Source organism: Paramormyrops kingsleyae, chromosome 6 (assembly GCF_048594095.1).
Source record: "Paramormyrops kingsleyae isolate MSU_618 chromosome 6, PKINGS_0.4, whole genome shotgun sequence".
Classification (NCBI taxonomy): Eukaryota; Metazoa; Chordata; class Actinopteri; order Osteoglossiformes; family Mormyridae; genus Paramormyrops; species Paramormyrops kingsleyae.
In genome coordinates this window covers 27,686,178-27,758,266 of record NC_132802.1, presented here as the reverse complement: position 1 = coordinate 27,758,266, position 72,089 = coordinate 27,686,178, and the positions used below count along the sequence as shown (strand labels likewise).

Here is a 72,089-nt window from a genome sequence, read left to right as displayed (position 1 = left end):
GCTTCCCTTTGCACATCTGTGGGCCTGATGTGGATCACTGGCACATAGCGGCTCAGCCCTCGTCCAGGGGCTTTTCATACAAGCTGAGTGGTCACAGTATGTGAACCATGTGGGCCTCCTCACCTCTCCATTGGTTTGCAGCTTGACGCACTGCCTGGATGTGGGGTCCTATGCTATTGCCCTCTTTTATACACCTTTTTGGACAAACTTGCCTGGTCTATCTTTCTTGCTTTCCCATTGTTCAGAACATGCCAATTCCTATACCATGGTTCCAAATACCAGTAAGGTATTATCAGTAATCTTGCCCAGAAAGCACAACCAGAGTAATAGATAATTGTTAAATTGATTAATTGTAATAGTGGGCAATATCATTAGTGGTCGGTGTGACTAGGCAAAATGCCAAGCCAATGTTTTCATTAATGGGTGCCAACACAACTTTTAATGTAAACTGAGGAAATAACAGAATGAATAATGCAGCATTATATCTGAAATAAATTTCAGGCATTACAGAAGGTTTTATTTTGCATTACTTAGCTGTACAATTACCAAGCAGTTTGGGTTAACTATCAATCTCTGGGATATAACAGTTTTGCAATGCAGTTACTTAACCACTCTGTCAGCTGGTGCCCTGACACAACAGCCTGGTGTTTCGGAGCTCATTTTGAGACAAAAGCGAATAGTGCTTGTCAAGAAGATATAAGAAAGTTATTACATTTTTGAAACATCAAGTGGTTCAAACAGTCTAGAGGCATGATGAGGTGATAAAATTGCGCAAGCTTTTAGATGTTTTATTGGCAGAATTCTAGCACACTTGGTGAAGAGTTTGCCATTTGGTCCTCTGTGCATTTACTGCAGGGAGATGAATGAGGTGAAATACTTCTAACAAATCAAATGAAATCTTTTGCAGAAGGAAGATGACTGAGTATAAAACTATACAACTGGAGAAAATTGTTTTAGGCAATTAATTCTTCTTTGAAAAGCCCTAAATAAAAAAAAAAGATTGAACAGGGATAGGCAAAAATATAAAGCAGTCATGATATGACCAACGACCTGCTCTTTGATGTGATGAGCACAAAATTGTAGCCACAGAATTTCTGTCTCCAGAACACCAAGCCATGTCTGCAGTAATATCAAGATTAAAGTGTAACACCAATATAATAAAATAAAGTAAAAACAATACTAAAATACAAGGAACAAAGGTATTTGATTTCTGCCACTAATGGGAACTGTTATGTATTATCTGCACAAAATATTACACCTAAATAAATCAAGTCTGACCAGGTGGAATCGCTTCAGGATTTTGACATTTGTTTCTTTTCAGTCGCCAGCTCAACATCGCTGGGCTTTTGGCTTCATGCTGGCTGTGGGTAGTGGAGGTGTTGGAGAGGGAGTGGCCAGAGTGCTTGTCAGAGGTGGATCAGTACAGATAGATACGCAGGTCCATAAGAAGAAGCACTCATTATGCTAGAGCATAAGCTTTTTGTTAATGTATCATCCGTATTCGATCATAAGGTTCCACTGATAGCCTGTAGTCATTTTAATACCAGGAACAGGGAATTCTGCCCACACAATCATTTTTACAGAACCCATATATGACATACATGATCTGGGCTCAAAAGAGTTAGCACTAATATATATTAACCTGGCTTGGACTGAACTTAAACCCATAAATTTCCTCTCTTGAATGTCAAGAATTATAGAGACTGTCTTATAAACATATACCCCGACCAAGCTCGGAAGCTGGAAGTTATTGGTAAACACAGCAAAATTACAAAAAACTAAACACTTTAATGAAAACAATGTGCATTTCATGGTAGGTTTTAGGGTCTTGGCAAGGACACAGTTTGCAGGGCAGATCCAGTGCTTTGGCCATTTTACACAATTCAGGGGAACGAGAAATGCTGCGCAACTATGACTGGGATATCCTTTCATCAGACACTATAATAAAGCACCATAGTATTACACCATACTAAAGTGATGAGTATTAATAAACATGCACACAACTTCCTGTCCGAAGTTGTGGAAATCTTACAATTACCTGTTTGGGAATCTTATATCTGGCAGGTATTGAGATACTGAAGAATTAAAATAATGGTAAACCACAGACATCAGCAAAATAAGTTTTCATTTAGTTAAGAAAATTTTTAATAATTTAAATATCCATCCATATTCTCTTATTATGCAGTTTCAAAATAAAAACAAAGATAAAATGCAGCATATGAATTCTAGTTATGATATTTATGAGGCAGTAACAATGATGCCTCAAAATTACCTTGTTAATTTTGTTTTAATTTGTCATTTGCAACCATAAAAGCCCCCCCACTCCATGTGCGTGGATTTTACATGTTCTTCCCATGTTACATGAATTTCCTCTGGGTTCTCCAGTTTGTTCCGGACCTGTAATTACACTAACTGGTGCCACTTAGTTGCCCCTGTACACAGAGGCGGATTAAGGTGCACAGAGGCCCCTAGGCTACAGTAGTCTGTGGGCCCCTCAACCCCGCCCCCCTCCGCACCAATGGGGGCCCCCTTGCAGGCTGGCACACGTGGGGCCCCTAGGCTTAAGCCATATCTAGCCTGTGCGTTAATCCACCCCTGCCTGTACAGTATGTATGTGTGTGTGCATGTATGTGGACTTCCATTTCACGTGGTTGGTAAAAAAAAATGAACACTGTATTGAGTCTATAAGTGACTTGAACTGACCATTTTAAGTCTTCTTCAACTATGTACATGTACTAACTACAGTGCTTATCAATAATGTGACACATTTCTTAATACAGCAAAATAAACAAGCATCAAAAGACTTAAATAGAATGAGTAAGTTTTGGAAGGCACCCATATTTGTTTCAGCAAAACACCTTGTGTCCTAATGAAAAGGCCACACTACTAGTATGTAATCTTAACCAGCTCAAATTCCAGCCTTGTTTTCCAGTTAAAAATCCTACAATTTTAATTCTTTAAATACTCAGCACCTGCTTCTCAACTTTCACCACTCTGACGGTCTAATGTTGATCAAAAAGAGGTTACCGGCTAAGCTGCACAACATAGTTTCTATGAAAAAGCAAACAGATGCAGGCTGGCATGTGGCAGCTTTTGTCCCCAGCAGCTCTCCCATTGGTGCACTGCTTGCTTTTGGTTTAATCACAGTACATGTGGTTCATTTATGAAGCCCCCCAGGCCTGGTCTACCCAGAAAGACTTATTCAGTTAGCGCCATTAAAAGCGTCCACTTTCATCTACCGGCCTGCTTGATGTGCCACTCCAGATAGCCATCTCTGCCTGGGGCTGCTCTGTGGGCACGCGAGCAAAGGCCCCGCATCGCAATGAGCCTCGGAGAATGTTGCTAGTTAGCTTAGCTATGCACAGAAGGTCGAATTTTCGTCTTAGACTTATGATCTCTGTAGTTGCATCAGAGCTGGGCCCAGTGCTCTCACACACGCACATGCGTGCACACAAACAGAGAAACTCGCTCGCACGCACATGCGTGCACACAAACAGAGAAGCTCGCTCACATGCACATGGCCACAGGCACAAGCTTTCATATGCACACAAACACATGTAAACAGCTGCAGAGAGCGATACACATCCATACACCAATACACACACACACACAAGCATTCATAAAGATAGCTAAACACGTACACATGCACACACATACTAGAAAGTCCTACCCTACATTCAAATTACCCCAGGGATAAAACTTACCTCAACTGAGAATGAAAGCATAACTGGGCTAGTCCTTGTTTGTACTGAACACTTGCGAAACCTAAGCAAAGCACCTGGTTCTGCTCTACCAAGTTAAATATTAAATGCCCACAGCAGCTGGTTCCAGAGACCATCCTTCTACTGAAAATCTCCTCCTTTGATTTTAAAAAAGCACCATGCTGTTAAAAGTTAATGCAAACTAGGGTCCAGCATTTACCACGGCTCTGTGAAAGTTGATAATTGCAAAGGCATTTACATCACATTCAAAGATATTCGATTTGATGAAATAGCCTGGGAAATGTACCAGATATGAACACTCACATGTCACTGCATTACCAGGCCTGATACCAATCAAATGTACACAACTGATTTACCGGTAAATGGGATTTCACAGAGAAATTTACCCCACATGCAGGCATGTGTCCAGAAACTGTGATGGGAGTTGTTCACTAGGGAAAGAAATGCTTCCTCTTCAGAGGGAGATTAATGACCTCTGTGATGCAGCTGTGACATCTAAGCAAAACAGTTTATGCAGTGGGACACATTAGCTGGGACGTTGGGAGTTGCTGGTTCAGATGGGGTGGGGATTTTATCCATATATAGAGATATATAGAGCGAGAACATTAATTCAGATTAAGGCCAGGTCCGTAACCTGTGGTCCCCTCTGCCCAAACAGTGTCTGATAAGAACACAGGGACATGCGAGGCCTGGTGCAGTCTTTCTGTCGGGTGGCCAAACGGGCTGGACTTAAATGACCTGCAACAGCTGGTAATCATATAAAACTGACATCAGGCCGCCTGATCGGTGATTTACCTCCAAGAGGCTGCTGGGAAAGAGGACTGAGAGTCGAAACAAGTTATGAAAAATAGGGAGTGAGCATTTTCTCCTACACTCCACATATAACTATCTCAAGCAAAAAAATAAAAAATAAAATCTCTGATGTGCTGTTAAATGAAGTCCCAATAGGTACATAAATGTCATTGCTGCATTATAATGCAGATAAATTTGTCTGGATTGACTCACGCTAGTGTTCCTTTGCATGATGCTTGTGATATTTCACAGGTTTTGCAATATGTTGCTGACAAGACACTTGTGTTCTCTTTTCATTGGATGAGACTTTTTGGGCTAATTCACTGTTGTGGGTGTAAGTGCTTTTATTGTATCTTACAAGGTTTACAGCATCAAGGAGACACTGACATGGGCACAATCTGAACACGAGCCACACAGCCGGAACACCGTCATCGAGAGGCTCTGTCATTTGTGCATTTCTTCAAATAATTTGTGTTTTTGTCATTTCTGGGGTTTTACAGAAAAAAAGATGCTTCACTAAACTGACACTTTCATAGTTAGCAATGGAATCAGCTAAAGGCTTCAAGCATATGGTTTTGAACATTTTCAGAATTCACATGTTCCTCCATTTTCCTTAGGATTTCTGTCCAGGTTGTAACTTCTGAAGCTTTTTATCTGAAGTCGTTACCCACTGTTCAACCAGAAGTCCTAGAAAATAGAGAAAAAACACACTGCAGGCATCACAAATGGTCCCAATAAAATACTTTTAAAAATACTACATCTTAAATGACCTTAAATACTTAAATGGTTGCACATGCAATCAACACAAACAAATTACAAGTGAGAACAGCCAGTGTGCAGCAGTTAATACCCCACTCATCACTGCCTTATAAACAAATTTCATCTAATGACCTTCAACAACATTGAAATAGACGTACATGATTTATTTTATGCTTATGTATACACCAAACCATTAATATGTGTTAAAGACACGTTGCTGCAAACATCCTGTGATGGAATCTCTCTCCTTTAACAATCCAAATCCTTTATCACTCTGTCCAAGACACTGGTTCCATTTTTTTTGTCGTAGAACGAGTCAGTATCATCAGCAGAATATTGAAAAAGAATACCATGAAACCATCACCTTTCCATATTTTGTTTATAAATGTTTCTTTTTAGAATTTAATTTTTACCAGTATGTTTAAGCCTGCAGTTTTTATCTCTGCGACATTTTGAGCTTCTGTTTATTTTAGATGTTTTAATATGCCATTCATTTGATTTATACCGTTTGGTTAGAATGTTCACCACTCCAAATTCCATAAGTCCAAAGAACATGCCAGACAAGCTAATATCTGTGTCCCCTGTATGTTTGAAACTGCATTCTATATAAAAGGGAACCACCAGGCAAAACTTATGTTAATGGATTTTATGAATGATAAACTTAGAATTGAAAATCTCAGGAAAGTAAACCTATTTTATATATGACCATGCTTGTTAACTTCATCCCTAATTACTCCAGATTTGATTGTTGTTATGAAACAGGTGGGTACCTGTGCAAAGGGAGATACAAAATGCAACAAACTGAAACAAGCACCAAGAAGGGATAGTGACCAGGAATATCCTGTCACTCTCATGGGTTCAGTAAAAGCAAATCAACTTATATTTTTTTTTCTTCCCAACCATTGACTTAAAAGAGTCCATTTACAAGTGAACTGATTGCATTCCCGGCCTAATGGACCTATTAGAATGTCCTTCTGTCATTTTGATAAGATCAAAGCATTCCCAGGGTCCAATCATTACTTTATTCCTTGGGCCATTATGTACACTATTACGTCAATTAATACCGTGACTGCAGCTGTGTGCATTTAACTCCCTTCATCGCTGTCTAATCAGCTAAATCGGAGCTTGTGAGTCACACAAAAAATAAATCATATCACATACTTATCACACAGAATCACGCTAAGCGAATTTGAATAAAAATTCATTAACTGTTAACACAATAAAGAGACCACCAGTACAGTACGAATAAACGAGACAAAATCGACTCAATATTGGAAAGAACTTCTTGCTAAACCTCTATTCAACTTGATCTCTAAATTCTTCAGTAAGGAAACGAAAATGTATGAGGTTAAATCATAGAGTACATTCCGGTGCACGAGGAAACTGGAATAAGCCCAAGACCGCACACTGGTAGGGGCAAGGTCGTTCCTGGTGCAGTGGGAGATCGACTCATCGCTCTTGTGCTGGAATGTTCCATTTTTCAGGTCTTCTGCAGCCCCCACGTCGTCTTCACGGGCCACAGTGCACACCATATGCAAGTGCTCCAGCTCTCAGCTCATAAAGCGGCTGCCCTGTCCAAACCTGTCACAGATCCCTCCCCGTCCACCCGGCGAGGCCTGAGTGACAGATGACGTTTCCATACTGACTCGGTACACAGCGGCGGCAGGAAAAACAAACTATCCTCCCTACTCCGGGTGGCTCCATTCCATGCTGTCAAATAGTCTTGACCCCCACCTGCCCCGCAGACCATCCCACACCAACCCGGGATGAATCCTTTGTCTTTCTATAGCCCCCTTCATCCTTGGGTTACCCAGGCTCGTGATGCCATCCAGCTCTACCTGCCAGGTCATCTGAGGACCTTCCTTGGGTCGGGTATGTGTGTGGAGGGGAATGCTAATGCAGTGCCGATCTGCAACCACCAGTGGCTCTGCATAAGGGTCATGCAGCCATAGCAGAGCAGTGTTGATGGGGTGAGAGGAGCTGTGCTGTATAACACTCTTGTCCTGTGGTTCTGCCAAAGTAGATATTTCACTGTCACTATCGGGGGGAAATATGATCATGAAATACACTAAGCCAAACTACTTTTAATTACTTTTGGTGGGATGTTCATAGCAATGACACAATTTTAATGATTAAATTTTAGTAATTTTGTTGCAATTCACAGAGAAGTACTAAAACGTTGGATTTCCACTGTAAAATAAAATGTCTTCTAAAGAAGGGCTTAAGTTGAAATAAAGGACTTTCCTCACATTTTGTGTTTCAGAATCAGGATTGTTTTTGAATTTTAATTTTCTTTCTAATTCTGTTTCATGAGTTGTATGCAGTTAAGCGACATTTATTGTTACTATAGATTGTTACATTTTTGAGTTTAGAAATGCATCTAGGCCAACTAGTAGCGCAAGGGCCTCTGTTCTGTGTGGCGTTTTCATGTCCCCGCGTGGCGTGAGTTTCCTCTGGGAACTATCACATCTTGCTTCCTACCTTGCAAACTGCCCTTTGTGACTGGCAACCCAACCACGGTGACTCTGTACTGTGTGCTTTCCCCAACATGTGAACCTGTACTAGACGAGTAGATGGAAAATGGATATATATGAAATATATAGCACAGGAAGCTGTAAGTGTAAGGCATATTTAACAGCTAATGCAGGACTATACAGCACTTCCTTGCCACTGCAAAGTGTAATTTGACATCAACATAATTGTTCATAATTAATCAAGTATGTTGAAGTGGAAAACACTGAAGGGACTTACACACTCTTAGAGCAGAAGCACAAAAGACTGTATTACATTGTTAAAGCCTACTCAATGTCCAGGACATTTACTGTAAATCACAAAGTCTTTGTTGCTCACAATAAAAAAAATCCTAGTTATACAGTGAACACATTAATTTTTGATACCTTATAACAGTGGAGATGCAAATTCAGAAAAGTGTTATCAAAATTCCTGCCTGAAGACTTCCTAATCATTCTGAATCAACAGGAAAATGTCATGTAGTTTCCATGATAGCTGCTGAATGGACTACTTGAATTTTAAGGCTGCATTTTAATTAGAGCTTTTGTTGGTAAGCTAATGCATGACTTTTAAGCTACATTCTACTGAACTGAATAAAGTATATTAGAATCATATTGTAGCTGCATTTATTGCATTTTCTTTTTATGACTTGTTTAATTTAAAATTTGATTCTCTGATGCAGCTAAACAAAATTTAACAAGAAACAAACAATGACTGTTAGTTTTAGTAAACGGTTCCCAATTAAAAAAAAAAAAGTCAAATATCGCCCTCTAGTGTCCATACAGTTTCAAAGTGGTCATTAGTTTTCTAATGTTGAAAAATGCCTTCCATCCATTTTCCAAACACTAATCCTGGAAAGGACTATGAGGAAGTTTAAAGGAAAACTTTCTGAAATTTGCAAATGAGAAAAAAATTCTAGCCAGTGGGTCTGCAGAAACCTTTTTTGGCCTGTGACCCCATTTTGACATCACAAATTTCTGGCGACCCCATAGACATTTTTTTTCCTAGAATTAGTTTTTGATCATGCTTGTTATACCGTGTTGCAAATACTGAGGAGCCAAATTAGTGCACAAAGTCACATTTTATTTTCCCTGATCACATGTACAGTTAGGCGAGCTTGTCTTTACAAGGCAGAAGGTGATCGCAATCATTTTATTTGAACTCATTTATATTTATTGACATTTATGAACGCGAAAGAATACAGTTGTTTAAGATTGTATGTATAGCTGGGCGATATGGCCTAAAAATAAAATCTCCGATTTTTTCACAATAAATCCGATTTTCGATTTTAATCGATTTCTCCCTCCCCTACTCAAAATCAAACTACAGATGACAAATAAATGGTTCAAAACAAGTTTTAACTTTATTTTGTTTTTACTTTAGAGTTAAAGTGCAATCTGACAAGACAAAAAAGATGTGAAGTGAGACGGCAGACCACGCCATTGTAAGCACTTGTAGAAACTTGTAAAAACTTTTAGCATGTTAATGAATCCCGGCTTTTCCACAGTATGTACGGGCACCATGTCTTTTGCAATATACATCGCGACAGCGTTTGTTATCGCCTTCCACCGTGCCCCATTCTTATCATATGGCACACAGGGACGGTTGCTTGCTTAACTTTGGATGTTGTGCTGGTGCTGCGGCTATTTTCATTTCGCTGGGAGCTGCACTTCTCCCACTTCGCAGTGTGCCTCTGCTTTAGGTGCTAGAATAAATTTGTCGTGCAGCTTCCTTTGGTCGCAACAGTTTTTAAACAGACTTTACAACGAGGACTCGTTTGGTCTGTGTCCGAAGGCACAAAACCGAACCAATTCCATATTACAGATATAGGAACACCTTTCTTGGGCACAAGCTCCAACTTTCCCCCCGTCGTTGCCATGTTGTTTATGAATCCGCTACAGTGTTTGGGTGCGCCGCGCTAATGTACCCGTGAAGAACGGTGCGTCGCATTAGTTCCGCTGTTGGCGTTCGCGTGTAAAATAAGTAATAAAATCGATTTTCATAAAAACACATCGTCCTGAACTGTAAATTCGAATTAATCGATTAAATCGATGTATCGCCCACCTCTAATTCTAAAATACTTTTTATCAGTATTTTTTTTTATCAATTACTAGACATTTCAGGGGACCCCATTTGAATTCCAGGCGACCCCAAGGTTGAAAAACACTGCCCTGATGTGAAATTTAGATCATTTTAATGCCACGCCATGTCGAATCAGTATCAATCGAGACCCATACATTTACACTACGATGACTGTACCCAGTTTTCGTTCAGGTTTATAGTTAAAAAAAAGGTACCACAACTGATGTACGAATAATCAGGCAAAGTTTACTAAACAGTCAAGGCATGGGTGACTCAAGGATGAGAAATCCTTCTACCGTGAAACTTCAATTAAAAAAAAAAAAGAGGAAAGAGAGACTTAGATTAAGATGTTTAATGTCCCATTCTCCAACATTACAGGAATTTAAAGTGGTAGATTTAACAGCCTCTTGAGTATTTGAATTGACAATTTTCCATGTGTTGCTACTTGGAAGACAATGCTGTTGTCTATGTTTCGCAAACAAATACTCGGGAACCCAGAATGCAATACATAGGGCTTTAGTTCAGGGAACAGACAAACATAACTGGAATCAACAAACAGGTTCAGAGTTGAGGTTGAGAAGCAGGAGAAGCTGGAAGTTGGAGAAGTCAATCCTACACATAACACATGAGACAGGAAGCAAGCACACGAGAGGATCCAAGGGGAAAGGGATTGGGACAGTACCGGCGCAAGGAAGGCACGTAGGACAAGTCAGGGCTAAACAGAGGACAAAAAGGAGACTGCTTGGTAAGTCTCATAAGAATCAACATCTTTCACTGAATGCGATGTGGGACAGGGGTAAATATAGAGCAGAGCAGGTGTATCCACTCTGACGTGGCTGATGCCATTGCATTCTCATGAGAGGGGCGTGATAGACCCCCCATGGCTGAGGAAAGCACCTGGAATGACGCTGGAGGTGAGGAGCAGGCCGGGTTAGGTGGTTGCGATGGAACTGGGCCACCAGAGCAGGGTCAAAGCACATCTGCTGCCAGCACCCAAGTCCTCTCTTCCAGGCTGTAGCTCTCCCTATCCACCAGGCTTTGCAGCTGACTCTGCTCAGGCCACAAGTTTTGAAGGGCCTGGACAGCGAATGCCTTGTTGTTGTCCAAGGGAATGGGTGGTGGAGATCCCGTGGTGTCAGCGGGGGGATGAACCATGCTGTAGTAGATGGGTGTGAGCCAGAGATGTTCACAAGGCATTTTTTCCAAGTCCAAGTCAAGTCGCAAGTATTTGTACTCAAGTCCAAGTGAAGTCTTTTGTCCCAAGTTCTATGAAGAAATGGTGGAAGGTGGTTCCGGTTAGAGAACACTGGGAGAGCAGCAGACTTATGCACACTTTAACCTAGCAAAGCAGATTGATAGCTGGTAAACAACGTTACCATTCTGATCTGTTACATGGGCAGCTGTGATTAGTCTGCTGAATATAACTGGCTGTGGTCTACAACAGAAACAAATATAATCAGTAAATTATCACAATCTTACAGCTGGCATCTGCAATTCGATGCCCTCCATTACTCCAGCAGATACGTATGCATCAATGACACGTATTACGTACGCTGCCGTGACCGTCCGATCGGCTACCGATTGCATCTTTAGGGCTTTCGTACAACACTGGAAAAACTAAGATTAATGAAATAATGAAATAAATAATTCCATGAAATGAACATTGTTCACAAGTCACAACACCCAAGTCAAGTCACAAGTCTTTGTTTGTGTGAATTAAGTGCGACTGAAGTGCGACTCGAGTCCCCATCTCTGATGTGAGCAAGGATATGTGGAACGACAGCAAAATGTGATAGATGTGGGGCAGCTGCAGGTGGTACTGTAGGTCATGGGCTAGTCTGTTTGAGAACAGCCTGGACAACAGCGCTGGTCAGCCTAGACCAGGGGTGCCCAATCTTATCCGCAAAGGGCTGGTGTGTATACGGGTTTTCGCTGCAACTCCCTAATTAGATTACTAATTAGAGGACTGATTGGCTGAAGAGTCCTCACACCTGGGTTTGAACAGCTGACCTACAGGTTATCCCAAAAACCTGCATACACACCGGCCCTTTGCGGATAAGATTAGGCCAGACCATCTGTCGATTGGACCTGGCCTGGAGTTGGCAGTGGGCATGCTTTCACACGTGTCAGCTGTGGCGGAACCACACCTCAACTGAAGGAACTGAACTGGGTTGGGAGTACCAGCAGATTAGAAGCGCTTGGTACCTGAGAATGCACTGAAACAGAGTGAGGTTAGTGGATTGCTACCTCCTACCTCATCAACCTTGGTGACAAAAGGAATTGAGGGGTCAGTCTGCTAGAGGATCGGCACGGAGCAGAAGAGGTCCTTCAGGTCGTTGAAGGGCAGCTTTGGCCTCGGGGGTCCAGAGAAGGATCATCCACTGAGCACACAGCAGGTCAGTGAGCTAGGCAGCGACTGAGCTGATCCCTCAAAAAGTACAGATAAATGTTTGTGAAAAACAGGAAGCACTTCAGGTCCTCGATATTCCAAAGCTGGAGCCAGTCCCTGACGGCTTTCACCTTATCCTCATTCATCCCCACTCCCCTTGGTTGGATCAGGTATCTAAAAAAAACTTGATTACAGATCAGTGGAACTCACATTTCTCACCTGTGACGAAGAGGCGATAGTCATGGAGCTGTTGAGGGACTTGTTGAACGTGCTTCACGTGTTGTTCAGGGGAAGCGGAATAGATGAGGATATACACAAGGATGAACTGGTGCAGCATGTCAGCCAGTATCTTGCTTCTGAAGGCCTGGAAGATGGACGGACTGTTGGACAAGCCATATGGCATGACAAGGTACTCATACTGACTAGTCATCATGATGAAGGCCATCTTCCATTCGTCCCCAGCGTATATATACAAATCAAGTTGCAGGCATATATGTTGAGTTTCGTGTAAACCCATCCTTCTTCTCAAAGAAAAGGCTGGAAGCAACCAGAGAAGTCAATGGATAGACAATCCCCTGGGCCAAAGCCTTCAGGATGTAGGTCTTTAATGCCTATTATTCTGGTCCAGACAGGGAGAACAACTGCCCGCTGGGTAGAGTGACCCCCTCCACCAGCTCGATGGTACATATTAGGGCTCGCATCTCTAGCTGTTCCCCCTCCTAAAACAGAGTAACCAGAATCACAACTCGCTGTGAAGGCAGAGCTGAAGCTGTCTTCTCTGTTGGTGCTTGATGGACTTGTTGGACTCCACCTATATGCAAGGGCTTGGTGTCTGTTGAATGGGTCTGGGCGAGGCACAGGGATTTAGTCCAAGCCACGGAGAAGCGGCAGTGAATATGTCCAGCAAGATGGACAGCTAGACATATTCTTCAAATGACTGGGCATTGCCGCCACATGCAATCTCTGACCTGGAGCTCCGGGTTGAGCCACCAGTAGAAGACTTGCAGACAATCCAAGGGTCATCCCAGCCCCGTGGCAAGGGTCCAGAACTCCAGGGTGAAATCTGTGACTGGTCAGATCCTCTGCCTAAGAGTGCAAAGACAGTCCCCTCTACTATGCCAGACCACCGGATAATTGAAGACCTCGCTGAAGGTGGCTTGAAATGCCCCTGAGGAGTTCAACAGAATGCTGTTTTTTGGTGCCGAGTGCAGTTGCACAATTGCAGGCTCTGTCAGTCAGCAGGGAGATCATGAAATGGACCCGATCTGTGTCTCCCTGCAACTTCCAAGCATGGTGAACCACATAGCACTCACATTGTATCTGAAAGGCACAGCAGGTGTAGGGATTACCATCATAATTACTGGCATCTTATTAGGGACCCCTGACGAAGGACACGAAGGGGACAACAGCAGGGGAATGGCAGCAACAATCCTATGCTGGAGCTGCCCAAGCAGGTAGGTAAGCTGCACGATCTGGGAGAGAGCATCCTGCAGCTGGCGCTGGGTGTCCACAGGACCCATGGTGTTCAGCAAGGTTTTCTGTTATGAGGAGAAACTTGGGAATCTAGAATGTGGTACATGGGGCTTTATTTCAGGAAAAGGGTAAAGGGGACTGGAGCCAACAAGCAAGTTTGGAGTCAGGGTCATGGAGCAGAAGTGGGAATGCAGAGTGTTGGAGGGGAACAGGATTGGGACAGGGCCGGAACAGGCAAGGTAGCTCAGTGCTAAACAAAAAGGAGAACGCTCAATAAGTTTCATAAGAATCAACAATAACTGGCACTGAATGCGAGGTGGAACAGGGGTGAATAGAGAGCGGAGCAGGAGTCTCCACTCTGGCAGGTCTACAGTAATGCTGCTTTCTTCTCATGGGGGGCTACTATGGAATTATATTTGTGCCACTATTTTCAGTGAGCAGGTTTACATTTTGACTGAAAAAACTCAAAGTATATAATTTATGGCTTCTATTTTCTAAATTGTAATTTAACAGCAAATCAAGACTTTGGTTCTCTCTATTTCATGCTTTATTCTCAGCTTTACAGCTTTTCATGCATGTGATGCACCAGAGGACCAGAATGTGTAATAATGTGAAAACATTGCAAACCAACACAGATCAGGGCAGGTAAAATCTTCCTCCCTGGTCATAGCCATGCCCATATGTTTTATTCAGTGCTTAGAAATCCCATATAAGGTGAACCAGGTCATGGTTAACCCTCACAACCCTTACCGGGCAATTTCCCGGCCACAAAAACACAAACAAATAAACATTCCATTGATTTTCTTTATTTTACTCTGGTATATTTTTTTTGGTTCCAGGAATGTTAAAATGTTAACATCACCTAGAATACTGGAATAGTGGAGTGTCAGTGAGGTAAAGCCTTAATACAGAAAGTATATCACCCACTGTATCCCACATGATACTCATTAAAAGTAAGAAACACAAAAGTAAGAAACACAAACTTTCATGTTATATGCTTTGTAGAAATAAAAAACCCCTACATTTGAACAGTATTTTGGAATGTGCTCTTTTATGATGCCAAGATACAAAAAAGGATCCATATATAATTCAGATTTTCCTGATTATCTCATACACATACAGTCATAAAAAACAGTGTAAGTTCTAAGTATAAAAATGTTAATATCAAATTACCAATAATTACCAAAAAAACAGCAGTTCCAGTGGCTATTTTAATAACCATATTTAATCCATTGTGCTTTTATTAAAAATGATGTGACTAATCACAATCAGTAGATTATCAATGGACATGGATGGTATTAGACAGAAATCCAGATCCTTCATCCTGTTCTTAGGAAGCTGGATCTAGCTACATATTTCAAAATCAAGGACACTATCAAACACTCATAAAGGACTAGCCTACATATATTTTTCACATTGTTTCCTCCATGTAAAGTGAATGTAAGCTTTCCTTTGTGTGCATATGACAGAATACAGCCTGGAGTTTAAACACCATAGTAAGTGCAGCAGTTTGTGAGGTTTGACATCAGCAACATGTAATTGTGACACCCAGTATACATCCTTTACATCAAAACTGTATACTAAATTGAAGAACAAAAGAAACAAAAAAATGCAGTCGGAGTATTACTTTGTCTCTTCTTTTACCTTATATGCAGCATTCACTCGAAGCAGGCACATCCAATACATTTAATTTCAAAACTGACAACAGCTGCATATAAGTGCAAGAGGACATACTCTAGGGGTGGTGATTTTAAAAGGGCCAAAACCTTAAACCAGTTAAGCAATTATGGTCAGAAAGAACAAGGATGAATGCACTCTTCACTCAAACAGAGGTTTACTCTTATATTGTCAAAATTCCATGAGTAAAAAAATTATGTTCAGTAAGTTTTAAAAATCTGATCCGATCGAATCTCTTTAAGCTTCTGGAAGCGGTACTAACAATGGCTTAGAGACAGAGAGACGGGACCTGTTCACACCCATAAGAATTTGTTATATTGAGGGGAATTTAGCTTCAGTAGTACTGTACATACATCAGTTGCTGTTTGTTTGGATGGTGCTTAATCATTATTTACTCTGATGGAGGTCACTGTCTGTGATTATCTGGATTTAGTAATCTGTTCACACAGATGGATGTTTAGTCATGACACCTACGATTTACAGTCATGTTAACATCATTTTAAGTTGACAAGAGGGACAGAAATCCAGCCCCCCTACCCACAAATAGCTTAAGGGGCACATAGGGGACTGAACTCAGATGCCACAGTAGGACGCAACTTCTGTGGAGTCCACAGGACAGACCCTTACAACATAGTCCGTGGTGCAGAGCTTATGGCTTCTGGGTAATTTTCGAGGGCAACAGTACAATATGTTGCACCCTCTGTTTATATAACAAACTTTATAACATGAAGCCCATGTGACCAAAAACATGTCTCTTTGCTAAAGGTGACAAACAGGCAAGCACTTGTTCATTCAGCTGCCTGGATACTTATTGTTTCAACTCATTGATTCATGTTCTTCTGTTCCCACCAAATACAGTGGCATGCAAAAGTTTGGGCACCCTTACATAAAATGTATGTTACTGTGAATAGGTAAGTGAGCACAAGATGAACTGATCTCCAAAAGGTATAAAGTTAAAGATTACATTTTTATTTCAGTCTTTCACAGGTACAAAATACCAAAACAATGAAAAGGGCTTGAAGCAAAAATTTGGACACCCAAAGATATCTGAGCTTTCAAAGAACATTTACAAAGTTCCCAGACCTTCACTAGCTGGTTAGGACTATGGCTTGTTCACAGTCATCATTAGGAAACCCCAGGTGATGCAAATTGTAAATCTGTATAAATTCTCTGACTCCTTAAACCTTGTCCCAACAATCAGAGGCCATGGGCTCCTCTAAGCAGCTGCCTATCACCCCGAAAAATGAAATAAAATAATTGATGCTCAAAAAGCAGGAGACAGCTACAGTACAAGAAGATAGCAGAGCATTTCCAGGTATCTGTTTCCTCAGTTCATAATGTTATTAAGAAATGGCAGTTAGCAGGAATGGTGGAGGTCAAGTTGAGGTATGGAAGACCAAGAAAACTTTCTGAAAGAACTGCTAGTTGGATTCCTAGAAAGGCAAATGAAAAGCCCCATTTGACTGCAAAAGACCTCCATGAAGATTTAGCAGATACTGGAGTAGTGCTGCATTGTTCTACTGTACAGTGACATCTGAACAAACATGACCTTCATTGTAGAGTCAGCAGAAGAAAACCTTTCCTGCATCCTAACCACAAAATTCAGGGTATCTGAAGTTTGCAAAGGAACATATAAACAAACTTTGGAAACAGGTCCTGTGGACTGAGTAAGAATATAACTTTCTGGCCACAATGTGCAAAGTTATGTGTAGAGGAGAAGGGAGTCGAATTACAGGGAAAGAACAACTGTCCAAGTACTAAGCATGGGGATGGATCGATCGTGCTTTGGGCTTGTGTTGCAGCCAGTGGCTCAAGGAACATGTCATTGGTAGAGGGAAGAATGGATTTGAGTAAATACCAGCAAATTCTGGCAGCAAACATCACACCATCTGTAAAAAAGTTAAAGTTAAAAAGAGGACGTGTCCTACAACAAGATAATGATCCGAAACAAACCTCAAAATCTACTATGAAATACCAAAAGAGGCACAAGTTGAAGGTTCTCTCACAGTCCCCCAACCTAAACATCACTGAAAATCTATGGATAGATCTCAAAAGAGCAGTGCATGCAAGGCGGCCCAAGAATCTTGCAGAATTTGAAGCCTTTTGCAAGGAAGAATGGGTGAAAATCCCCCAAGTTAGAACTGAAAGACTCTTTGCTGGCTACAAAAATCATTCACAAGCTGTGATACCTGCCAAAGTGGGTACTGACCATGTCGGTGCCAAAACCTTTGCTTCAGGCCCTCTCATTTTTTTGTTATTTTGTACTTATGAATGATGGAAATGAAAATGTAACCTTGCTTGAAATATTATAGAAATATGTTATCTTTCACTTTATGCCATTGGGTGATCAGTTCATGTTCTGCCCACTTAACTGTTCACAGTAACAGGCATTTTAAGCAATGGTGCCAAAACCTTTGCATGCCACTCTGTAAAGCAGAATAACTTGCTGTGTTTTTAAGATATGCAACAATTAAGTCATCGTTAAAAATAAAAGTTAAATAAACCAGTGTTTCTGCATCCTAAATCTGTGTAACTGTCGATAGAGCCAGTAGGGGGCGCATGAGGCTAGCTGGTAGAGGACACAACGAGGTCCAGCTCTTTGGCGCCCTCCTGAGTGCTGGTCAGGCAACAGCTGCCTGTCAGCTCCGGGAAATGGCTGGCTCTGCCAGGGGGGCCAGGGGAGGCTGGTGACTGGGCCAGGTCAGGTTTCTTTGGGGGAATTGGGGGAGGATGCACCCTCTCCCCCCTAGGAACGGTGGGTGATTTAATCCCAGGAGAAAGGGGGCTGGAGGATTTGGCTGTTGGAGAGAGGCAGGCCAGGCTGCGGTAGTCTGTGCCAAAGGGGGAATTGTTAGGGGTGGGTGGCTTAGTGCTGCCTTGCTGGCTGGTGAATCGCGATAACACCTGGGTGACGGTGTGGCGTGCTAACTGCTTGGCCGTGTGCTCGGCTGTAGTTGGTGAGAGGTCGTGGGGGGATGCCGGCCCACCGGCACTGTGCTCCTGCTCGGCTTGGGCCTGGAACTTGTGACGAGCAGCCTGAAATCGCTGGTTAACGCTCGCCTGGTAGGAGGATTGGTAGCCAGGGCTGAGGGCACCGGCCCCACCTAAACGCTTGGCCAGGACCGGAGAAGAGCAGGGTGAGGAAGTCAGGGAGGAAGAGGCAGTGCTGCTTGGTGACAGGCTGGCATGGGGGTGGATGGGAGAGCGCAGTCCAACCCCGTTCTCCTGGCCATAATCATGGGCTGGCTTCTCTACTGACCCCTCTGCATCCCTCTGAGTGAGATGATGCCCATTTATCTTGGGCAGAGCAGGTGACCTGGGTGCAGGTCTCTCGCCAGGCTCTGTCTGGGTGGTAGTTGCGACGGTGGTGGCCTTGGCGGGCAGCATCGCGGCCATCTTGGCTAGATCTCTCAGCAGTCCTTCTACCTGTGCCTGCAGATCTCTGCAGCGGCCTTCTTCGTGCCGGAAGCGCTCCTGCGCTTGTGTCACCTGCTCCCGCTCTGCCTGCATCTCCGCCTGCAGATCAGCCACCCGCTGACTGTCCTCCTGGGCCTGGGCAGTGGCCTGCTGGCACTCAAGAGCCAGGGCAGAAGACAGCTGCTCGTTCTGGGTCTGACCCTCCTCCAGCTGGCACATCAGCTTCTTCTGCTCCTTCTCCAGGCGCTTCACTTGTCCCTTCTCAAAATCCAGCTGCAGAAATGCACAGACACAAATACACAAAGAAATCATAGTATCATCCATTCACCATTTACAAACTACAATAACTAATGCATGATCTTCTGCTTGAGAATATAAAGGCCTTCATCTTAACTTTAGTTATTTACACATAGATTATAAATAAAAGAATGCTATTTTGAAGGGCAATGCTAGGTACCATTCCAGATCCAAAACCTTTCCCAGGAGCAGTAAAACAAGTCACATGAAGCACAACGCACTTCCCTACTGAAAGAGCCAAAAGACTGCCGTAACTTAGGCTACAAATACAAGGCAGGAGGGGTAGACCCCGGCCACCTGGACACAACCGGTTTCCTGTCAGTACAACAGCCATTTCCTCTGCTGACTCGGGGGTGGGGGGGGCAGTGAGATCCTACTGCGAACACAAGAACATGCTGGAGAACCAAAGGTTCCCTCCATTGTGAAGCTCTGAAAAGAATTATGGCTTGTTGAGTTGGGGGAGGGGGTTAAGAAAGGAAGACACTACACAGGAAGAGAGAACAGGGGCGAGGAAGCATAGCAAATGCAAACACTGAGAGCAGATGCCATTCATCTCCCTTCCAGAGAATTCTATACAAGGCATGACTTTTGCATCCCACTGCAAAACCCAAACAGGGACCTTAGGGTTGGTGGAAAAAATGCTTCTGGCTGGAAAAGATTCTTTCCACACTGTTTCATAGGTTAATTGTCAAGGCTTTCTGTCTCAGTAGATTTAACAAATTAATTTATGTCTTTGATTATTGGTGTTTTCTGAAATGGGGTGGCTCTGATTTCTGGGCTTTATGGATCTGGAACTTCATGCACACTGTGTTTGGTTTCTTTTCATTACTAAATTACGAAAAAGCTGAGCAAATGACCTTTTACAGGGTTGTCAACTTTGGTCAGCTGGCTGGTGTGAGATTTTCAATTCGAGACAAGTCTGCATACTCATTTACATGTAGGTAATAGTTTTATTACCATGTAAATCGTCTGTAGGGTTTGCAAACTACCCCAATGCTTTTGATGTAGCTAATTTCAGGTTTATAATGAAATAATACAGATTTACCATAAGATTTCTTGTGTGAGCGTGAGTGTCAAAAAGTGTGTGTGTCACGCTAGATGCATGAGAGTTGGCAACCCTGCTTTTAGTTCAACTGGTTAAAAGTAAACTGGCCAAATAACCTGCAAAGGGCCTTTTAATGAATAATAAAAGCTCCAAGACCACAGGATTTGAACCAGCAACCTTCTGAGTCCCAAACCACAGAGCCGCCCCATGCCCCCAACAAATTATTATTTTTTTGTTTAATATTTTTTTGGTCAGAGCATAATTCCATATATTATATATTTTATATTATATTTTATTGTTCTGATGTCTTTATAATTAGTGTAAAATGTGGAGAATAGTAGAAATAAACCATTCTATGGGTAGGTGTGTCCACATTTTTGACTGGAATTATATATTAGTAAAGCTGTGTTAATGGCCAGTGGATGCAGTGTGAAAACCCTATCAATATACTATGAATGATCTATGATGATCACCTGAATGTGTAACAGAGGCACTATCAATGCCTAATGATTGCAAAATACAGTGCCTTGCTAAAGTCTTCAGACAAAATCACATTTTTCTAGTTATATGTCACAAAATATATTTAATAATTCTGAATCGTCCATTTGCATTAATATTTAAATCTTTTCATTGTAGCAAACCTTAAATTTAAGGCGCAAAAATTTAACTGAATGGTCAATGCCAGTGTGAAATAACAGTGGCTCACAATAACTGATCACAGGTCTTAAGATAAATGCAGATGTATCAGCGAGGTCCCTCAGTCAGGTAATGAGTCTTAAGGAGTTTTCAAGCAAATCAGAGATCAAGTTATCAGGAAAGAGAGCTTCTGAGCTGGATTAAAAAATAAAAAAACCCACAGTGCCCAAAAATTCTGAGACCAGCTTACTCAATCATCAAGAAATGCAAGAAGCAATAGACAGCACAGATACTGCCTGGATTGGGCCAGTCCTCTAAACTCAGCACCCGGGCAAAAAGGAAACCTGAGAAAAATGCTGCTCTGAGGCCAAACTACAGACTGCAATGAATGCAGTGGGGGAGAATGTGCGTCAGCCATCCATTAGCAGAACACTGCATAAAATCCGCCTGTTTGGCCGGAAGGCCAGTAGGATGCCATCGCTTAAGAAAAAACACTTCAAAGCTTATCTATACTTTGCAACAAAACACCTGAGTGATGCAGCAAGAAAACAGCCAAAGGTGCTGTAGTCAGAGGAAACAAATGCGGAAAGCGTTATGTTTGGCACAGACCCAACGCAGCACATCACCCAGGTAACACCATGCCCAGAGTGAAGCGTGCTGGTGGCAGGATAATGCCATGTGGCTGCTTTTCATCCGCTGGGACTGGAAAGCATGTGAAGACTGAAGGAAGAATTGGCAGTGCAAATTACAGGCACAAAATAAAGGAAAACCTGTTTCTGTTTGCTAAAGATGGCAAATTGGGACAAAATTTCATCTTAAACAGCCACAGCTACCCAAGTCCTGAAAAAGTCTGTCAGCAAGAATGGGAAAAAGTACGCAAAAAAAACCCAAATAATAATAATAATAATAATAATAGCAGATGTACCTAAAAGTCTTAAAGTTGTAATTGATGCCAAAGGTGCTTTGCCAGGAATTCAATTCAAGAATCTACATACTTATGCAAACAGCATATTTTTGTTTTTCTTTATTATATATTTTGTGATGTAAAAGTTATTTGATTTTAATTAATTAATTCGTTTTGTTGTCAAATACAATGAGTCTGATCCCCATGAATGCTTTCTATATGCCAAGTAGCTGCCCCGGTCATGTGACCATACAGGAGAAGTCCAAAAAGCCTACAGTGAAGAAGAGTAGAGGTACTCAGAAACCCCATGAAATACAGAAGGAAAACGCAGTGAAAGCACTTTGTACGAGAACTTCAGCTGGGTAAAACACAAGCAGGCTTACTTCCTGCAGCAGCCGCTCCCGCTCCTTCTCCAGCATGTAAGTGACGTCATCCCCCTGTGCCGTATCCTGTGCGTGACGCTGCTTTTCTTCCTCGAGGTCAGCAATGACCTGCCGTGGACAAAAGGGGGCAGCACCGGCCCATGACCCGCACTGATGCATTAAGCCAGGTGATAACAGGCTCATTTCAGTGTATCCACACAGCATACGCAATCATTCAAGCCACAGCCAGGGCCACGTCCTCGATCTTTAAAATGCATTAGAGAGCAGGGACGCTGCAATCCTAGCCTTGACTTATGTCTGTCTCAAAAGGGCCCCGATTCATTGCTAAAGCACCATTTAGCTCCTAAACAAATTCATTTTATCAGTGATCAAATTTCAATAGCAGATGATGGATCAGTCCTGGCAATGAGAGCACACTCTAGCAACCCCCGACCCAAATTGCCTCTTAGCCCTCCCCTGCTGATGCAGACCCATTATGTGAAGCCAAGCCTCAGAACAATTGCCAGCTGGAGGCGAGGTGGGGAGGTGCTGGGGGGAGAGGGGACAACTGTTTTGGCAGATGCACGGCCCTGTTCATATAAGCTAGATGGTGTAGGGTGGGAACAGGAGGCTTTGAAAGAAAGATAATTGAGCTCACTCCTGTTATTACTGTCATTAAACAACAGCTGGTTTGATTAGAGACACAGATATGTCCCAGAGACTATTATCAGCACAGGCTAATTGCTTTCTTTATTTATAAAAGAGAAACAGAGAAGAGAAATATGCACAAGCAAAGAATTATTATAATGAATAATATATAATGCAAAGACAGTGATTAATGGATACTTTAGCAGAGGCAGTATTCCAGTCAGCACTGTTTTTAACAATGAATTCAATTCAGTTTCAAACCCTTCCTTTAGCGGTTAACAAACTGGGCTTGTAAACATAAGGTTCTAAGTTTATGTTCTATGTTCCGTGAAGAAAAGCCCCTGATGCTGTTGAGCAGCAGTACAACCCCCAGATGGACTGAGAACGTGTGGGATTTGTGGATCTACCTTCCTGTGCCGCTTCTCAGCTGCAACCAACTGGGCCATGGATTTCTGCTGCATCCTCTTGGAGTGGGCCATGACTAGCTGGAGCACGGCCATAGGGCTGGGCTGGAAGGCGGCGGAGTTTGCCGCTGCCCCGGCCCCGGAAACCAATCCCCGGCCTGCCTCAGTGTCACGCTGCAAGGCCAGGAAGGGGTCACTCAGACGGTACCTTCCATAGCGCTCCTGCACGATGGCGTCCCGCTGCTGGGCCTGGAGGATGAGAGGTGGGCAGGATTTTCAGGTCAGAGGTCAGGAAACAGATCTACAGAGCGGTGACAAAGACGTGATTTACATTCCCATCTGATTCACTGCACAGATGTACTCGTTAAAAGCAACTCGCATAACCAACGGAAAAATGTGATGCATTCAGCTCGTTTACATTCACCACTGACACAACAATGTTGGTAGCACTCGCATATATAATAGTAATAGGTACTATTACTGCAATGCAGTACAGCTTCATTTAGAAATAGAGGCAAAATCTTTAGCCACAGAAAATCTGAAAAGCTTGTTCAACAATCAGGGGTAAAAATGATCAAGCTGTGGATGGGAATTCTTGCAGTGAAACTGCTGGAGATGTCCTGGTGATATTCCTCCCCAATTTTTTAAGGAGGACGAGGACTGAGTTTACGACCAGGCCCTGGAATGATGTGTCACCAGGTCATGACCGGCAGTGTGAGACATGACAACCACACCGATGTGTATGAAATTGTTATTAAAGGACAGTTTTGGAAAAGCCCCTTGAAACGGCATGTAACAGCGTAACAGTTAAATGGGAGTTATAAGTCAGATCAGGTACAGAAAGAGAGAGTGGTGTATTATTTTGGAAAATCTAAAGCAGAAGTTACTGATTTCAGAATGATAAGTGAAAACATTCAGCTGTAAACCAGGGTACGCTATGCGCTCGGGCAGAGCTACGGCTTTACATAAATGTACCTGCAAAGTTTCTTCAAAAATGTAATTTAGATTTTTCTTGCCTAATTATTTTTGCAATTCATATGCTGTATCCGCCCTAGTCGTCCATGCACTAAATATTGTGATCTGGACATTATGAGGCAAAGAAGCTGCACCTGCATACTAAAAAATCAGATACTGAAATGGGTGCAGTTACATGCGTGTAATTGTAAACAGCCTGACGGTTGAAGAAATATAGCAGTTGTAAGACAGTTTTAAAAATGTATTAGCTAACTGTATTATTGTTCTATGGAAAATGACTGAGTTTCTGGGGGCAAAAAATTAATAAAATAGGTATATCTACTTGAGGCAGAAAAGAGCCAGAAAGTGGCAAGTTGGGGAAACAGTAACCAGCCTGCTGCACTGAGACTGGTAACTGGAGTAAGGGTGGAAAAACATATCGATTTTATGGTTATTTGGCTTTGACGATTCAATATCAAGTCACAAAGTCCCAAGACAGATCTTGTTAATTTATGCCTTTTCCAAATGAATTTGAAAATATTTTTGCTGAATTTTACCTAACAACCACACTTAATTGTTTATTGTTAATTGTTTTAAATACTGACATTATGTGATGACTCTAGTGCACTATTTTGCTCGTTGGTGAACAAATGATTTTTTTAGCATTGATCTTCATTATTGTTTGAAGTTAATCTACATGATGATTTGTGTCTCAAAGAACTGTTCTAAAAAGAGGTTTTAGCTAAATTACATCGAATCAAAATTGAATGGAAATGAAGCTGAATTGCACTGGGCACTTGTGAATCGAAATCAGATCGAATTGTGAGGTCAGGGCTGATTCCCAGCCCTAAATCAAGAGAGATTATCCAGGCCAGATCAGGACTGCAGCAAAAGGATAGACCTCCTTTCTGAAAGCTGACGCAGGACAGCCACGGAGCCCCAGCTGGCAAAGCACCCTGATATAATGGATAACAACAGGGGCTTTGCCCCACCCCCAAGCAGGGGGCGTGAGCTTGGAAGAGAATGAGCTTAGTTAGCCAAAATAGGTGTAAAAGCCCACTGTACACCTCCTAGTCCCCCCACCCTCACCACGGGGCACGTGCCCTGCATCTCAATGTCCCACATCAAGCTGAGGGCCGTAACAAATACAATCAAGCCAAGAGCCTAAGCAGATGGTCTAGCCTAGTGTGCATATGGGGTGGGAGATATACAAAGTGTGAACATCAAAGTGCAAGAAATGCATCTCAACTTCGCCTTTGGCTCTCATTCAAAACAAAAGTGTAATTAATACCTGCCGCCATCCATTTGCAGCTGGACACAAATGGAGGGGTTATAACGCCAGTCCCATGGTTATTAAAAAGTTTGCCTCCTATATTATCAAAAGTCTGCTGCTGAAGTTCCAAAAAATTCTCGACACACCTGCCCATCTCAAATGGCACGCATGCTACATTCTACAGTATTGACTGTCAGAGGCATCTTGTCGCCGATACACAGGCCGGCCTACAATTCTTTGCATATGAATCCAGTTTGGACTTGAATTTCAATGGCAGCCTCTTCCGTGAAGCAGAGACAAGATAAATTTTCGTGTAAACACAAACGTTACAGGGAAGGTAATTACCAGAAGCATGGACGTGCGGCCTCACACGGGCTATACTCCCCTCTGAGGGTGACTGCAGCCAGTTAGCACTAATACTTCACGAAATCTCCTTCAAAGCTCTGCCCCTTAGAGAACTGCAAATGCACTATTGTTATTCTTCATTTACAATCTATCCATCCATCAGTTTTCTGTACCCGTTGGTCCTATGCAGGGTGGCTGGAGTCTGGATCCTGTTCATTTACAATCATTTCTTATACAACTGCATAGTAAAATATTGTTAATTCAACTAAGAGAGGACATCCCTGTAACAGAATATGCAGTATCCATATTGAATATGCAATGCTTATTAAATACTGAGTGACTATCTACAAACATTATTTCTATAATACTATAGAGTCAATGTATGAACAATTTGCAGTGTTAATTCAAACAAAAACTATGACCACAGTGGTTTTCCATGTTCTGGTACTTCTTTATGCAATTCCAGTTAAGCCTTCTGGACTTACGGGAAACGATTTGTCTCATTCTCACAGTCAGAGAGACCCGTGTCCTGTAAGAGAAAATGAAAGAGAAAGTAACAGCATCCTATGCAGTTTCTGCTGTTATTTCCCTTTCAGGCTGGGCAAAGCACACACAGCAGCAGGTGAACTACTGCCAGCATTGCAGAAGGGGCAAGATGTCCCCAGTACGGCTGAGGGAACGTCTGGTCATGGCAGGAAAAAAAATCCCCCCTATGAAACGCTTTAGTGGCACATATACATCCTTTACATGGAACATCTGTCTATTTTCCATGCAGGGACATACAACAGGTGCAAGGAAGGGGATACCCCAAAATGACAAGGAGAGAACATGCACACATAGGGGCAAGGCAGAGACTCAAACCCTGGTCTCCAGATGTGTGAGGCAAAAGTGCTAACCACTGACCACCACACCATCCACATTATATGGAGCAATAAACTAAAGAAAAACACGGCCTTCCTTAGCAGAAACACAAGATCAACTATAATCTTCCTGAATTACGCAAGTGTAGTCCTTTAAATCACTAGCAAGCAGGTCATCATTATGTGAGTGAAGTTTTACTGTAGTTCCCATGAACCCTGAGCTGGCAGACAATCGGCATGTTTTCACAGCCAAATTCCTCAGACTATGACAGAATGCGTTTTAACATAATTGAAGCTCAGTGAGGCTTGCATAATTTATGTGCGAAGTGAAACGATAAAATGGTAATGCGTAGCTAAGAACAGGGTTCTGCAACTTTGGACCTTTTAGGAAAACAAATTCAAACCAAGATAATTTTTGTTCCATTTTTTTAAATTCGTTTTCTTAATTAATATTTTGATATTATTTTTCAATTTTGTTTCCTTTTCAGTTAAGTTTCATTTTAGTTTTATGAGTTGTAGCCATTTTAATTTGTATTTTTACTGAGCTTCATAATTTACTTTTAATTTTAGTTTTTAAAAAGGAAGAATCCCTCAAATGAAAGCAGCACAAAATGTTGCTATTATTCATAGCAGAAAGCTTTAGTAAGTATTGTAAGTCCTAGACCATAACCATAAAAGTATGTTTTTAATGCTTCTCTCAGTCACATTGTAGCAGGTTCCATCTGTTCAAGGAGCAGACTGTAACTCTAGCAGCATTTTAAAGTCTGGGTCAAGGATCTTACAGAACCATATAAAGGCCGGCACTTCACACAACCCACTTGACATCATTGATTCAATAAACCGTTGACCCAGGGTATTCCCCCTTTTTTATTTCTGAGTGACTGAATTGACCCGAGAGCACCGTAGCTGTAGTTTTAACTATGGCAGTCAAGGTTAACGTTAAGTCATGGTGTGTTACTGAGTCTTTGATTACATTAAGGCATGCGTTATTGTTGATACCCAAATGGGAGAATAATATTAGCAAAGATTTTGAACAGAAACCTATAGCACTCATTCCTGGCTGTAAACAATGTGGCAGCTTTTGTTGTGGTGCCACACAGAATCCCAGAATTCATAGTTAAAATCAAAACATCCAGTTACGTGGAGAAACATTGTTACTTTGTTCATTGTGTGTTTTTTTTTTTTTTAAATAAATTTCTATATAAAATATAAGATCTATAAAATCTTTTTTTTCTGGTATTGCAACAAGACTATATGCAATTAGTCACAATAAAATATATTGTGGACAGCCCCAGTTTCAACGTTACTTCCTACTGTGCTCCTGTTCATTCTTTCATGGTGCCGAGTTAAATTAGTTAGGTGCTTTCCCATAAGCTGTGCCCCACAAACACAAACACTTACAGACATGACACACTTGCTCTAGTAAGGGTTTACATTGTACTTAAAACCGTTCTACACTGTGCTTTCACATATGCAACCAGCTCGCAGCATGACCATATTTAACCTAATCATCTGAATCACAGTTTAATCTTGCAAGGACATCCATAATTTTATCAATTTGAGATGCTAAGCTACGTTCATCATCAGTTATTTCGAGAAGGGACATCTAATAATGCTAATCCGGGCAGGACAGCCTATACGCAGGCTTTTAAATTCAAAAACAGAAGTAAAAAATTGAAACCACAAATTTTTTTTTTTTTTTCCTGTTTTGTAGTTTTTTGGTTTATAACAGTTCAGTTTTTGTGCCCATGCTTTCAGTTTTGCTTTAATTTTGATTAATGAAATGCTTAAGTTACTTATTGCTTTAGTTACAGTATTTGTTAATTCAAATTACGGAAGTGCAATGGCCACCAGGGAAAGAGCTGGTGTCCAAGCCTCTGACAAAATGTGCTGATGTTATAGCCTTGCTTAAGGGTTTAGCAGTGATGATTACCATGGGATTTGACCTTGCAACCTTTTACTCACAGGTTAAAGCCCTCAGTGCTAAACATACTTTTTCCAGCTTGAGTCTGGCAAAGCATTATTAAAACTGGACTGGCTCCAGGCCCTGTGGTTCATGAATTAACTCAAATCTCTACCTTCTCCCCTCTGATGCTGTGAGCCTTCTACTTTTCAGTAAGAAAAACAAAACAGAAGCAATTCTCATGAGTTTGAGAAGATTGAGGAAACAGTCCAGGAATGTAGACCACGTTTGGCCCCATTTACCAAGAGGAATTATGATCATTGTCAACCCAGAGAGTTTAGCGACCAGTACACTTAGAATCACAGTGTCTGTTTAATAAAGGACTTGCATACAAACCTCTCCCTGGATCATTGTGTGCACTATAAATTGTGTCATGGGTATTGTAGTAATACTGTATCAGGTTATATGGAGCACTGTAGTCCAGTTTTAGAGAAATGGCAAATAATTAACATCATGCAATAACTTCTGAGTAGAGTTTCCTGACCACTAATAACTGCAGTCCCGTAAAGAAACCAAATATACTTCAGAAATAAAACTGAACACAAATGTCAAACAGCCAAATTTGCCATTCATATAAACAAAAGTGGAAATTTCAGGTCCGGAAATTTAAAATCCAGAGCAAGATTTGTTTCAACCTACCATTTGAATACTCTGTGATTATGACTCTTTATACTCAACTGGTTGGTCGACAAAAAAATCTTGCTTTGGATTTGTAATTTCTGGATCTGAACAATCCAATTCTGCATATACTGCAAATGCAGATAAATCCCATGTATATCTGCAAATAAAATGACTTTGAACCTGCAGTGCCATTTCACGCTCTTAGTTTTCCATACATGCAACTGAATCCAATCTCATAACCAATCCATCCACAAAACTGTTAAATAATTAATTGATTCTACATATTAAAAATACTCTGCACTCAGCATAAAATCTGTTAGCGTTGTAGCTTTACAGAAACACTGAAAGCCTTCCATTTGTCCCTGCCCCATTTATCCCTGCAAGGAACAAAGAGGTCTGTCCTTTCAGAGCTTTAGTAATGAGGATTACCCATTACTGTGAGATTTTCCCAAGTTCCCCCTCAATTGCCTTATAATTTTATATTAGGCACATTAATTTCTGCTGGAGCTCATTTCCAGCTTCTTATCTGTGTTCAGTTTCAGATTTGGGAATCATACCACCACTCCCTGAAATCACACGGCATTCAAATAAGGCAGACAGCAATTTAATACATCCAAGCCACACAAAAATGACTGAAAGTATTGTTTTAACCACATATTCAATAACCACATTCCACTTAGGGAAAATGCTTAGTAATAAGCTGTGAGGTTAAATGGAAGGATCAGCCATTCTCTGTCTATTGCTGATGGCCTTCTTCGGCATATTGCAGGTGTGACAGCTTGAATGGATTTCCAAAAACAGCACCCCTCCCCCCCAAAATAGACCAGATGAGGCCCCCTGGTTTTAATCTTCTTTCTACTAAGGCATCTGAGATTGTGAACAATGGTCAAATGAGCAAGATCTCTAAAAAGTGCATTCCTTTCCCTGCCTAACCCATTCCCTGCACCTCCATAGCATTGCAAATTTTATTTTGAAGACTTATATCATATCTTTCCATTTCTCTTTTGTAATTATTTCTATATATTTCATTTCTACCAATGCCAGGGATAAAAAAAGACAACTAGAATAAAAAACTGACTGACTCAATATCATAGCTTTATACAACATCCCTCCTGGTTTGAAGGGAGTGGAAGTTGTTTATTGACATGATTAAAACCTCATGTCCTTTTCAGTGAGAATTCTTACAAAATCACGTTATTTTCACGAGGATGCTGTTCTCACTCCTGTATCTATGAAGCAAAGCCGTTACAGAACAAATAAGTTTTAAATCTACTTGAGGCCACCTGCTATAACCTTGAAGAAAATAAAATGCTGCTCAGTCTGCTCGGGTGAACGGCTTTTCTGTCCAACCTGCTCCATCTCCGGCTTCAGGAATATTTTACACCTGGGGGCAGGGTGTGGTTCAGCAGCCAATCCAAAGCAACCTCACGTTCACCACTTCAACGCAGACACACCCTCTGCATGCTGCACCAAAGCAGCCTACCAAATGGTTGGGGGGAAAAGCTTGTGTTGGCTGATCCTATAAGCCCTACAGTTCTAGAAGAAGTTTCAGACCATGGCCAGATGTGGCCAGCATTCAGTTACATCATATCCGTATGCCATGCTTCTTACATCGGGTTTTAGGAATGCTGAGAATGTGGGGCGGGGCTAACTGCTCATGAATGTCGTTTATTGTATAACTGCAAGTAATACAATTAAACCAAGCAAGATATTAACCAAGACAAGTAACAAGGCTGTTTTCAGCTTTCGGTCTAAGACGTGTACAAGTGCACATGACCGTCTGCCAGCAGGACCATCCCACTTGTCATATTTCTCCAGCTGCAGACATGGCACCAAAATCTGCGATCTTGGGTGGGGGGCTCATTTGTTTTCCCTTCCCCCTGCTTCCCGGTCGCCGTGCTTCTCAAGGCCTTCCTTATCTCTGCCAGGGGGTCGCTTCCGCTGAATGGGCCGAGGCCCCGTACCGGAGGTGGACTTCAGACCCTGGTTTCCTGCCACTCCTGCGGCTGAGGAGCCCAGTCTGCTGAACACGTCGCTCTGGCTCCGTCACCATGGCGTGCAATAAAACTGGATACAAAAGGGAGCGCCTGGTTCACCCAGAGATAAGAGACTTCAAGCGACGACAGATTGAGAAACAATGATCTTATTCATTATTGCAAGGGTAAAATAAATATGGCCTAAGGATGGAGAAATCTTTAGCTTCAGTCCCAACCATTTGAACTGGCACTAGATCTATTGCAGAAAATCTAGAATAAATGGATCACCGAAGGCCATTATTCTTCCTGTCCAGAAATGGCATTTATTAAATGGCCGGCAGCAGGAGGACAATCTGATGCAACATTCATCTAAGGCTTGGCTCCCTAACTTGTGTCATAAAAATTGACAGGGAAACTGAAAAACACCCCCTGTCTGGAGAGAGTAAAGGGCTGTCCAGACTGTTCAGGGCAGGTCTTACATTGCTGGTATTTTTAGAGGCGGGAGACGGTTTAATGACGGAACGCCACCCTCCCGTCAGCCATTCAGACACACCGTGCGTGTGCAGGCACGTCTGTCTTGAGTCACAACTCTGCCATCCTCACAAACACACCCCCACACACACCCACACCTGTGTCCTGTCACACCTAGAAGCACAGCTTTGGAGAAGATTTATTCTTCTGTGAGAGTGAGATCTTTTTTGTGTGCTATGCCAAACACCTGAAGTCAATCTGCTACAAGGGCTATAGCTCTTCATTTATAAATACAGGCCCTCATTGGTGGATGTCACAATGATGTAATAACTTTCTGCTGTTCTTCTCATTGTAGAACACGTGTCATACATCACCTGATACCTGATATTTGAGGTAAAATTCCTGAATGAAGAAGTCAGAATAGCCAACGTACAACATGTCACAACTAGGATGCATAACTCTTAAGCTTACTGTGATTAAATTACATCTTTTATTCATTGGACTTTTCTAACTTTTTTAAACCAAGGAACCCTAAATGAAACCAAACAAGAACTAGTGACCGCCAGCCACTAAAGCATGAAACATAAGTACTTGATCCTTGCTGTCCTAGTTGATGATAACTTACAGTTATGTTCTGTTCTCTCCTACCCATCTATACAGCTGCATATTTCACAGATGACACTCAGATATAGTATCCTCCTTAAGGGTACAATAATGGCAGCATTCTGGTCACGAATCAAGTCACCTAACTCAGACAGCAGGTGTCTTCCCCTGTGAATACCTGGAATACAGCTAAAAATGACTGCAACAATGGAGCAAACACACATCAGCACATTGTTTTTTCACCAGAAAAGCCTCTGGTCATTTAAAGGCATAAACACAGTCTCACACACATCCCTCCAGGTTTAGAAATGCCCTTTTTGCCCCTGGGAAAATCTGTCCAGAAACAGAGACCCTTATTTGGAGTTTGTGGCAGTTCTCATCCAATCGCATGTACTCTCCGTGGAGCTGAGCTAGATCTGATATCCGAGGAGAAGCTGAATGCTGGACAAGCAGTATGGCATTAATGGTCATACTTTTAAAAATATACAACAAAACACATATTTCAAATATTCTTTGTCTCTCACAATGACGAAAGGAAAAGAAATACTCTGCATGCTTAAGTGTTGCCCCCGATTTATTTAAAGAGAAAAAACAGGCACATGACCAAACACCGTGAAACCATTTATTAATGACATTTTCCCAAAAAATTCCCTATTTTGCACTAAAAAGTTATTTTCTATTGTGATATCAACAATGTTTAAGACCCCTGTTCAAATATGCTGGAATTGCAAACTGTCTTTGGTGTCATTAAAAATATTTTTAAGAGAATGTGATCCTCTTAAGTAACAATGATAATAATCATTAAAAGTTGCAACTGCTGGATTATGTCTATTAAAATATTTCAAGCAATGAACATTTACCAGACTTGCCAACTAAACCACATGTCCAGTGATAGTCTTGCTTCAGATATTAAAATATACTTTCCATCTTCATAAGCCGTATTGCAAGGGTGCGAAACAAGCCGTAGTCCAGATGGACATGTCAGGAACATTCTCCAAAGCAATAACATTCATGCTCATGTATTTATTTAGCAGAGACTTTTATCTGAAGTGATGTCTCCCTTCATCATAACAGGAGATCTGAGTGTGCTCTGGTAATAGCAGGGATTTAGGAACAAACAGAAAAACACAAAAACTCTGCTCCGTATAAATAAACCCACGCATACATATGTATACATACATTATTCATTCCTGCAATGTTAAATAAAAAACAGCAGAGGTACCTTAATTATCCCCATGGTGAAATGGTGCAGTTTTTGCATATCCCATCTTACAATGCATGAAACATATATATATATATATATATATATATATATATATACACACACACACACACACACACACACACAGACATGAGTCTGGGGGGCACAGTGCAGGGTCAGCCAGTATCCACTCCCTCCCGATCAGCTGAGGTTAAAGGCCAGACAAAGACATGATTACCCTGCTAGCTTCAGGAATCAAACCAATGATCTTCCAGACAGGGACACTGATCCCAAACCGGCTGAGCAACATACTGCCAGACACCCCTGCGAGGTATTTGGCCCTTCCTTTATCTAAAAATCCTCATCCCTATAAGCATAATAGTGAGCCTCAGTAGCTTGCAATGGGGCATTTCAACATACAGAAGAATGTGTTCTTGCATTGTGTCAGAAGGTGGTTTTCATTTTTGATAATGTTAACTTCCGTCGTCTTGTGAGGCATGACAACAGCTGACCTTTAGTTCACAGGCACAACCCCGCAGAGAAACCCAGCATCTAATTATACTGCACATGTCACTCCATCTTATCAGGTAGAGCACACACACAGGTTAATTCATCTATGGCACCGCAGGGCGAATCTTCATAGGTCATCTTACTTTGGAGTAGCTACATCTGGCACACATGTCAGTTTCCACCTGCTGTATATTGTAAATTCCCCACAAGGTAGCAAACTATCCTAATGAGACCCACACCTGCTTTTCATTATATAGCCTAGATACATGAGGATTAAGAGTCTGGATAGTTAGCCTCTGCCAAAACACACTAGAGCACTAAGCACATGCAGGAATAGGAGTGAACACATAATCACAGACGAAAGGCCAGTTATGAGATCCTCTAAGGAGCATGATGCATGATTGCATTGAACAGTATGTACATCGTGCTCTAAGCTTCTTTTGCCATCTCATGATTGTTGAAAATTTGCCTAGCAAAGAAGGCACAGGTATGGATAGATGGGGAAAACCATTGGAATATGCAGAGAAACACGCAGCAAAAAAGACTCTTTCCCAGATTAAATGTTGTCGCTCTTCCTAGGCTACAATGACTATTCTTATTGCTTCTCCTCTAAAGCGATGGGCAATCATGTCTGGTGTCATAATCTGGACTGCATCAGCACCGGCCCCCTGGAATTCTAATGATTCAACAAGAAGTATTTGTACCTCTCTGTATATAAAAAGGGCATTTGTTTAGGTTCAGCTCCCATATTTCCCTGCTTCCATTTCCTACTTTCCTTTAAATAAACAGGTCAGGAAGAATGAGACAGAGTCCAAAAATAAAGCATACAATTTTAGAAAGATAAAGCCAGACCCCTCACTCCTACAAAAAAAGCAAAATGAAAAACCTTTCCTTAATATTAAAGAAGTGCATATGGCCAAAGTATGTATTCAGTTCACATACATACACAATGTGTAACAGTGTTCATCGTAACTTAGTAGCATAATTATGGAAAATTTTCCATATTTTTTTTTTCGCTTTTTATAAAATTCTAGTTATTAAATAAAAACAACATAATAATAAATAATAATAATACATTATTGATTAAATCCATCCATCTTCCAGAACTGCTTACTAGTATAAGATCATGGTATCTGATAATATTAGGGCAGGGGTGGCCAGTATTATCTGCAAAGGGCCGCTGCATATGCTGGTTTTTGCTACAGCTCCCTAATTAGATTACTGAATAGAGGACCGATTGGCTGGAGAGTCATCACACCTGGGTTTGAACAGCTGACCTAAAGGTTATCCCAAAAAACTCTACACACCATCAATCCTTTGCGGATAAGACTGGCCACCCCTGTATTTGGGTGAAGCCTCACTAGGTCCGTACCATGCCCCAAAATTCCAATTAGTTTGCTTGTGTGATTACTTGCTTAACCATGCCTGGGCCTGCTTGAAGAAGTGGGCCGGGGCATGGTTCAGTTGGACTTGGGTACAGTATGCATCTAGTGTGATTACTAACTGTGCCTGAGCATGGAATGCACACATGACGTCAATGATGCAACTGGCCATTTAACAGACATGCTGGCAAAGGGGTCATTTCTGTCTACTGCAGAGGTGCAGTGTTTGCTGGAAATTTGGGCCGACAAGAGTATCCAGGAACAATTGGATGCAACACGCAAACTCTCAGAGATATGTGGTATAATACAGTCTTCTTATACGTGCGGCACAATCAAATGAAAATTGCTGCACTGCATACTTGATAGATCTCTAAGAGGACTACAGTATGTGTCCTAGCACCCAAAACCACTCCAAATAAGCCACAAAATAAGGTAATTAATCATGAACTCCATTGTGATATGCGATAGTGCTTTCCTTCCTATGTGTTAAACACAAAAAGTCGCACGGTGATGACTAAATACAGCTTGGGCCCAGAATGTTAAGTACAATGTAAGTGCAGACCAGTCATTAGTCATCATGTCTTTGTTTCTGTAATAGCATATTTGTGCTAAAATTCTAATACAAAACAAATGACGTTGAATAGTGTGGTACTCAAGCAAGAACTTCCTCTCTAGCCCCGACTCATTGTGCACGTTCCTGTTTCACCCAATTTCACACAGCCTTTGTGCAGACTTGTGCTGCCATATCACTGTACATGACAGAACCATGAGTGAAGTGAACAATGACTTCATCGCTTACTTTGCTCCACTTCCCAGAAGGTGGGGGGGGGGGGCGGGTGTGTGCAGAAGAATGGGTAATCTCTGCTTCAGGACAATGAGGTGAGCTCATGTATGTAAAGCTCCTGCTCCCAAACTTTTTCCCAAGACCGTGGCTGCCTGCATATTACCCAACCGGAGGGCAGTCGTTTTGTATTCATCTCAACCTAAAATTAAATAGTCATGTGGTTTCAGCCAATGGACCAATGGCCAATTATTCTGTAGTGAGTCAGCAAAGATGAGTTCACCCTGACTAGAATCATTAAACTGTGCCTAGCAGCAATGGAACAAGGGGAGTAGGGGAGCAAAGGCTCATTGTTTAATTAGCCAGCAGCAAAGGACAAAGAGCTCAAAGCAGATAAAGGCTTAAAGCTGAGGTATCAGACGCTCTGCTTGTGGGTCTTGGGGCCCTGAAATTCTGCTCCAGCTCCACCTTAATTAGGCCATTCACCAAATATATCACAATGGCCTTAAATGACAAACAGACTGCTCCGAGGATTTACCAACATTTTTGGCCATCTTAAAGTCTATTTTCTGTTATGGGTGCAGTTCTAGGTGACTCATTGTAAATCATTTGGGTTGGATTAGTACTCAACTTCATTAACTATAGTTTACACACAGTAATCGAGTCTGACTGGACATAAGGGTGTTGATTAATTTTCTATAACAGCACAAGTAGTGCCAGCCTGGGGTAAATCAATGCGTGATTAGAATCCTTAATTCTAGCTCATGTTACTTATAATTTCAAACTGAAAACACAATTCAAAAATATCAGAAACTATAAAAACATAGAAATTGCTACAAACCACTTAGATAACAACAGTGCTTGAGGTTGAGGACCATGACCTGTGGTTAGTGATTTAATACCAAAATGATTTACTGACGTAATGCACTTGTAGCCCAGTCATACTTTACAGATTTGTGTAACCTGCATAAACGGAATGGTACGCAAGTCTGGTTTTAATAATTAATAAACAGTACATACTCAGGTTTTACCCATAATGCAGCCGAATAAGTAGTGGTACATAAAGCTACATTAACTAAGTAATGACTGGATCCAAGCAGACACACACACACACACACACACACACATACAAACATTGAACGGAAAAGCACATAGTGTCATACACAATAAAAAAACAGAACAAAGAAAACCTGAATTGTCAACTGATTTGAGAAAACCTTTAAGCAACTAAATAATGTAATGTAAAGGCTTGTGAGGCAATGCATAGTTCCCCAGTGCAATGCATGAACATGTGTCATTATTTATTTATTCTTTAATCCTGACATATTCCACTCTCCTCTCCTGTGAGAGGTCAGAGCAAAGCTGTGAGAGGTCAGGAGACAGGGTCAGCCATTACATGGAGTAAACATTTTAGGGATAAGGACCTTGCTCAAGGACCTAAGGGTGACATGATCACTCCGTCAGTCCACAAACACAGCCACAGACTCCAAACCTGCAGAGTCTCATGCCATCAGCACACAGTCTGAGGCTCAATATTTCAGTAATGCTGACACCAAAATGGTTTTGATGAAAATGCCAGTCCATCTGTAAATATCCATGTAAGCTAAGTGGTGCCTGTAGATGTGTTCATCCACAATCACACACACACACACATGTGCACACACACACACACACATGTGCACACATCAGCCCTCTCCATTTACTGCGCTGACTCAATGACAAAAAAGCTGTGAGGATATCTTTCCAGCAATCACTATTTAAAACCATTTCTACAACAAAAAGAAGCAATATTAAGATATTAAGATTCAGGCATTCCGTTAGCACTCTCATTCAACTGACAGCAAGCGACAAGTACAAATTGAAAAGTGAATTAACTTAAACTAAAAGCAGGACACAAAACATTTCAGATGATGACTAATGGACAGTGACTGTATTTCAGGTTTTGCTGAAGATATGCAGAAATACACATTCCACAGAGACCTTTTTTCTTCTTATTATTTTTATAATTAATTGTTTTGTATATTTGTCATATAGGTCTTGTAATGGACTCGCATCCTGTTTCGGATGCTGCCCTGTCTTGTGCTGTATGCTGCTTGGGTTGTGCAGATAAACATGACAGATCTGAACCCATAATTGTGAACTAGCTTGTTACTCTCCTGCGTGGGTCCCCTGCGTAAAGCTGCTGTCAGCACCTGCTGTCGACAAGCTGCGTAACAGGGACACCCAAAACAGGATGGGCGGGGCTACTAGGAGCTCAGCAGCATGGGCTGGCTGTCGTAATGGTAGTGGCTGGGTGGGGAGGGGGAAGGTTACACAAACAAAGTGCTGTTCTGAAAACAAGCTAAATAACACAGTTCCATGATATAACCTAGTTCCCGAAATCCTTAACTTGGTATGTAATTCATTGGCGAGAACACAAACGAAACTCCTCACACAAGACTTGATTGAATGAATTATTAGTCTATTTAGACAGATTTCTGACTACCTTAGTGGTAACAGCAGCTCTTGCTTCTCCTTTTAATGATTTACCTGCCGTGCAGGACTGTCGACACTCCAAATATCTTGGAGACAGCTACACTTTCCATTGTGTTTTTCATGAACGAAACCTGCATAACCTGTTACTAACCAATACTGGGCTTCCATGAAAGGTCTCAGAATTCCCCCAGCACGAGTGTGGCTCAGCTTTAGCTCTTCATATGAAGATCAACATGCCCATACAGGCCAACTAATGCACCTTTTTTGGTCATCATTGTTATCATTGGCAGGTTCACTCTACGAGCCAGTCCTGTACACACTTCACCTTTTAAAACATTACTGCTTGACACGTGCATGCAATACATGCTTAATAAAGATGCAAGACTTGGATCTGCGTCAGCAGAGCACATGAATCTACAATAAGCCATAAATAAAGAATTTCATAACCCAGTCACAATGGGAATCGATATCTATGAAATTCGCCATGTACTGAAGCTACTAGTCAGCCATCTTGCAAAGCATTTTTTGTGTGTTAAAAAAGGAGAAATCGCTACAATGCCAGTGATGCCTTTTTGATTGCTTTGATGGGTCCCACTAAGGTTCCCCAAAAATGCAGTGGAATGACTTACCCTCAGTGCCTCAATCACCAGATCACGGGCCTCCAGCTCCCCCTCCAGCACACTGAAAAGCATTAGCAGCTCTGGCTTGCTCAGGTTCTCCACATCCATTCTTGATTCCTAGAGGTATTGGCCAGAGTTAGGTGACAGTTGGGGACGAGTTCGGCAGAACGCTGACATCCCATCCCATCATAAGAAGTAAACAACCTAACTGTCAAGTCATCCCTCCTAAATATTTTTGGGTTGTTGTCTGTAGGCAACACCTGCAGTGGTGCCAATTACTAACAATTATATCAAGAATAATGATGACACACTTCTTGAACACCTGAGCAAAAAAAATTACATTGCAGGATTTGTTCTGGTATGTGACCGATGATTCTACCACAGTGCAATCATGGTTTCGAAATATAGTGATAAGAGATGCACAATATATCAGTTACCGTAAAAGTATCGGGTGATATTCATCAAAAATTAATGTATCTGCACTGGCCCAATATGTCAATCTTGCCAGTCGATATTAATATTCAATTGCTATCAATATTCAAAGTTGGCAGCACCATAGCTAAAGACACAACCCCCCCCCCCCCCCCACACACACACACACACACACTTGGCAAGTGGTTCATAGGTTAGTCATGTATCGGTATAAGCAATATTGTACAAAAATATATTCGGTCAAAATTTCTACATCGGTGTTTTAATAAATACTGATGACTTTCAGTTCATAAACTAACTCTTTCCTAAAGTAACAAATAACAACACCCTACCATTCTGAGCCAAATAATTAAAATATCGGTTATGGGGACCAACACTGACTGTCTTCAGGGTCAGCAGGTATTATGGTGGCTAAGACTATAGAATTAATAGCTAAAAGTCTCCATATGTAACTACTAATAAAAGAACACAGATCTAAAGGTCTGTGAAAACCATATAAAAACAGAAATAGATTAACACCTTTAAATATTTATCTTCTAACAATCTCATCATTAATAATTTCAGTGTGAAATGCATAACCATCACACATTAAAAGTGCTGACTTTATATTTCTATTAATATTGGCTCCTGGTATCAACCGTTCTAACTGTAACAAACTAAACCATCTCAACACTTTCAAAACGGTCAAAAAGCACAGAATGACTAAATGTAATTCACTCAAGGCAAATACAGACACGTCCGACTTGCCAAAGCTGGAGAGAAGGGTTTGGCTATTGCTGAGTGATCACCAAAAAAAAAACAGTCAAATGGAAACTCCTTTGCCTTTGAAGCCTCTATAGAAAGTTTAGAAACGGCACAGTATTTCAACACAAGGCTGTTTTGGATTCATCTCCCTTCAAATCCCACTTTTATACACAGAGTAATTATCTTATTTCCCCTTCAGTTGTACCTTAACTGATGCCTCCTAAAGATCAGATCAAAACATAATGACTGATCGTTGACAAAAAAGAAACTTTAGGCTTTTATTTTTCATTAAAACTTCATTAAAATATACTACTTAGGCAGTTTGAGCAAGCCTAGAACTCCTCTTTAAATTCATTGACACAGTAAGGGGCAAGCAAACTGGGACGACCATCTGCAGTAACAGGATTAGAGAACAGTTGTTTTAGTTCCACAAACATGGCAGTTCTTCATATTGCTCCAAAATAACAGTTTTGAATCAATAAAAATGCATTCACTGGCCTGAGTAGGCAATACAAATGACAGCAGTCCTTTCTTGGCACCCTGATGCTGAGTCTTCAGTTACTTAACAGGAAGACAAAAACAGTAACATTGCCACCATTCCAATGTGCACACTACAATAGGAATGACGTAAGCTGCTTACACTGTTAAAGTATCCGATACTTCAAGCTGCATTGGCACAAAACTGTCCTGATTAGCCCATTTATATTTAATATCATTGTCCCAATGTGTATCTACTTTGTGCTTGTATCCGGGATCCCTTTATGCTGCTCACAGGTTCACCAGTGGTTTGTGGTTGCACCACAGAGCGTTAATTACAAAGAAAAGCAAGAATTCTTAACTCCCCAAATTCTGTCAAAAGTCTGCTAATTTGACACAATAAATCTTTATGCACAATCTACTGGGGTAAAGTAGTAATTCTGCTCCTGATATTACTGGGAGCATTTTGTATGTTTCATTTGTAGGAGAAAAGTACAAAACCTATAAGTAGCCACAGAACTTCAGCCCCCTCTATAGAATTCCCTTAACCAGCCAGGTCTATCTTCTGCCACACATTGTGTATTAGGTGACTGTTAGCCTCAGCCTATGCCTGCAGTGGCATTCAATGGCAATGCAATGACTCCTGTAAAACTACAGGAATTTACAGGTGAATTATTCATTTAATCATGCTTTCTACATAAACACTTCTGGGAGAGTTCAGTCATGCAATCCGGATTTGCTTCTGATTAATGCAAGAAAGGGCTAATGAGGGTGGATACTAATAAGGTGTTTACTATGACTAAAATGATATTCATTTGAATGAAACAATATAATAATAATAATAATATTTTTTACCCAAAGGCAACATACATAGATTTCAGCTTTTAATCCCTCATCCCCTCCCCAAATTCTAAATTAATTATTAATATGGGTATCATTGCCCAGGACATTACTGTGTCAATACTGTGACAATACACTACATGAAGGACTTAATATTTACCTCAGGAAATAAGAAAAGCGTGAGAAATCAAGCAGTAAAACAAAATTGTTCTTCCTTTTACCAAGGTACAAGTTAAAACAGGCCTGGAGATTACACTTGCTATTCCATTATCTGCAGGGCCAAGTTCAGGCCTTAAAGCAATATTCCAACAACATTACCTCAGCCTAATAAATAAGTGCACAGTGAATAGTTTGTCATATATTTCCAGGTGGAGTCTGTACACAGATACAAGGCATCTTACGCAGAAGAGTGAACACATGGTTAAATGGGAGTGGTACAAAAATGATAAATGCAGTGACAAGTGTAGAAGGAGAGATCTGGCAGTCATTAGCTGGGAAATTCAACCTGCTTCCTTCTACGTTATTTGGATGCGATGTTTTCCAGTACTTATATCAGGCTCATCCTCCAATTCACAAGTCACGTGTGGATTAAACGGACACAGCACGGAGACAGTGGCTCCCATGGTTACAAAAAATGCCAATTCGCTAGGAAATGCATACAGAACTTCGACAAAAGGACATAAATAGTTCGTGGGGAATCGGCCGGAGAAACTAAATATATTTATCCGAACAGTAAGCCAAATAGGGCACATCGCAACTAGCTTTTTCTTGTAATCCTGTAAGTTTTTTCTTCTTTAATACATTTATGGAATTAAAAATCTAATTTAATCTATGTTTATTTATTTAGCTTTATATTTAAAAGATTTTAACCCTTGATTTTGCGATTTTTCATTAAATCCCCAAACCATGTACTTACAGGTTGTTAATTTATGAAAATTATTCTTACTACAATTAATTGTAATGTATTGCGGATTTTACAAACACATACACAGGCTACAAGCACGTATATAAATGTAGTTTTTTACGTTTGGGGTATATGTCCCTTATGTTTCAAAGCATCTGGCAAAATGTTTCAACTAAGTTTTTTGTCTGAAGCTAGTCTGTCTTTGGTTTACCCTATTGACAGTCTACAAAAAAAAAACGATAAACATTAGCACAAAATATCCATACCTTCATGCACCCGGTACCAGCCTCTTCAATTTTCCCCATTCAAAATATGTTACAAAAATCGACTTACTTGTATACCAACCCCAGCGGAAAACACAGACAGCTATTTTGACAAGGCGCTCAGCCAATTAGCAGTTAGCATTCAGAGGTGCTGGCGAATAAGAAGCCAGAAGTGCTCGACAGGGGCGGGAAGGGGGCTGTCGCGCGAGGCTGGGACAAATCTCTTTGTTTGGACTCCAGTGTCCCATTGCTTCTCTCGACCAACACTGATTTATGAAGTAATTTCCTGTATATTTCCCAGCAAGGCGACATTTATATATTAATTATACTATTGTTTTAGATTTTCATCTTTGGCGTTAAAATCGTTTTAAGCCAGGCGTGTATCGCAAATGACAAGTGACGTAAATCGTTTGGTTTAGCCTACATTTAAACTGCAAAACTATACCATAACAAACAATTATTTATGATTAAATTAGTATAAACATAAGAAGGAAATTTAATTTAAATTGCTTTCATTCTTTTAACTCTCAAATACACTCAAGATCATCATCACATGGTGCGGTGGGAAAACAATTGAAATGGGCTATACACGTTAGAATCAGGAGTCAACACCATGGCACATTCTGACAGTTTTGATCAAAATGCTTTTTTACCACGGACACTTGGTATTTTTAAAAATGTAATCTACATATATATTTTTCTCAATCAAAACATTTTTCAACGGATACGTTTGTCAGTGTAGGGGCAGGTTAACAATCTCTGGTAATAATCGGCAGATTCACAGAACTATTTATTACAAGTAAAAAAAAATACTAATGACACCTTATCATATATTTTACATGGTTAGTATTGTTTTCTACCAAAAATCCCAAACTAGTAATATATGAAGAATTACATTGTGGGAACGCACGTTGATGTAATGTACTGTCGTAGCCTAATTAGTGTTTAAACACCCTCTGGTGGTCCAAAAAATTCCCACCGCTATTAGCGAGGGCATTAACAGGACGGCGCAAGGTAAGCTTGTTGGGCCTTCAGTCGTTTCTTATATGCCTTCCCTGCAGACCAGATTAAAATATTATTCAGCATATTTGAAATAAGGTTTCCTGGGTTATCCAGTTAGCATGGAAGGTTTAGACTTATCAGAGCACCATGATAGGTCTGCTGTATAGACTGTTTGGTGCCATAAAAATGGAAACAGCAGTAAAAATGGCCTTTGACAAGTAAAAAAAAGAAACTGGTGAGTGAAAGTTCCCCACTGGTCTGTTTTATGTCTGCTGTTTTTTTCTAATTAAGAAATTCCAGCAGTATGTGTGGGAGAAAAGATTCAAGCTTGTAACATACCATAAACCCTCACCAATACTATTTATGAAACAAAAGAACCTATTTACTTTTTCTTGGATTTCCCTGCCAGACATGAGAAATGCTTGAACATGCACTTTTAGCTGAACATTTTGAAGGTGTTCTGCTAAATGTTGACCAGGTGGCATCATGCAGAAACAATACACTTTCCAAAGTGTTGTCATTGAAGAGTGGCTTGGGGTGATGAGTTTGAAAGCCTTCCACAGACATAGATATGAACAGTGAAGATATGTTCTTAGGGGCACCAGGTGCTGATATCAGAGAAATGGAGAAAAGCAGGTGGTGAATGACCCGCATACTGGTTATTAAGGGATAGTGAAAATGAAACCCTATTCTTGCAAGTGTGTGTGGTGGCCTAAAGTCAATGGAGAGTAGGTTTTCAAAATATGTGAATTTTGTCAGGTGGAGCAAAAGGCACTTCTCCAGGTACCACTACTTCAAAGGGCATTTCCTTATAGATACACCTGAAAAATCCTGTACCTTTGTGTGATGTGAGAAATTAAGGACTCAGGAACAGGTGTCAGGAGAACAAAAAGGGGCTTTATCATACTAAAACAGGAGTAAGGAAACAAACAGAACCATAAGAGGTCAAAATGGGAAGACTATAACTGGGAAGAACACAGGCAACAGTAGTACTGACATTAATGACCAAACACAGGAACAGAGGACTTGGAAGCACTTATACACAGGACTAACGAGGGGCTGACACGATGCAGGCATGGACAGTTAGCACAATAGGGTTGGGGATAACAAACAAGACCCAACTTGGGACAATGGGGATATGGAGGACCAGCAGTGACCCCTGCTGGTCCTACCAGGGCATGGATCGGACAGGGTGTGACACCTTGCTTGTCCTTTCCCATTCATAGTACTTCTAGGTCAGGGGTGTCAAACTCCAGTCCTGATTGCAATTTGTGCCATTACAAATGACATTACCACAGCCAATGACACATAGTTTATGTCTGAGGAGTTTAAAGACTTTAGCAGAATGGCATCATTCACTCCATAAGCACACATAGACACCCTGAGTCAAACATTGTATGGTGGAATTAAAAACCTTGGTCTTTCTAGTGCTGCATGGCAAAATAGATATGCACCTATCTGTTTGGACCTGGTCTGCCCAATCATTATCCACTTGAAGCAATATACTTAAAAAAGAGTGGCAGATACTGTAGATATTTTCCTATAGATGACACAATGTATATTGAAAACAGCATGGGGGAGGAAACAAATGTATTTCAGGAGTGATAGCTATGCAAACTGAATCAGTGCCCTAAAGCAGTGTTTCTCAACACAGTGCTCGTGGACCCCCAGACAGTACATGTTTTTGCTACCTCCCAGAGCTGGGGGCAAAAACAGGAGCATAAAATATGGACTGTCTAGCACTGAGCTGGGTGCGAGCAAAAATATGTAGCATCTCAGAGTCCCTGAGAACTGGGTTGAGAAACACTGCTCTACACAATCAATGGTAGAGACATTGATATCACATACAGGAGATGAGTTTATGTTGGGGGACTTGATGAGAAGATTCCAGGTGGCCCAAATGGGAAGAGTCCTGTAATGCCAGTAGCCATTAGAGGTATGAAAGGCTGTCTTCTCCTTGGTAGCCAAACTGAGTGATTTTCAGCTTGGATATGAAGTGGACTTTACTTAGATGCTCCATAAGTTCATTCATAAGACAGAGTTGGAAGCCACTGGAATGCCCAGGATTACCCCCACCATGTTGGGCCACTCTCATGCTGGACCAGCAATGCATGCAGTGGCTGTGGGGACACACTACCTTGTGTACACAGGTGATGGGGAGGGTGCCCTCAGTTGGGGTTCCATATAGGCAGGAGGGTCAGGCTAGGGTGACAATACTTCCAGCAGGGCAGAGACACGATGTACCTATCTTGTTGTTATCTTGCCATAATACCGTGTTTCCCCGAAAATAAGCCCTAGCATTATTTTTCCGAATGCTCGTAATATGACCCCTACTCCAAAAATAAGCCCTAGTTACTATCCCATGGATTGTACGGTAACTAGAATGAGATGTGATTATATGGAAACAGGAAATAATATTTATGTATTTAATATTTGAATAAATGTATATACAGTAGATTTTTGTTCATGAATAAATGTACCGTTAGATTGTTTACATGGAAAGATATGGTTAGAAGATGACATGATGTCTGTATTTGAATAAATGTGGATTTTTGTTCATGAATACCGATAAATGTACTGTAGTTTGTTGTATATGGGAAAATAAGACATCCCCTGAAAATAAGCCCTAACACATCTTTTGGAGCAAAAATTACTATAAGACCCTGTGTTATTTTCGGGGAAACACGGTAAGAAAGAGAAACTGGCTGTGCATTGCCTAGTCTTCTGCATGGCCGCAGCTATGAAACCACACTACACTGATGGAGGGAAGGCCTGACTAAGCCACCTTTATCTCCACCTTCGGTATGGCAATGCCAGCCAAGTTAGGGAGCGGTTGGTAAGCAGGCCCAGTCCCAGTAAGCATCCCAGCGTGGCCAGCACTCCCTCTCAGTAGGTTGCTCGAACATAGTCACAAATATCATCCTCAGCTGTCAGGTTGATGAAGAGCAAACGTGCCACAGGCTGGTCCTTCCACATATAGAGATCCTGTGTGTGCAGACAGTGCAGAGGTGCCTGCAACATCTTAAAATCTGTGGCATTCATTCAAGATTAGGAGACCGCCTGAAGAATACAGCCTTCAAAGAAATGTACTAAAAATAAAAGAGTAATAAAATCAGCTGAAGCATTATGGGCTGTTCTGTCTCAGAAAGAGTTCACATGATGCAAACAAAAAGGGACAATGATAATTCTTTGTTCTAAAAATAGTATGCCACTGACATGTTACTGACTGTAGCCAGCACACTGTGTTTGAGTACCTGGGTTTGCTTTAGTTGCTTTGGACTGTGTTCAAGACCAGTGAAGTTGTGATTAGATGATAAGTATGACTGGCTCTAGCCTCATGTTTAATACACTATGCTAAGAATAGATAATCATAGAAAGAGGGAAACAACAATTGGTGATCTAAAATGTTCATAATAGTAAAGAAACTTGGTGTTTCGTGACTAGACATCTGCAGCTCTCTACTTGCAGGTTTACCAAGTTGAGCTGTCAGTCCGCTGCAGAAGATTCAAAATCCAGCAGCACATCTGGTGTTCTATCAGCCTAAATGCTCTCATGTTACACCCCTCGATTCATTATAGGCACTCGCATCAAGTTCAAGTCCTTGGTGCTGGCCTTCAGAGCCATTAATGGATAGACATACATCTCCATCAGCAGGCTTATTAAGACCTACGTCCCATCTTGCCCTATTCAGTCAGCAAATCACCACCCCTTGGAGATCCCTCCACCACACAAGATGTCTCGCTCTAAACGTTTCCCATCTGTGGTCCCCCACCCAAAGAGAATGAGATACCGAACCACATCTGGTCATGAGATTCCTTCTCCACCTTAAAGAAGCACCTCATGCCCCATCTATTCCAGGAATTCCTTTACTAGCTTCATGCCTCTCTATGTTCCCTGAGTGTTCCTTATGTTGCACTTCTGGTCATTGAATAGTTTTATGAGGTTTTTGCTTATTGGAAGACATTGCATAGCTCTTGCTCCAGTACTGCTTACACTTGTAACTGGACATTTGTTGGAAGCTCAGCAAACTGCACTTATGCATCAGTCAACTCTTTGACAGCACATACGTTTGTAATGTATTACTTGCCTCATTTGTAGGTGTGGCCTCTGCTAATTAAATAAAAATATATGTAAATGTAAATAATGAGGATGCAATGGAACCTAATCTTTTATTGATTTGGGGATAGCATTTCACTCACAAAATAAATCTTTATTGATCAGCTGGGTGAACTGTCTTGGACCACCGTACTGTTGACCAACCTTATAAATAATTTAGCTATCCACTGTGCTCAGAAACGTACAGAATCAAATTTCCATTGTATCATGTCCTTTAAGAATTTGTTCCTACTCAGTTGCAGCTCTGGAAAAATGAAGAGACCACAACTAAATTTTCAGTTTCACTCATTTCTCAGTTTATGTGTATGAGCCTGTGTAAAATGTGCATTTTCTTGCCAACCACAGCCTGTTTCTTCCCTGTTTCTCATTAATGAAGGGCTTCTTGCTTGCTTTATGGGTCTTCAGTCTTGCTTCTAGGGGCATGTTATAAATCGTCCTAGCAATGCACTTCGCACCACTTAATGTTTCCCCCTCTCTTTGAAGGTCACTTGAGGTCATCTTCTGATGGTCATCTCTGACATTAGAAAGTTGTGTTCACCACCTACCTGGCAGGTTTTTGGTCATTGCCAGTGTCTCCTGCTTCACACTGCTCTTGTGTACTGTGGCCTCAGAAAGTTTGAGTCAGGAAGCAGCCTGCTACCAAGCGTAGCCTTCTGCCCGCAGAAGCAGGATTAAACCAGGATTTAAAAATGCAGATTTTTTTCAAATATAGAGTGATCTGTTACTTTTTTCCAAAGCTGTATTACTATATGCTAAGGCCATGATGTTTCTCTGTAATCTGCCTATAATATTGTAATCCAAGAAAGGTAATGTTAAATCAGTATAATGTTCTTTCTGAAAATTAAGCTAAAATAAGAGCAGATTTACATATGGGCATGTATAGGAGTTATGACAATAATATCGCCATCTTCCCAGGGCTCACTAACTCATCTTGCTTAATGTTATAATGCTATAATATTTAGGAATGAAGAAATATAGCTAAAACTGAATTTGCAAAGCAGTGCCATGTTGTTTTTCTGTTGTCCAATGAGATAAAGACTCACTGCAAATAACATTTAAAGAACTCTGCTGGCATTCATTTTGTACACAAAGATCAATGCATATACAAGGACATGTCAGTGTTTGACAAAATGAACTATATCAGCTGGGGAACACGACAATCAAAAAATAAATACACTTAAATATAGGATATAAATTGCTTTAATTAAAATGAAGAATGGGCCGCACAGACATCCATCACAGATCTATTCGGCCTTTAGTAGCTTTCCTGTCACTCTGCAGAGACACACTGGCTGAGTGAAAACAAAACCTTGACCCGCCACAGCATATTATTGACAAACAGTATTGACCTGCCAGAGGTGCGTCCTTGTCTGCCTTCTGGGAGCTGTCATCCTATGCCTACTGGATAATTTCTCTGGGCAATGCCACAGGGTGAGTTAGGCCACACACAATGCTTTGCCTGCGGCTGTTTCAGTTTGTCTTTCCGTTTGGTTCTGTGCCTGTCAGTCAGACAGAATAGGATGGCAGTGCTGTCCATTTGTTATGTCACATGCTCAGCCAGTCACTTATTACAATTAGAAACAGTGTTATTTCAGCTTAAAAGGTTCTGGTTGACAAAATCTGTTACAAAATGTCATTACAAAGACCAGGTATAGATCCATCCATCCATCCATCCGTCCATTTTCTGTACCGTCTGGTCCTATTTGGGGTCACAGGGGTCTGGAGTCTATTCTGGAGGCTACAGATGAAAGGTAGGGAACAACCCAGGACAGGCCATCAACCTCCAGTATAGATGACAAACTAATTTCCTACAATTCATAAAAAGTCACATGATACCTTGATGTAGCCTTGCATACTGCTGAATATGAATGGTGATGAATGTCATTAGTTATCAAAGGCCAATTAATGTCCATATAATATATCCATGCATGACAGTACCCCAAATATCTTTATTTTGATTATTGCATATGCTATTCTCAGATAAGAACATACTGTAACAATCACCCATCTAGACTTTTCTCCTCTACATGTCAATCATCTTCAGAAAAAAAAATGAAAACAGCAATGACAAAGGCTTAATGCAATGTTAAAAATAGATCTGTCTCATGAAATGGGTGTTTGGCTGCCACTTCTCAGACATAAATAGCACTGTGAATTTCCAAATCTGCAATGTGAAACAAAGGCAGCTATAATCTGTACACCTCACTGGGCTGACATTAAAAATGACTACAGTTTTTTGCTCTCATTCAAATGCAATCAATGCAACCCATTAAAAGCTTTCTAATAACACATCTAAGCAAAATGTAATAATATAGACACAAATATTATATAGTTACAACAGGTCAGTTTGGGGAGCATGCGCTGATGCAGCAAATTGCCACACCCACCACACAGCAAAACTCCTCAGGATCCTGGCCGGCGACCCCGCCAGGCAGACACATGGTCCAGTCCCACCCTCCGGAAGTGGCCATCCATCTGCCGCAGCCAGGTGTTATGTGGGCGACCCCTCAGCCTGGTCCAGTTGCTTGGGTTCTCAGTTATGGCTGTAGTGCCATAACTGACGCTCCCTCACAATACAAGTAATGTGCCTCATTTAGGACTCCTCAAGCAACCACTCAGTCAACACAAAGTCAAACCAGCGGTACCCAAGGATTCTCCGAAGAGACACAGTACAGAAGGAGCCCAGTCTTCATCTCAGCTCACTGGATAGCATCCATATCTCACAGCCATACAGCAAGACAGGGAGCACCAGGACTCTAAAGACTTGGACCTTCGTCCTCTTGCAAAGACATCAGGAACGCCACACACCCCTTTCCAGTGACCTCATGACCCTCCATGCTCTTCCAATCCATGAATGTCATGAATGTCACTGCTGAGGTAAGTAAATCTCTCGACAAGGTCGACATTCTCCCCGCAGACAGACACACTGCTGATGGCTGTGCCCAAGGTGTCATTAAATGCCTGGATCTTGGTCTTCATCCAGGACACCCACAATCCCAGACACTCAGACTCCTCACTCAGTCTCTCAAGAGCCCCAATCAGAGTCTCCATTGACTCCGCTAAGATCACAGCATCGTCGGCAAAGTCAAGATCAGTAAATCTTTCTTCACCAACAGACGCCCCACAGTTGCTGGACCCCACAACCCTGCCTAACACCCAGTCCATACAAGTATTGAACAGAGTAGGAGCAAGAACACACCCCTGGAGAACCCCAGAATCAACTGGGAAGAACGCAGAGGTTCTCCCACCACTCTGCACAGCACTCAGAGTACCAATGTACAGGCCAGTCATGATGTCCAGCAACTTCAGGGGGATCCCGCGAAGTCTTAGGATGTCTCACAGGGCAACTCGATCAACTGAGTGGAGCACTTTACGAAAATCGACAAAGGCTGCAAAGAACCTCTGCTGATATTCATGCTTGTGCTCAGTGAGAACCCTCAGTGCAAGGATACGGTCGATGGTAGACTTCTTAGGCATAAGACCAGACTGCTGCAGTCACTGGTAGGTGAGCAAGTGATCACGGATCCTGTTAAGGATGATCCTAGCAAGTACCTTACCCGGCACTGAAAGCCCCTGTAGTTGCCACAATCCAGGCGATCACCCTTCCCTTTCCAGATAGGGACTACAAGTCCCATTTTCCAGTCAGTTGGGATGATGCCTGACTCCCAAATGGAAGCAAAGATTGTCTGCAATGCCAAGAGGACAGAAGTTCCTGACACTTCATTTAATGAAATGCAGCCAGCAGCATATGGATTATTTGACTTGAGAAGGCTTTAAATAGGGGACCTGAGTTTTGGAGGAGACATGGGGGACATGGAAAGCTGTAGTGTTTGCATCTGTATGATATTGTATTTTTTTATTGTATCTGTGTTGATTCATAATTCTGATTGCATCGGTCTGTAATGTTGTTTGCCACACAATGACAATAACAATTGTTGCATCTATGTTTCTTTAACATGAGGATCTCTTTTTGCTTAATTTTGAGTTTGACAATTAAATGGATCACGTAACAACTTAACATTTTTTGCCAATATGTTCAAGTGTCTAGGACCTCTATTCCACCATTGTGATAGAGCTCCCACAGCTCCACTTTTATTTCTTGAAACTTTCTCATACATATTCTACTCAAATACAGATAGGTAACTTTAATAATCCCAGAGGGAAATTCTAATTTCCAGCAGCTCAATTCCAGTGTTAGACATAAAAGGTTGGAAAAACACACAGAAGACTCTAGAGTATAGAGTCTATAGACATACATTAAAAGAGAGCTACTGCCTATTCTAAAATTTCTGTATAAAGTTCTGTATAAATAGCATTGAAAGTAAAAATAAGTAAAAACATTAGTAACTAAATGAGATGAGTGACCCACCATGCATGATATTAGGAATAAGTTAGGTTAGAATGAAATTCTATTATGATCAAGCATTGAGATGAGTTACTCATAGGTTAAATAGGTAATAAGTAACTAAATCAGTCCAGCTTTTGCAGCGCTTCTGGGCCAGCAGGTTTTCTAAACTACGCCACACATTTACACTGTATTTTTGTGGGACCATTTCTGGAGCTCCATAGATAGGCCCAATAGCATGAACATTCTGCAGTACAACTACAACTATAGTAATTAACCCAGGAAAACCAATAAGCTTAACACAGATACTGCATATATATCCAAGGAGGCAAACATTGTGTCCCTAAGAGAGCAACTAAAAGAGCCTCCTCTCTAGCATATACTGCACTGTAAACCGAAAAGGTCTCTGGTGCTTTTCATTTGTATTATCTGTCCTTTTGATGACTGTTGTCCTCCATTGCATTATTTGTCCTATGAGTCAATTGAATAAACAGCTTCATACAATAAAGACACAATATGAGATGAAATGTGTGTTGAAAGCACTGAAAACCATGTCCGAGTCTGGTGGTATAATGAAACATTAATGAAACATGAATGTACATGAAAGCCTTGTGTTTTGGGAGGTTCTTTTTTTTAATACCGTTTCCCAATTGGCATTGTAATTGAACTACTTTTTAAATGTATTTTTAAATATATGTATTCATATTAATTTGTCTTTTATTTACTTGACACTTTGCTCTCAATGAGAATGTCATTATACCTCAAACATGAAAAAATGGAGAAAAAAACCTTGAGCCTTAAACTATAATGATCCTTTTGTAGTTCATAGTACTGGCCAGTAGAGGACAATGCTGCTCAGTGTTAAAGATATTGAGCATGTGACGATGTCAAACTGAGAAATAAATGGTTCTGATTGTAAAAATGTTACTGTCTGTAAAAATTAAATATATATATATATATATATATATAGAGAGAGAGAGAGAGAGAGAGAGAGAAACACAAAAGACACAAAGAAATGCGGAAGTCCTATTTTTTCCACACTGACAGAAATTGCATAATTAAGCAGGAAACTCCCAAGACCCAGTTTAGCAAAACACGAAGTAAAAAATGGGAATTACAGTTATTATTATCCTAGTTCCATTTTTACCCGCCAAACTATTTTTCCCACTAAACTAACACCTATTAAACATGTTACATAAACACACTCTTCACATTAGTACAGGCCATTTACAATGTAATCCACTTACTCATTTAATTTAATCAGTTTGCTCAAATACACATTCATTCATTCATTCATTCAAAAAAAAGTGACAAGCATGGTGATGCAGTGACTAGCATTATTGTCACTGTGGGGATTTTGAATCCCACCCCTCCTCTCTTTGTGTGGAGTATACAGTACATGTTCATCCCCTGTTGCACACGTGTCCTCTGTGTTCCCTGGTTTCTTGCTGCTTGTCGAAACACAAGACAAATATTAATCCTTATTAATATTAAGAAATATAACAGACTCATACATGTCAGGACAAAAGCAGGGTCTTAGCTCTGTGTTAAAGAACTCTAAATATAGCAGAAGTTACAGTTAAAAAAAGGCTCAGTAAATCGTGATACTGCAATAAATCAAGCCTCAGCTAATGGTTGGCCAACAACTTTGAATAGCAAGATATTGTTTGATCATGGCAGTGTCTACACCAGTCTGGCTAAATAACAATCTAGTTGTGGTAACCTTCTGTGAAGCCCCCTATTATAATGCATGATACATACCTTCATAATGCATTATAATGCATTCATAAAGTATTATAACATGGCTATAAATATTTATCAAAAGGCATAACACATTACAGCCATGTTTACTTTGCACTATGAATGCTCTGTGAAGCTCTCATGCAGTATAAATACCTGCATAATGCAGTACAAAGCATCCTGAATTCTAATACTCACCATTATAATGCATTATGCAGGTATTTATAGTGCATCACAGCTCGTCTGCTAGTGCTGCCCGGAGAGAAGGGCACCGGGCACGCTACTGCTTTGAAGCAGGGGATGTCGGAGTGAGGAAGGCACCCTCCACTCCACCCGGAACGCACCGGACCTGAAGCCGTTTCTGCCAGCCCGCTGGACTCGCGTCGGAGACGGTGACATCATTGTGTGAGAAAAGCGGGCTCTCCTGTGACCTCTGGTTGCTCACCGGCCACCAAGTGCTCCCTGCTCAACCGAGCACGACCCCAGCCGTGAGCACAAGCAAGCAGAGGCTGCTCTGTGTGAGCGTGAGGAGGTGTGCTGTGGCTGGGAGACCCGGTACCATCAGGACCAGGAGCGTATACAATAGTCTGCAGAGCAGGATCGGCAGGAGCTAGAGTGGCTGTGTGGCGAACTGGCCAGCTAGGAGCCGGAGCACAACTAGCAGGTGTGCCTGGTCAAGGCAGCGGAGGCGGCATTACGGTGCTGCTTGGCCGGGATGAAGCGTGTTGCAGTTCTGAAACCGAGCTGGCCAAGAAGTGCTGCGAGCGGCTGGAGCTGGAGGCCCAGCACATGAAGGAAATCCATGAACGGCATGAGGAGGCCCATTTGGCATGCCTCAGAGGGGCTATCCTCCTGCAGCAGGAGCAGCTGTGCAGGCTATCTGACCCTGCAATCAGGAGGCCCCACACCAAGACCCGCATGCTGCACAACACCAGGGCCCCACGCACCTGGGGCAAGGAGGAAGCCGCACCACAGGGTGACCGCAACAGCCCCTTGCGCTGGCTGTCCCCTGAGAAGGGGACCTGGCTGTGGGAGTGGCTGGGTGTGGGGTTCCCCAGTCAGGGAGACCACTTGGAAGGGGCATTAGGTCCCCTTAAGGTGCGGAAGAGGAAGGGTTGGTGCTAGGGAGGACCTACTGTGCCAGTGCCGGACAGCAGCTGAGCCTCGCCGTTGCCCGTGAGATCACATCCCCCCCCTCTACCTCCTCCAGCGGCTTCCACTGGACCCCCGGGACTGGCTTTGGGGCTCCCAAAAGCTTCCTGTGGGTGGCTGCAGCAGAGCTACTCCGGTGGAGAGCAGAAGAGTATCGTGTCTGTTTGTATTGAGCAGTTCTGAGTTGTTTTACGGTGGCCGGAGTGCTAATCCCGCCACCAACCTCCAAAAAATCTGTTGTTTGTTTCCCTGCAAGTTGGATGCAGTTTAACATCATATCCAGGATGATTACAGAAGTGCCAGAGGTTAAATACCATGTGCCTACAAATTTTTGAAAGCTGAGTAGCAGCAACTTATATGTGGGTTTCAAACCAACAACATAAAGATACCCCCAATCAGTTACTTGTCTTTTTGACCCCTTTGTGTGCTTCACAGATATCATGTTCTCACTTTTTGAGCTGCCAAGGTTTGGCCGGCTCTCCACATAAAAGACCCACCATTCCGCAGCCCGTGCTGCTTTTAGTGCTCTTCCTAGATCACTCATGCAGTTTCACTCTTCACCAAGGGATCAAATGTATGACTTCTTGTTTCCTGTGGATGAGGAAGCATTGCAGTGTGTTTCTGTGTGAACATTTACTGGACAGCTACTGCCTCAGTCAGGTCTATTTCAAGAGTAAATATTGAGAATATTTGAGTAATTTAAGTCTTTTGTGCGGTCTTTTGTTTTCTTTTGCTCTTTCTTGCATGCTTTTCCTATCCGATTATGTTCCTCTCTTTTCTCCTTTTCTAATTAATATAGAGCACTGCAGAAAAAAATAAAGTCTCAGCTGAAGGCATTCGTCCACTAACATCCACTGATCCTTTCCACATTGTCAGTGCATTCTTTCCTTTGTACATCTAAAATTTCAGACACCATTTGCTCTCTCCACCCTCCTGCATCTACTACAACATTTCATGTGACTATCACAAACTTTGCAAACTGCTACTAGTAATTAGTACTTGAAATGACAGAGGCATGCTTGCAAGGGTACATTACAACATATGGCTTGTTGTTCTTTTCACAACAAAACAAAATTAATACTCAAACATCACCAATGTACTTTAAGCCAATTTGTCATTTTAATTTTTTTCCTTCTATAATGAATGTCTAGAGGAAACCTAGTACATGAGGTATAATTATTTATTTAACAATAAACATGAACAAACATAAATCAAAGTAATTGCAGTAAATGTTTTCAAACTTTAGGACACAATAAAGTCTACTGCTGTTGATATGGGAAACGATTTGGTCACTAATTAGTGAGGATTGCATGATTCCTTTAGCAAACCTATAAATCTCTATGGTTCTTTCTGCTCGTCATGATAATTCTTTTTTATCACACAACTAGGAAAGATGAAGTAAACAAAAGAAGACCCAGCCTCAAGACAAGACAAGCTTCAACAGGCCTCCACTACAAAAACAAAAAACGCTTGACAGTGAATTTCACATACAAGGCAGCTTCACAGATAACGGTCTAGCAAGCTTGTATTGTCTCACGCTTCTGTGATGTTGGGGCAAAATATTTGTTAAAAGGTGCTTGCTGTTTATTTCCTGGAGGAAGATGAGGGCTTTCTATGCTCTGTGACATTGCTGTTTCATGTAAAACACATGCTAATCAGCCCTTATGATTCAATTCAATGTAGTGTCTTTTAATTATTCCAAATTGTCTACCACCCTGACTCTTATTTCAATGTCAATGTCAATGTCAATACTTGATCCCAATAAAAAAAGTTATTATGAGAGCTAAAGAAAGACGGATACAGGTGAGTGTGTGTGTGTCTGGATCATGTTTATATTACATTGTGGTGGGTTACCCCACAATGTAATAAAAACCTATTTTGACGCTGTGGGGACCATTTTCCAGGTCCCCACAAAGATCTGTAAATGCAATCAAAAAACTAAAAATGCAAAAAAGTATCGTATTTTGTTTGGTTACTTATGCTTACTTATGGTTAAGGTTAGGGCTGGGTAGCGGTTAAGATTCTCATGTTGGGATTACAGTTTTCCCCATAGAAATGAATGGAGATATACTGTAACTACAAACCTGTGTGTGTGTGTGCGTGTGTGTGTGTGTGTGTGTGTGTGTGTAAAGGCACAAGAAAGCATATGGAGACTAAACTCTTCGTTTGAAAAGAGACAAAATTCATCTAGGAATAGACACAAATGATAAAGGGAAGTAAATAGTGGTCATATCAAACATACTGTATAGGGTGCTGTTTGGTGTCTTAAATCAGGCTAATAAACAGCAGAACCAGGCTGTTACTCATGCAGGGGAGCCATAAGGGGGGGAAAGTTAGGACAATTCCAAGGGCCCCCAAGTGACAGGGGCCCTAAAAAATCTGGACAACAACTAGATTGGTTTGGACTGGGGGGCCCAATATGATATGCTTTCACGGGGCCCAAAATCTCTAGCAACACCCATGTGCTCATATTTAATATTATGATTTAAAGTGAACAAATTGGTGAGTGGAGCCATTCAGCAAGCTCTGCTTATACGTTTCTGTAGGTTATTTATTACCATCTTGTCAAGGACTATTTAACTGGTGCATGAAACATTCTCCACAATATTCAAACATTTATTAGCCTACCTCAACAGAATTATTAATCATTTTAAAAAAGCCAGTTCAAGGACCAGTGGTGCATATGTAAATTCAAGGTTTGTTCTACAATTATAACCCAGCCAAATGAAAAGACATGAACAACATATTACAGCTCCCTAAATGCTGAATAATTCAGGTGCTCGATTTATAGCTGAATATGTGGTTGTGGTACTTCTTTGCACCACTGTGATTTACTATATTATTTGTGTTTGCGGGATTGGCAAAGACCTAACAGATTTAATAAATGATTAGTTCACCTGCATATACAGTGGTACCTCAGTTCTCGAACTCATTAGAACTTGAATTTCTTAAAAGTCGAACCAACCAGTTTGAAAAAAAATTACCTAGAGCTCGATCTGAATCTCAGAAGTCAAACCGTGAACGCCAACCTAAGATAACTTGTACGCGCGGGGAAATGAGTCACATGGCACGTCTCTCAGCAGAAACAAAGGGTAAAGCTTCAGTCTCAGCCTCGCATTCGCTGTGATAGCATCGTGCATGTTTACACTAGCTGAATACATATATTTAGACAGCAAATATACATTTAGACAATGATAGACAGTAACAGTAATTATTTTTTATATAAAAAAATACATTTAAAAATAAAGATTTCTTATTCATTATTTTAATGTTAACAATAAACCATTAATACATTTAATGATAATAATATTGTTGTGCCGAGCGGACGGAACGGAGACAAAGGCGCAGACGTCAGTGTATCGGGGAATACAGGGTTTAATTACAGGTAAGGCAGGCAAAACGCAGACGGATAATACAATCACCGGACTGGGGAACAAACTGAAACGCGGATGAAATACAGAGAGCTAATAAAAACAACCAGAAACAGCTGATCACACGGGGATTCCACACGGGGTTAACGAGGGGGCGTGGCACACGGAATGAGTGGACGATCGAGGCAGGACACATTGTTTTTTTTTACTTTACACATTGTTTGGATACATTTATTTTCTTACTTTACAAATTACTGATAAATGTGCTTAGATGTGTTTAGTACAGTATATGCTCTTCTTGTTTTATCCGGTTCACTTTGTGTTTAAATGCTAAAAAAAAAAACATATTTAGGTGTAATTTTTTGGGGCTGGGAACCAATTAATTGGTTTTCCATTATTTCTTATGGGGAAAATTCGATCACAACTCAAACTTTTTAGGATTCAATCTGGAGTTCTGAACGGATTAAGTTCGAGTTTCGAGGTACCACTGTATTGGGAAATTAATGCATAAAGTGAATGAGCCCCAAGAAACTGGCTTACAAACATAAAAGCAGACTGGCTTCCATGCTAGAATGGTAGATAGGCATAGAAGTACGCCTGGTTACAAAGTTAGTGCTACACAAAAGGTATTATTACGGTTTATTGAGCTTCTGGAAAGCCAAGTTTGCTGAGCTTTAACACTACCACTGAGTCCCACTGTGCAAAAATCCAAATCAGGAAGTATGCTGAGCCAAAAGCTGGAACAGAGGTAAGAGATGGTTTAAGTTCGAGTAAATGGATCCATGTGCAGAAGAAGAGGGAATAGTACTGGATGAGGACAGTGGGTGCCTTTTTGGAAAGACTCTATTGATTAGCAGTTAAATCCAAGAAAACGTTGTCAGGTAAAAAAAAACAATGGATGGTCTAAAAATTCCTCAGAAGAAAACTCAAAGGGAAAAATACTTCTGGTACACTAGCGGCATGCTAGGAAACTAGAAAACTAGGTTAGCAGGCCAGTGTGCAAAGTAAGCTATCGTCACTTTACACTTTATGTGGTACAGTAGCTAACAAGACTGAGCAATATATAGTGGTTTCTATATTGTGGCCCCAAGCCCCTGTAACAACCCAACCCAAGTTAGGACATGGCCCAATGGGCTGACCCCCCAGATCATTCTGGAACACCCAGATACCTGAATGTCATATGGAACTAAAGGAAAATTTTAGTCCCCAAATTGATTACGTAGTTTAGATTTTGCAAAAGTAGGATTTTCCCTGTATGCTAGGATACTGCACTGCTAAGACTTCATTCATACTGACGTATTACTGATGTTGATGATACATAAGAAGCATAAAACTGTCAAGGAGCCGACTGCCGTAGGCTAAATTTTCAGTAAGTGGCCAGAGCTAAGATAGCTGTGGGAAAAAGCTGTATGAATCAGAAATACTATATACACAAATATCACTCAAGAGAGAATCTAGTAAGAAACTAAGTCTGATTAAAAATGGATATAGTAAATATTGCAGCACAATATTGCTCCCAAAAAAAAAAAATCTGTTGGCTTAAGAATCTGTTATCTTTATTAAAGCTGGCTAACTGTCGTTATTAATAGATTCTATAGCTGCTCATTAGCGGACTACGTTTTGGTACCTGGACTACATTTTGGTACCTTTTAAATCAAGAATCATACTTTTCTGACTTTGTTTTTCTGACATTATTATAAACATGCTGTTCAAAAAAGTGTACACAACGTATTAAAGTAGTTAATGTACAGTCATGTATGGTGAATAATAAGATTATAATATAAAGAAAAATCTTTGTTTGTTTTCATCCTGATGTCCTCCCTAAAATCAACCCCCCATTTTTTGCACAGTACAGGAATGATTTACTCTCTGGCCATATAGAATTATTCTGATGTGACCCTGTCTTATTAGTAATGATCTGAACATCAGGCAGCACAAATCAGCAGTTCAAATCACACTTGGCAAGAAGGTCATTGATTTTTTTAGCTGGTGCATTAATGTGCCAATTGACTTGGTTCAGAATTGTCGCTGTTGATTGAATCAAGTTCTTAACCAGTAAGATGGTGCGGAATTTAAATGATTATAAACGTTGTGGCTTTCTGGGTGTAGTGCACTTTATATTTCAGCATGCTATGTTTTTGGTCACTGTTCATAGGACATGCAAAATATAAATATCTCTGAAGAGAAGTGCTTGACAAATAAATATTTTCATACTTTGTAACACATTCTTCATATAATTCTGATATCTACAACCCTGATTCCAAAAATGGACAGCATGGAAAACGCTAATAAAATCCTGAAGGGACAATTTGCAAACTTACTTTGATGTATATTCAAACAAAAAAAGTATACAAACAAGGTATTTCATGTCTTATGTAATCAACTGCATTGTTTTTAGAAGATATGTCTTTATTCTGAAACTGCTTCCTGAAACACATTCCAAAAAAGTTGGGATGGGGTCAGTTTAGGACTAATAATGATGTGACAAGTTGATGTGAAACAGGTGAGGTTAAAAAGTGCTACGTAAATAAAGATTAATTGTTTGATTTGTTATAGGCCTCCAAAAAAGGCCTAATCCCTCAAGAACAAGGATGGGTCATGGTTTACCAATTTGTCAATGGAAACATCAATGAATAATCCAACAGTTGGAGAACAATTTTCCCGATATACAAATTCATAGGATTTTGAGCATTTCACCCTCTATAGTGCACAATATAATTGTAAGATTCAAAGAATCTGGTCAAATCTCAGTGTCTAAAGGGTTAGGGCTGAAGACCACTTTTGAATGTGCATGAACTCCAATTCCTCCGACGCCACCGTCTTAAAAATCGCCATGCTTCTGTTAGGAATATTATCACACGGGCTTGGGAATAGCTGTTATTAGCATCATGTCCAAAAGCCAGCATCTGTCGTAGGATGGGGGTGTGTCTGCGCCCATGGTATGGGTAACCTGCATATCTGTGAGGGCACCATTACTGCAGAAAGATATGCACAAATTTCGGGGCTACCTACGCTGCAATACAGATGCCGCCATTTTCTGGGACGTCTGTGCATTTTCCAGTAGGATATAACCAAACCATATTCTGCCCAGATGAAGTTTATGGCTACATAGACAGAGAGTGTGGGTACTAGATTAGCCTGCCTGCAGTTCTGACTTGTCTTTCATTGAGAATGTGTGGCACATTATGAAGTGCAGAATATGGCAATGAAGGCCCTGTACAATTGCAGTTGAGACCTGCATATTGGATACATGGGGGAAAATATTGCCTGCTAAAGTTAACCAACTGAGGTCTTCAATGCCCAAATCCTTAATAAGTGTTAATAAAAGAAATGGTGATGTTAAACAGCGGTAAACACTCAACTATTAGATTCACAAGGTAAAGTATCAAATAATGTGTTTTTGTAGTGATTTCAATATAGTACAGGGTGAACAGAATTTACAAATCTTATTAGTATACATTTTATTAATAATCAACCAGTGATGTCCCATTAAAGGTGTTGCCCTACACTTTGTACTGTGCTTATTGGATTAGCTCATGGAAAAATTACATGGCATAAGAGGTCTGGAAGATGGATGAATGGATAGACAGTTACTTTTCTATGAAAATTTATTTTATCCTGTCAATGAACTACATATCATATAGTTGAAAATGTTACAGTATATGATTAATGACAGTTCTTTGACAATTTTTCTGATTTGAAGTTTCAGTAGGAGGATTATCCAGATGAAGAGTGTCATAAAATTTTATTTTAATGTAAATGTGTATAACAATGAACATATCTAATGATCTATTGATGTACTTTATTACATCTTCAGTGGTTATATATGTTATTAATTCCTTTTAACATAGATTAACTTAAATGGCTTTTTGAAGAGGTGGTGTGGTGACTCAGTTGGTATCACTTTGGTTTGATTTTTGGTTCCAGTTCTTTGTGTTTTGAGTCTCATGCCCCCCCAGTATTGGTGAGAGGTTCCTACAGGTACTCTGATGTTCCCCCACAGTTCAACATTGGGTTCATTGAATAGGTGACTCTAAACTATAATTTCCAGGATAGGCTCCACACTCTCCGTGACGCTGAATAGGAGAAGTTGTTACAGACGATGGATGTATATTTGACATTAGGCATGTATTTTGCAATCAGCAGTGGAGATCATGTTGCGAATGCATGGCAGTTTTCCGAAGATGGTTTGGAGACATTTCTGATATGGTTCTGATATCATTTCTGATATATTACTTTGACATGGTCTTTGACCTTCAAAGGTAGGGTTTACAAATAAGCCAGAATGTCTAACTCCACCAATCACAACAATTTCTGTCTTGTATTTATTGACTTCAAGAGGCATCCATTGGACAGAGTGGTGGCTCTGAGGCTAGGGATTGGGCCTAGCAACTGGAAGGTTGCTGGTTTAAGTCCCATGAATGTCCCGAGTGATACTACTCTGTTGGGCCCTTGAGCAAGGCCCTTAACCTACACCCAGCCTTATAAGGAGATCCTCCAACTTACAGGGCACTCCAGCCAGCAGAATAAACCACACACTGGTCCATTTCGACTAGTATGGTGCTGAGGTATCACATGGCTGCACTCAGGTTCTCATCCTTGAGGTGGTTTGTTGTGTGATGGGTGTGGCAAAGCACTGTAATCAGTGCATGCTCCTTACCTAGAGGCATCCACACTTTGACATCATCAATGCAATCAAAGACTTCTGGGCATCATGTGCCAGAGGCATATATACTGTAGGTGTGTGTCATAAGCATTCTGGTGGAAACTGATGTTACATTATGATGATGTTATACCCATTCATTATGCTGGCCGGCAGTAGCATCTTAATAGTTAAACAATCCCAGAATCAAGCCTGGTGGGACTTTACATAATGAGGTGTGCTGCTTGTCCTGGCTAGTCAGTGTATGGTCAGAACCAGCCTAACACTGAAGAGGCAAACCTAGTTCTATAGCCTATTAAGCAAGATCTTGTGACCAGTGATGTTGAAGGGTGAAGTGTATGGCTGCAGCCACCCTTCTCTGGCCCTGCCGCTCTCAGGCCTCTTCTGGTTGGGTGAATGCATGTGCAGAGAACAAAGAAACATATTCTTTATCCATTTCACACGTTTTCAAAGTGTAGCTTATCTGCTTAATGTGTTTGGAAAATGCCCTGCGCATATTTTTGTGCGCAATCTATTTTTCTAAATTGTCAATCTATTATAAATCTAAACGTTTAATATTTTCTTTTTTCTGTTTAAAGTTTTACTTTTTATGCATAAAAATTCACACAAAACTTTTATTGCTATGAGCAGTTATCTAGATATTTACTGATCGCTTTAAAAACCTGATGCATTCTGGATACATCTATAATAGTCTATAACGTATAATTTTTTGGATACATCTATCACATTATTTATTGCACTATTCATTCTGGATACATGAAATACATTAACATCAGGACTGAAATAGTACTGAAGCTAAGAGTGGGGCGGCATGGGAATTGCAAATTGTTCTTTGCATGTGTTAGCTTATAGGGGCCTGAGAGGTGAAGTGGAAGCTCTATGCTATTGGTTAAAGACAGGACTGATGAAGAGTTCTATGAAGAGTTCTCAAACTGGCTTAACAATGCCATTATGAACACTGAAGTAACCATTAAGCTAGATAGGCACTACTTCCTCAATGATTTTAACAAGAAAAGGAACGGCATAGTTAGACATCTGTAATTATTAATCACAATGGAAACAATGTTTTCTTCAGCAAAGGTCTGACAATGGCAGTGTTTTAAAATTTTTACTATGCCACTGGATATTTAAGATCTGCGAATTTGCCTGCCTGTACCACTCTGTCAGTTACAGAAAGATGATTACTTTTAATTAACTTTTATTTTGTTTAAAATGCATAGTGTTATGCCCAATCTACACTATATTGCCAAAAGTATTGGGACACCCTTATCATTCAGGTGTTCCAATCACTTATGTAGCGCCCCTCTCCGGCCTCCAGGGCAGCATAAGAGAGGTGCCCTTGGTTCGACCCTGTGGACTGCTGAATTACAAAATAAAAAAGTACCTTCAGAGTTATACAAATACAAAATTTATTGATTGCATATAAATAGGACTTACAGCAGAAGATTAAATGCATTTGCCTTGTAATCACATCACACCATTGTGAAGTGATCAACGGAAATCACTGGTAATAATATCTCTTCTCAAACCACAGTACCTTAAGGCTGGACTGATACATAGCTCCAGTTAATAAACCCCGTATATACTGTGGACTCTAATACACGTCAAACCACCGATTCCACCAATACAGAGTCTCAATCACATCACACTCATTGCCTGACTGACAATACAGGGCTACAAGTTGGGTAAACTTCAGCAGTTGCACCCAAGTGATCTATGTGCTAAACTTTAAATGAAGCTGAGTGATTTTAAACTAAAGAGGGAAATAACAGCAAGAATAAAAAATATATTACCACGGGCTACACTTAAATAGCCATAGATGTATAAAATCAAGCACCTAGGCATGCAGACTGCTTCTGCAAACATTTGCAAAAGAATGGGTTGCTCTCAGGAGCTCAGTGAATTCAAGCATGGTACCATGATAGGATGCCACCTGTGAAATAAGTTCATTTGTGAAATTTCCACAATACTAAATATTCCACAGTCAACTGTTAGTGGTATTATAACAAAGTGGAAGCAATTGGGAACAACAGCAACTCAGCCACGAAGTAAAATCACAGAGCGGGGACAACGCATGCTGAGGCGCACAGTGTGCAGAAGTCGCCAACTGTCTGCAGAGTGAATAGCTACAGACCTGCAAACTTCATGTGGCCTTCAGATTAGCTCAAGAACAGTGAATAGAGAACTTCATGGAATGGGTTACCATGGCCGAGCAGCTACATCCAAGCCTTGCATCACCAAGTGCAGTGGAAAGCGTCAGCGTCAGAGGCAGTGGTGTAAAGCACACCACCACTGGACTCTAGAGCAATGGAGACATGTTCTCTGGAGTGATGAATCATGCTTCTTTGTGTGGCAATCTAATGGATGAGTCTGGGTTTGGCGGTTGCCAGAAGAACGGTATTTGCCTGACTGCATTGTGCCAAGTGTAAAGTTTGGTGGGGGGATTATGGTGTGGGGTTGTTTTCCATGGACTGGGCTTGGCCCCTTAGTTCCAGTGAAAGGAACTCTTAATGCTGCAGCATTCAAAGCCATTTTTAACAATTTCATGCTCCCAACTTTGTGGGAACAGTTTGGGGATGGCCCCTTCCTGTTCCAACATGGCTGCGCAGAAGTGCACAAAGCAAGGGCCATAAGGACATGGATGAGTGAGTCTGGTGTGGAGGCCATCATAGAGCCTTGACCTCAACCCAATAGGACACCTTTGGGATGAATTAGAGTAGAGACTGCGAACCAAGCCTTCTCATCCAACATCAGTGCCTGACCTCACAAATGCTCTCCTAGAAGAATGGTCAACAATCCCCATAAAAACATCCTAAACCTTGTGGACAGCCGTCCCAGAAGAGCTGAAGCTGTTATAGCTGCAAAGGGTGGGCCAACTCCATATTAAAGCCTATGTATTAAGAATAATGTCATTGAAGTTAATGTGTGTGTAAAGGCAGATGCCCCAATACTTTTTGCAATATAGTGTATATAATGTCTTATTTTTAGTATACTTTGTCCCTGCTGGTAGACTTTTGCCTCAATCCAGTCATCCTCAAGATAATCATTACTCATTTATGACTTTGTACAAATAGTCAGGAATATAGTATTGAACACTAAGTAAAAGGGAAAATCTTGTCCTTTTCTAGTCCAAGAGAAATACATGTATATTGCCACAAATATCTGATATGTTGGGAGGATGGTAATTTTGTGCTGATTAAGTGCCACATTTAAATAAACTAATTAAAAAAATCTTGTGGAAGCACATTAAACTGTCACCTTTAAATCCCCATTCAAATGAATATATTTCATTTGTCATGTATTAAAAATAATCCTATTCATGCTGGAACGATGGTATTCATTTTTGGCAGGTTAACACAGACCCGTCTTCCTTCCCTATACATCTCACAATATTTAAAAACTATGGAGTTATTTTTATGATAACATTGTTATGATGTTAAACTACAAATCGGCAATAGTAGAGCAGCCAAAAAAAAAATCCATGTTGGGCTTAGCATTAATGTGCTCATATAAGGAATCACGCATGACACTCTCAGCTGTTCACGATATATTTGGAAGGCAAGGCTTTCTGTAAGTCCTTGCAATGCTCCATTTTTCAGTCTGGCTCACAAATGAATACAGCCCATAAATAAAAATAGATAATGATGCTTTCATTCATCTTATAGCTATTATAAAAGATTAGATTTTCTTAAGATGTGAAGACATTTTAAAATAGAACAGTCAAGGAAAAGGAAAAGACAAAACAAGGACTGACAAAAAAAAAAAAAAACTTGCCAGCGGCGAGGGATGTAAACTCTACATGTAACTCTACAGGGATGTAAACTCTACATGTAACTCTACAGGGATGTAAACTCTACATGTTACCCTACAGGGATGTAAACTCTACATGTAACCATACAGGGATGTAAACTCTACATGAAACTGTACAGGGATGTACAGTAAACTCTACATGTTACCCTACAGGGATGTAAACTCTACATGTAACCCTACAGGGATGTAAACTCTACATGTAACCCTACAGGGATCTGAACTCTACATGTAACTCTACAGGGATGTAAACTCTACATGTTACCCTACAGGGATGTAAACTCTACATGTAAATCTACAGGGATGTAAACTCTACATGTAACCCTACAGGGATGTAAACTCTACATGTAACTCTACAGGGATGTAAACTCTACATGTAACCCTACAGGGATCTGAACTCTACATGTAACTCTACAGGGATGTAAACTCTACAGCCTGGCATAGAGCTGAATGCATCAATAAATGCCAAAATAGTTACTTTTTTAAATGAAATATTGGATGGATACATGCATGGAATGGACCAAACAATGGAAACGATGTAAGAAAAAGGATTTCAAATTTAAGGTACTGTACCTAAACTGTCAAGATTTAATGTAAATGATCAGTATAGTATATATTAGCTATAAAAGAGGCTGGAAAATCATTAAGAAGCTAACAGAGTTCCAAAGAAACTGCATAGTCAGGTATACCGTTACAAAAACTATAAAGGGAACATAATGACTTAAAAATAATGACGGCATTGGAAGGGAGAGGTGGATACATAACTGGATAATTGTTAAACGCCCCCAAAGTGCGGCCTAAAAATGGCTGGAGAAATGAATCAGCACCTCTGTAAACTAGTCTCAACCACAACTGCATGCAAAACTGGAACTTGTGACAGGGCTGCTGTTAAGAAACATATCCAAGACCAATGAGTACAAAATTTGCAACCCTGTACAACTGAAAAAAGAAACATGGTTTGATGAGTTCTGTTCCACCCCTTTCAAAGTGAAGATTAAATCTAAATCTAAATCAGAAATTGATGTTAATCTATCGAGTATGGTTGGACTAGGCAGAGCTCAGAGTCAGAGACAGATTAAGACCAGGTAGAGTAGAGATTAGACAGACAACAGGCAAATATTTAAAAAATAAGCAGTGGAGTCTTCCTTATGGTCTTCTGGTTGTTTGGGTTGTCCTCATGTCGCCAGGTTGTCAGACCATAATGTCAGTCATCCATCCTTCCATCATACAAATGATTATTCAGAAGAGGCTGTGTCAGGACTATAATTAGTTTAACAGGAATATAATTAGCTTTTGTTCTTCCACTTTTTTTGGTTGACATGCCTTAAATAAAATAGTTTTTGGTTAGAATTTTGGACATGAACGACTTGACTTTAACCCTTGAAAGATTCTAAAATTCTAAATTCCTCTTCAGACTTGACATATTTCTTTATTTAGTTTATTCTTACTGGCTTTCTTTTCTATGGCTTTTGTGCATGAAATGATTGTCCCTTCATGTAGACTGTGTGGCTGCTTCCAGTAAAATAGAGAGAGGTGTTTTTTATGGTCTACTTACAAACAAAATTTGTTTACCAGTGGAACTCACAGGACTATTTAATCATGAAGGACTTCGATGCGTCAGACAAAATCTATATACCATTTGTGAACTTTCAGGTCCAGATGAGATAAAAAGAAAAATCTATCCCTGAGAAGAACTGATGGGGTTGTGAAAGGAACATGTGGTCTTTCCCTTTGGGATTATGTACTATCCTAATAGGAGTGCTAATTTTCAAAGATAATGTCAATTTTGCTGGTAATTTTATTTCTATTACAGTTACAATTCCCTCCCATTAACAATAATTGGACTGAAAGTAAAAAGGCATTTGACACTAGACTACAGAGTAGTTGTGAAAACACAGCCCAATAATATATGTTCTGCATAAGGGTAACCAGAGATGATGTCTGACATTTCATGCTCTATAATATTTTAGATTACAGTAAAACCTTGGATTGCGAGCATGACTCGTTCCGGAAACATGCTCGTAATCCAAAGCACTCGTTCATCAAAGCGAATTTTCCCATTAGAAATAAATTCAAATAATGGAAACTCACATGATTCGTTCCACAATCCAAAAATATTCATAGAAAAATGATTAATACAAAATATAAAGTAAAAATACTTAAAACAAATTAACCTGCACTTTACCTTTGAAAAGAATCGTTGATGGATGAGGAAGACGAGAGAGGAGAAGAGGAGGGTTATTTTGTAGGACTTTCACTATAACTTTTTCTTTTTCTGCAGCTTTAACAAGGAACCTATCCAATGACAGCTGCTTTTGCCTCCTTTTCGATTTCGAGGAAATGTGGACATTGCATTGTCGTTAAACAGATTCATCGCTCGCACTGCTACGCCCTTATTCGGGTGGTGCTTTTCTACTAAATTTTGACTACACCAGTGAGGCACGCTGACTGAGACAGAGCATGGGAGACAATTACCCACAATCCCGCATCGAGAGAGAGAGAGAAGAACCATCGGCTCAGTTGTGATCACGTGACGCTCGGCAGACAAAGCGTATACGTAATACTCGTATTGCAAGACCTCGTTTGTTTATCAAGTTAAAATTTATTTTAAAATTTTGCTCGTCTTGCGAAAAACTCGCAAACCAAGTTACTCGTAATCTGAGGTTTGACTGTATTTGCTAATGTCATAGGAGGGTACCTGTATATAAGTACAGGTACACTACAATTCTACACCACAATTACAGTTGTGACACAAAATTTTGGTATACTTACAAGCCTCTGTGCAGTTTACTGTGTTCCAGGAGAGATAAGAATGAGAGGATGCTCTGGCATTTGATAACTCGATTTAGACCCCTAATGTTAAGGGAAGCTACTTTAAGAGCCTCATCTCTATCTTTCCTAAAAGGGTAGCAGAGGAAAGCAGGTGTCCTACAGACAAATAAATGAGTATATAAAACAAATAAATCACTAATAGGTCTAGGACACAGTGCATTTTGAAGAGATACCAGTACAGAGAGAAAAGTGGGAGTCTTGCAATAACACATTGCCACATCACATTCATCCCTAAATGATAGAATTTCAAATAACCCCTCCCACCAGCCCCTTGGCGCTAACCCGAACTGACCACCTCTCAACAATACAAAGGAACGTTTGAAAATGATGCATGTTTTATATAGTATGGTGAGAAACACATTTTTATGTTTTATTCTCCATTGGCTTAAGTTGATGATCTCACATGTATTTTTGTGACCCACAAGGCTGGGGAGTCAAGTTTCAGAACTAATTGTTCTTATATTTTGTACCCATATGTACCCATATGTGAATTTCAGTGTCCTCTGTACCACCAGGCAGTGAGAACAATCACTTTAACCAACATGTGCCTTATCTTTACGGCATTGTCTATCACGATTGACATTCTATTTCCGGCTTAAAAGATTTGTGTCATGTTGTGTTCATGATATGAATTTCTTATCCAGCACTGCACTGTTGTTTTATTCGTTATGATCAAAATACATGTCCCCCTTTGCTAATGTCATTTCCTGAACTTAAAGGAGATTATGCATTTATTTTCGGCTGGGGGTGTTCAGGTAAGGATGTGTCTCCTGTGGTCACCGATATGTTAAGATGTTGCTAGCATCTATTTTGGGATGGACAAAGAGCCCCTTCTTTGCACAAGGACCACACAGGATATCTTGCTCTGGTTAAAGTCATGTAGGAAAAGCAGTGGATAAGGGGAAGTATCAAAAAGTGGAATTTTAGACACAAGAGGATGGCACTTAGAATTTGTGGAATTATGGAAAATCCTTTGTAGAAAGGCTTTCAGAAAGAGAAATTTCAGAGTTCCTATGCACGCACAAAGACGGAAAACACCATCTTTACAATGCTCTGACACATTTCAAATTGCATCCATCCAATATCCTTGTGTGTGTGTTTGTGTGTGTGTGTGTGTGTGTGCGTGTGTGTGTGTGTGTGTGTGTGTGGGGGGGGGGGGTTAGGTTTATATTACATTGTGCGGACCAAATGTAGACAGCCTAACTGTCTGCCTCCTCCAGTGCTTAGTGTTTGAGTGCGTGCCATGTGATGGACAGGGTGTCCTTTGCTCTGGGCATTCTAACCTTTTGAGTTACACACCTTTGAAAAATTAAAAAACAAAATCAATGTATCATTATGACACATGCAATCTAATACATTTGAAACAATAGACAACCAGTGTTTCCATATCAGTCATGCCAGACCTTTACCGGTAGCCCAGTCACTGTTAAGTTACTATTTGCCCCAAATAAAAATAATATAGTGGGAGAAATTCTGCAGAAAGTTTTTCACTTAAATTGGGCTTAGCTGTAATTGAAACGAACTCTGTACGCTCTTTTGAGAAAGCAAATAAGAAGCTTTATGATCTATAGTTAGTAAATAAAAAGCACTCAGTATGACCCAAATGTTACTGGCTTTGTAACCCCTCCCCCCTGCCCAATATCGTTTTTCTCAATTGCTTAATTTTAATGTTATGTTGCTCAAAATCCATCTGTCTGCTAACAACAGACTATGTATTTTCATCAGTGTCATACCTAATATTATTCTGTGCCATATAGCGTAGGAAGAATCTCGCTATCCTTTGCTGTAATTGACACCCAGTTTACATTCATAGCATCAAAAGGCACATGAATAATATAACACTTTATATTTTCCGGAACCAGATGGTATAAATTAGCAGCTGCAATTTGAAAAAAAAAACTGCCAGGCAAATAAATGATGGCAAACCTGTGGCGATTTGGTGGCACACTCTCCTTCGTTACTGACAGGCTGTGATTTGTGGTGCGCAGAATAGCTAGTGCCCTTGTTTCAACAGAATATCTCAGTTGTGTATCAGGCTATCTGCCCCTTCCTGTTTGGGCTATGTTCTTGCTTTTTTCATGTTTTTGTACTGGTACTCAAAACCTCACTTTGTCAATGTTTTGGTGTTGACTAAAAACTGAGTTACATCTGTGAGGTATGTATGAAGATTCGATGTTTGGAAAAAATGTGTTCTTTTAAGGAGATTTACTTAACCGATCCCTGTGTCAGATATGTACATTTGTAAGTA

At 40.8% G+C, this 72,089-nt stretch overlaps 1 protein-coding gene across 4 annotated transcripts; it reads right to left on the bottom strand.

Annotated features, from left to right (window-relative positions):
* Positions 1 to 14,518: 14,518 nt before the first annotated feature.
* On the bottom strand, positions 14,519 to 42,935 carry cttnbp2nlb (CTTNBP2 N-terminal like b). 4 transcript variants are annotated; one of them, XM_072712970.1, is made up of 7 exons: positions 42,817 to 42,935; positions 39,163 to 39,270; positions 26,176 to 26,219; positions 25,691 to 25,803; positions 23,122 to 23,367; positions 22,088 to 22,237; positions 14,519 to 19,095 (listed from the first exon to the last, which is right to left on the bottom strand). In XM_072712970.1, the coding sequence occupies exons 4-7, from the start codon at positions 25,697 to 25,699 to the stop codon at positions 17,971 to 17,973; spliced, it is 1,530 nt and encodes a 509-aa protein (XP_072569071.1). In that variant the 5' UTR covers positions 25,700 to 25,803; positions 26,176 to 26,219; positions 39,163 to 39,270; positions 42,817 to 42,935; the 3' UTR covers positions 14,519 to 17,970. The 4 variants fall into 4 exon arrangements, with proteins under 4 accessions (XP_072569071.1, XP_072569070.1, XP_023681394.1 ...); XM_072712969.1 differs by lacking the exons at positions 25,691 to 25,803; positions 26,176 to 26,219 and adding an exon at positions 40,828 to 40,890 and having other exon boundaries at positions 42,817 to 42,841; XM_023825626.2 differs by lacking the exons at positions 25,691 to 25,803; positions 26,176 to 26,219.
* Positions 42,936 to 72,089: the final 29,154 nt, after the last annotated feature.

What these genes read in the sequence shown, in the direction of transcription:
- cttnbp2nlb (XM_023825626.2), bottom strand. Translation starts at nt 42,855, where the DNA reads ATGGGGAAAATTGAAGAGGCTGGTACCGGGTGCATGAAG. An exon ending in CTGGTACCGGGTGCATGAAG is followed by an intron (nt 39,271 to 42,816) that starts GTATGGATATTT and finishes CAATACCTCTAG; the next exon opens with GAATCAAGAATGGATGTGGA. An exon ending in TGGTGATTGAGGCACTGAGG is followed by an intron (nt 23,368 to 39,162) that starts GTAAGTCATTCC and finishes CTCATCCTCCAG; the next exon opens with GCCCAGCAGCGGGACGCCAT.